Here is a 65,000-nt window from a genome sequence, read left to right as displayed (position 1 = left end):
CTTAGCTAGTCTCCTCTAGTCCCTGGAAGAGGGCCAATGTGCTAATGCACGCCCATCAGTGGAGCAGCAGCAGGGTGGAGCTCAGAGCTGGAGGAACTGGGCAAGGGCAACCCACAGCTCCAGCAGCATTCCCACAACATTCCCACAACATTCCCCCGGCCCTCCCGCCTCACGGCAGTGACCTGTGGTTTTAGGAACAAAACGCAGGAATGCAAGTTATGCAAGGACGGCAGTGAAACTGAGGCAGGGCTGGGATCACTGAGGAGTGAGTCTAGACACCTGTTGCTGCAGCAGAAGCACAGGCATAGACAGACACAGACACAGACACACACACAGACACAGACACAGACACAGACACAGACACAGACACAGACACAGACACAGACACAGACACAGACACAGAGACACAGACACACACACAGACACAGACACAGACACACATTATGACATTTACAAAAACAGCTGCTCACCAACCAAATATGATCATAGCTAATAGCTCCCTCCAGACAACCAACAAAAACCCAGGGCACACACACACACTTACACACACACACCAGTGTCTGCATGAGACAGCAGTCGTGTGGAGAATGCCTTTCCCCCTGAGGTTCTCTGGCTATTAATACACTCATGCTTGTAGAGCAAGAGCTCTGAGCCCTCAACCATTAATTGGGGTGGGGTGGGGTGGGGGGGGGGACTAAGAGACTGCACGTTTGTGCAGAGGGTGTGTTTACAACATTGCAACCAAGCCTTTCATCTTGTGTGTGTCTCTATGTGTTTGTGTGCATGTGTGTGTGTTTGCTTCTATGATGATGTCTACATTAACAATCTGTGTGTTCAAGAGGCAGTAATGCCTGGCATATGCAAGTGTGAGTGTGAGTGTGAGTGTGAGTGTGTGTGTGTGTGTGTGTGTGTGTGTGTGTGTGTGTGTGTGTGTGTGTGTGTGTGTGTGTGGGACGGGGGGCTGGACGAGGACCCTTTAAGCCTGCTTGACCCTTTGTTGAGGTTATAGCCATGTCACTTCTCTCATGAGCATTAATAGCCCCCCTCTAATCCCCTCTGGAATCTCTGGACACTAGGGGATTCCTCACGCACAGTGACATCAGAGACCCGCCAGGGAGACAGCTAGGATCGGAGGACAGGACAGACAGAGCGTCGAGAAGAAGAAGGTGGGGAAGAGTGAAGAAGAAAAGAGAAGAGGAGGAGGAGAGAGGAGCACGTCGTAGAGGGTGCAGTGTGAGAGTGCAGCAGAATAGCTAAGGATGTAGTGTCTGGTGTTCGCTCATAGTACTCTCCTTACTGACACTTAAAAAGGTCAAATCCAGATGATCCCACAAAGCACACAAAGCAGTGACAGCTAAGCGGTCTGCTGACACCTCGGGGATAGAGAGGGAGGGGAGGGGACTGGAAAGAAAGAGTCATGTAGTTAGAGGCCACACAGAAGCTAACCTTGCTGCTCCAGGCACTTCCTCGTGCACATAGTAACTAGGGCCTGCTACCTGCAACTTTAGTAGGGATAGGCGCGCTCTACTTCAAAAAATATATATAAATGCGTTTTCGGGTGCGAGTAAAAGAATGTTAACTATTAGTAGAATAAAAACCGCACTCTCAAGCTTTTCTCTTTAGAAATAAGACCAGTTTATTTTCGTACAGACGCGTTTCGGCCTTACGCCATCGTCAGTGTGTGACCTGCAACTTTACACACATTGAGCTCTGCTTTAGACTTGTAGAGGCTAGCTTAACCTGTAACTGTAGTAGGGGAGTACTTACCTGTGAACCCTATTTACCACTCTCTGCCATTCAGATGATCTAGCTAAAAGTTCCATCTGATTCCACATTGTGCTTTTTTTCACGTTGCGATCAAACACTGATAGGACCTCATCAGAGAGAGTGTTTGTTCGTTTGTTTGTTTGTTTTAAACCAACTATGTATTCTAGATCTGTCTTTGGCACTGTAATGGATATTGCCATCTGGGGATTATGGTGAAATTTGCCACCAACATGACCTATCCCCCTTCTAAAACACAGACAACCTGATGAGAGCAACATTAAACCCAGGCTTTCACTGCTTCACCAGTGTTTCTCCTTTGAGCTCCAGCTTTGAGGGTTTTGAAATTTCGACTCTGCTAACCCTGCCATTGGTCTATTCCAGACAAACTCACGCCATTGGTCTATTCCAGACAAACTCACGCCATTGGTCTATTCCAGACTAACTCATGTCATTGGTGTATTCCAGACAAACTCACGCCATTGGTCTATTCCAGACTAACCCTGCCATTGGTCTATTCCAGACAAACTCACGCCATTGGTCTATTCCAGACTAACCCTGCCATTGGTCTATTCCAGACTAACCCTGCCATTGGTCTATTCCAGACAAACTCACGCCATTGGTCTATTCCAGACAAACTCATGCCATTGGTCTATTCCAGACTAACTCATGCCATTAGTCCATTCCAGACTAACTCCTTAATTACTGTACTCTGATGGCTACTGTAAAATGTGCATAACATTATTTATCTGTCTATGAGTATCAATCCCATAATATGATTGACAGAGACGTCCCAGGCAGGAGGCTCCTGGGACATTGACCATTTAGGTATTCAGCAAATGAGGGTCTTAGAGGCAGGTTAACCTTCAGCTTACCACACCACTTAGTTCATCATGCTGTGACCCCAAAGGGTCAAGTTTGCTGTCTAACAAGAGGACTCCCATAAGGCAGGGATGTCCCACACGGGACAGGAGCATGCTGGGAGTCATCAGACGACAGAAACTTCCCTCCCTCCCTGCCAGCTCCCCTGTCTCTCAGGTCGAGGCCAAGGTTGCACTGTGCTGCTGGTTTAAATGTGCTCCATTATTGATTTTGTGTCCCCTGACGTTGCCCAGAATAGTGCCTCATGGTACCGTGCGTCTGCAACCTTTCCTCTTTTCATGTTTCTGCAGGTCTGTCTGTTGACTGAGGAGCTGCACACAACCTATAGGCTACCCTCTAGGCCTGCTAAATTTCATGAACCAAAATGTATATAAATGTTTCAGGCTTTTTCCAGTGCGTTTGTACATTAAAGTTGCTGTGTGTGTATGTATATATTCTTTTTTATTATGTATCGACTGTCGCTTGACTGTCAACTCATCTTGTTTATAAATAGCAAGTGAAGGTTTATGCAACCTAGCAGGAATGTTTGACTCATGGAATAGAGTGTGGCGTAAATTCATGCTAGGCAATATCCCAAGAGGATACATGTCCGTTTACTAAGCAACTTTGTGTGTTACCAAAGTCGCCACTAGCTACTGCTACTGGCGCTGCTGTTGGCTGAGGAATTATGTTGCCTGATTTGAGACATGGCGATGTCCGTGTCAAGCCCGGTGTAAACAATGTGGCGGAAGAAAGTATTGAGACAACGTAGCAACTCCTTCCAAGATAAAAACCGATCTACCAAAGGGTATCTACATTCTTTCGTATCATAATCTATGTTAAACAAAGGAGCATGCGAGTTATTATCACAAACAAAGCATCTTCCAGAAAGTGTGCATACGCAACGAGATCTCCCGAGTGATCTCACTCTGTAAGGACACAATACGATACACTATCTCAGCAACAACATAACCAAAACCCAACCATCTCCGTCCTTTGCGCGGGCTAAACTGTAGGCTACTACAGGCGAAAGAGAAGTTGTGTCAGCAGGTTGCAGGTTTACCACCGACCAACAGTTTACAAATATGAAAACGCAACAGAGACATGGCTCAGCCCACGAGTTCCTAAACAGTGTCTCCTGTACTTACGAGCACTGCTTGTTGTGGGATCCTCCTGTCACAGAGCTTCTTTCTTCACACTTCGCATGAAACTTTTACTGCGCCCACGACTCTGGCGTGAACAAACTCCACAACAAGTAAAAAAGAGTAGCCTAATGTTTCTCAAGTCGGTCGGGTTGTGAACTACCAGTTTGTTATTTATCCGTATCTTCGCGACGCGATTCTTACCAAGTGAGACGCCCAGTCCCGAATCCCGACGCCCGTTCAATGGAGCAGCGTTGCGGAAGCAATCCGCTCCTTGATTGGCCCGTCTCCCAGCAAAAGGGTGGTGCTCCTGCTGAATACTCAGACCTTAGTGGTAGTCCCAAATGATCAGTCATGTTCTTTCATAGCTCTCGATCAACATTTGAAGTGTTAGGCTACCTCTTGTCTTAAATAGAGTTTGGTATGATATTAGCAAGCTGGAATATAATGGCAAACATTCAACTTACTGAGCATATCCTCATTACAAATGCTATTTCCACTGGCTGACTGTTGTCCGCTTCCAGTTTTCAAACATTTCAGCTATGTTTAAACAGAAATGAAGTTGGTCTAACTGGTTATCCAGTTGGGTGGTCAAAATATTTGTTTAGTTTTTTATGTTTTCGTCCTCTGCGTCATGAAGTTTGGGTACTTTTAATTATGAGTGGCAAATCCACTTGCTCAGCCACGCACCAGGTGTTACGCAACACCCTGATCTGTCTTTGCATGCAGGGCCGTTCTGCAGTCCATGCGTGCCTGCCTGATGCCCCAAGGAACTGAACAGCTCGGGCCGGTCTACCGAGTAGGCTAGGCTTACAGGATCAACTTCGTGGAAATGCTGATCGTTTACTACTGCACCACGGAAATCGTTTTCGTTTGTTTTCTACATGTGGTAGTGGTCGGCCACTGACATATAGCTTCCAGGAGACAATTCTGACCTGAATAAATCTCTGGGAGAGCTGAAATAGCAGAGTTATTTTCAAAAATGAATTTCCCTTAAACCTGCAGTGGAAACTAGGCATATTCCCCTTGACACCTCAGGATTTTCTTAATCACAAACTGACATGCTCCTCTGTTTCAACCTAGAAATTTGACATGACCGTAATCCCGCAAAAATAGAAACGTATGTACACAGAGTTTAATTTGTCCTGACAACAACATCCACAGTTACCATAACAAGACGTTTTGAAAAATAACCCCAAAAGCAGGACCTTCACTCTCTAGAAGCTGATTGTACAGCAGATCCAACCAACCCACATCCCATCGTTCATCTCTGCCTGTGAGTAGTGTGTGTGAGCGAGAAAGAGAGAGTGTGTGTGTGTGTGTGAGTAATGAGTGAGTAATTATTATTATTATTTTTTTTTAAATTATTATTATTATTTATTGTATTGCAGGGTTATTTTATGTAAACATGCTTTGGCAACGGTGTATTGTATGCAGTCAATATAATAAAGCCTTTGAATTGAATTGAGAGAGGGAGAGAGACATAGTACAGTAAGAGAGAGGGGAAGATGAGCAGAAAGGTTGAGTGAAAAGTAACCCTTTCACAGTAACTTGAGCAATCGTTATGAGTTCACCTTACTCTTTAGTAAGCTGCAATAAGAGTGCTCTATCTCTGTCAGTTACTCAAAATACTTTCACTTAGTAGGAGGTAAAGCAAGACAAGTTTTCACATGTAGGATTGTGAGGCTGTGCTATTGGTTAAATAACACATTATGGGCGATTGGAAAGGGGGTGTATGTACCTTCTCCATCGATGACCAGCGCTCCCGTAGTGAATATGTATGGTTTCCTCAGAGGCGTCAGTTATATTGAATAATGTGAACAGCTTCAGTTTTTCATTGTACATTTAAAACCGCTAGACCGGTGGCACCCTCTTCTGGTAGTAATGAGTACGCCATGTTATCAGTTCAGTCTGTCTATGCATGTTTGGAATGCCTTTCCCGTTCCCTGCCTGACCTGATACACAAGTCATTGGTTTGTGGTCCTGTGACCGTTGAAAGGAACGGCATGCCAGGTCAAGGCAACACCAATGGAAATGCTATACATTCGTCATGACATTATGAAAAATATACAATGTCAGCCATCAACTTACATACAGGTAACAGTTTAAACAGAACTGATGGTCTTCCCAGCCAAACAGGTCATCCAACACAACATCAATATTAATATTGACTCCTTATCTCTTGTTCCATCCAAAACAGCAAGAAACCTCAGGGTCATTATTGATGACCAACTGACCTTCACAGCCCATCGCCTCTGTCTCCAGGTCGTGCCACTTTGCGCTATACAACATCCGCAAAATCAGGCCGTACCTAACCCAGTATGCCACCCAGCTGCTGGTGCAAACCTTGGTGAGTTCCCGCCTTGACTACTGCAACGCCCTCCTAACGGGCCTGCCGGCTTGCGTGGTGAAACCACTACAGATGATCCAGAACGCGGCGGCCCGTCTGGTGTTCAACCAACCGAGGAGGGCACATGTCACCCCGCTACTCATTAAGCTCCACTGGCTGCCTGTAGCTGCTCGCATTAAGTTCAAATCACTTATGCTTGCCTACAGAGAGCTTGCTGGTTCTGCGCCCACCTACCTAAATGCTCTTGTAAGGGCAAATGTTACAACCAGGACGCTGCGCTCATCTAGTGAGCGTCGTCTGGCACTGCTGCCTGTGCAAGCACAGCAATCCAGACTATTCTCATTTGTAGTTCCACGTTGGTGGAACGAACTGCCTAGCACTACCAGAGCAGGGGCGTCCCACTCTACCTTCAAGAAGCTCTTGAAGACCCAAATCTTCAGAGAGCACCTTCCTTCCTTACTGGCACCTTGGCTTAACTTGCACTTAAGCAGTGACAGTCCCGCACTTCTTTTTCTTTCTATGTCGTTTTCTATTTCTTCAAAAAAGTTGAATTTATTGTTACACCAGGTTACTAAATGACTAAATGTAGTTTTATTAGTAGTGAAGTAATCATAAGAATTTTGTTCATGAGAAATTGTCTTGGCAAAGAGCCACAGACTGAAGCACAAAGAGTCAGTCTATAAAGAAAGGTGCAACTTGTCTCTGGTGACAATATCTCTGGAACTTGAATGACCTATTAATTACCTGAGAAAATCTGCCCGGCCTTTCTATTTTATTGTATTCAACGTTGACTGGCAATTAACATCTGGCAATACCTTCATAACTGTTTTCCAAGGTAGTCAATTATTTTATTTGTATTAATTATTCCAGTTCCAACATGATAGAGTACTACCGGACAAGTGAGCCTAGTCTTCCCACACCTCAGCAGTGGTATAAAGAAGTCAACAATTGTTTAAGACTTATATTGTAGTCTAGACATATGTGACAACTTAACAAAATTACCACAACTCCTTTAAACATGAAGTCAGGATTCTTTAAGGAATAATCACAAGCTAACCAAAAGCTGTGCCCATCACGGTCAGATTTTATCACTAAATAATAATGACCATTCAATTATCTTGTTATATATCAATATACATTTATGTTTCAATATAGTCTCAAATTGCACTTTAAAGAGATCATTAGAATTCAAATATACATTTAGATCAAGGAAAACCTCTCCAGAAGACCAACAAAAGACTCATCTGTCAGTAACGTAGTGTCTACAACTACAGTGGTGACCTAGGCGTATTGATTTGTAGAGATATATCATCAGTCATGGCTCAACTGCTTAAACTAAACAAGCTTGGCATAGCAATTAGTTATCTGTGGTGTATTGTCTTCATACAGCAAAGGTCCTGGTGCAGAACAGTTCTGGAAAACTGGCCTACAAAAAGAGAACCCCCACGCCTGCCCTCTGAACCTCTTGCCACAATACACTCTGCTGACATGCCGCTTTCCCTTTGTAATTGGCTCCTGCCTCATCACAGCATACGGTTTAATGCAGTCTCTGTTTTAAGAGCTGTATAGCTCTTCTAGGAGCTTTGCAGCAGCAATTACTTCACTTCTCTACTACCTCTACTGGGCACACGTATTCAGGGAAGTTTTTATGTCTTAAGAGTGTGGATTTATAGGGTGTGTTGTTTTACATTCAGTCTGTCAAGGTTTCTAAATCAGTGGACTTTAGTCAGACCTTTACAATTTGGGACAGCTGCAAATCTAAAGGATACATTGGCCCTAATAAACACAGTGATGTAAGGAAGTTTTGCCAGGTTTATGTTGACATTACTTAACTGTAACTGAAATAAACTCTTCATCTACAAGAAATTCTATTAATCTCAAGAAACACTCTTTCTTACATGCTACTTTCATGACCTTTATAAATGTTTTCTCCTTGTTTGTAAAAAGGGTGTGTGCATGTGTGTGTGTGTGTGTGTGTGTGTGTGTGTGTGTGTGTGTGTGTGTGTGTGTGTGTGTGTGTGTGTCAGAGAGGGAGAAGGAGGAGGACAAGGTGGAAGGTGGTGTAGGGGTTTGGATACTCGTCTGCTCCCTCTATGGAACGGGTTTGTGGCTAGAGAAATCCACCCTTCCTCTCTTACGCTGCAGAAATCTGATATGGCTAGGCCTGCAGTGTGTGTGCGTTGGTAAAAGGACTCACAGGAAGACAGTTTGACATGGTTGAGTAGCCTAAATCTGTCTTGGCCTGCAGTCCAACGTGCCAAACGGTCTTTGCGTTGAAGGCCACAATGCACCACAATCACATAGGCTTTCATCATTTTTGTAAAGGTGTACAAATATATATATTTGTCGAATAATTGATTCACTAATTTCATCACAATCGAGCAAGAATACCTTTGAAGTCCACACTACCTCTTCTAACCACCAGATGTCCTTAGAGAACAACATTTCTCCCTTTCGCATCGTTTAGCTTGCTCGTAATAGAAAAATAAATGCGAATGTCTGATAATGGTAATTTGAAAGGGCTTGTCTAGGATTCCTGCAGTTGAATAAGAAATCGACTTTAAAACTTGTCAAATAGCAAAATATGCTATTATTAAATCTCTGACTTAATGTGTTGCACTTATTTTGCTTCTTGAAATAGGCAAGATTTTTCTAAATCAGTCATTCGAGAAAAGAATAGCCCAGCCTTTAAGGTTTGTTGGGATTGGTGATGCTCTTTCAGACACCGGCTGAATCCAGCCGAGTTTACCGACTTGAGAGGGCTAAAATGTCCCGGATGTCGTTGTGGGAGGGGGAGGCGGGGCGCCTGTCGAACTGAGCTTCTCCTCTCCGTAGATAGGGGCAGAGTCTGTTGTGTGCGAGTCAGAGATGGACCCAGGGCGCTCTTCCGATTAGCGAATGCTAAAAGAGACTCACTTAGCAAGAACTATTGATATAACATACTAGATTGGCTTTAACCTGAAAACAAAACAAATACGTTTATTATCTTTCACATCCGCTCCACACACACCAACACGGGATTGATGGTAATGTATGCAAGGAAACCAGCGAGACTCGGCGATGGGTAAAGAGCTCTACGTTTTCGCTAGCTATATTACGATTTTCCTCCTTCCCTTCTCCGCTTTGACAATCCGCCATTTTTATTGAAACCAAAATAAGTGGCCAGAAACTTAAGGAAGCAAATTCAGCTGTTGCAATTATTCACTGAATTGTAATATTGACCTATGGATTTGACCCAACTAACAAGTTTCTCTTTATTTTCCAGGTGCAACGACCGAAGGGACTCACAGCCCTATCAGGTAGCTATAAGCTAGCAAAGAAACAAATAAGATTAAAAAGGGGTACTCTAGCTCAGGCTTTTAGGGCAGTATAGGCCGCTGTGCGGAAAATATCCTGAAAAGTGTGTGGTTGCGGTTTATTTCGAACAAGAAACACAGTGACTTCCATATTAAAAGTTAAATTATGTTTCTGATACTGACTAGGCGATTTTGACCGTCGAATATAGCAACAATAATATGTTGCTAACGAGTTTTATGAGCTAGCTAGCTAGGGAACTTAGCTAGCCTTTTAGCATTTAGGCCTGGTTGACGGTCGCTGCTCCCATAATCGACTAGACAGCGCTTATATTTAATGTTAGTAACTGTATTTATGGTCCGTAGTTTGATCGATAGTCAATATAATCAATTCGTAAACTTAAAATAGATATGGCCAAAAACACAGTTTCCTTCTAAATATCACCATGGGTTGTTTTTCACCAACCAATCTTGTGCTAAACACCGTAATGAATGGTGTCAAAATTGTTGGGCGGACGTCAAAATACATGAAATCATAACAGCACTCAAAACCTCCGTCTACCAGAAGATAAACATTAGCTGTCTAATGTCATGTAAGGTTTAGCCATTCAGTGGGATGGTAGGCTTCCAACAACTATTAGATCGCTATGTTTAGCTTGTCAGTGACGTACTACGGCCATATCTTCACCTCGGTCCAAGTCACGACTATGTTATTTTTTTTATGCTTTAAACTAGCTAAAAAGGATAAACACACAATACTGACATTACCCCTTTCCTTGATTATTGTGCACGATGCATTCAATTTAGGGGAGCAGAGTTTAAAACCTGTTATTGACTTTGACATTACCTATTACCGTTTTAATTGATTTCGATATCCAGTACACGTTAGCTTTGAGTGTTCAATGTGTGTTTTCACAGACCCTTAAATACTCATCGAAGAGTCATCCCGGTAGCGACCACCGGCATGAGAAGATGCGAGACCCTGCTGATGCTACCCCACCGTGCAAAATCCTGCGGCGATCTGACAGCCCAGACAACAAACACACCGACAGTTCCAGTCATGGCCGGGCGAAAGCGATCCACGCACACCGAGGCAGAGAGAGGGATGGAGGTAAGAATGGTCAGACGCCTTCATGTTAATATTTTTGAATATTTGATCACCTATTCGAAATAGTCGATATTTATTTTTACTCGAAATAGAGGTGTTGTTCCATGATTATGTGTGATTGTTCTCAGAGCATACAGTGAATGCAGTGCATATAGAGATGTGATGGTACACTTCGCTGATCATATTGAAAAAATGAAATAAAGACATTATTGTTAAGTGTACAATGTAGTATTCATTAGGTAGTATGCATAGATATGCACTCATATTCCATACAGTGGTTTAGGCTCTGCTAACTTTGCTGTATGCTTTTTATAGTTAAGGCAAGGCAAGGCAAATTTATTTATAGAGCACATTTCGTACATTATGCAATTCAATGTGCTTTACATAAACAAACAGTAATAACATTTAAATTGAAACACAGTAAAAGAAACTTAAATAAAAATAAAAAATAAAATAAAAATAATTATGAAAATAAATAAATAAATAAAACATTAAAATCAATAAATTGCAGGTAAGAGACATTATGATTAGCAGCACTAAGAAGCAGCATACCATAATAAATAGAGAATTTCACATATAGGCTAAAGAGAATAGGTTTGTTTTTAGTCTTGTCTTGAAACTGTCTATGGTGGGGGCAGTTTTGATGTGGTCTGGTAGTAGATTCCAAAGTTTTACTGCATAATAACTGAAGGCTGCTTGACCTTGTTTAGTTTTAACAGTAGGGGCCACCAACAAGATTCTATCCTGGGATCGGAGGGGTCTGGGAGGTACATACGGCTGGAGCATGTCCTTAAAATATAAAGGTCCAAACCCATGCATGGACTTAAAAACAAGTAGCATCACTTTAAAATCAATTCTGTGGCTAACTGGAAGCCAGTGAAGAGATTTCAGTATTGGAGTTATATGTTCTGTTCTCCTGGTTAAGTAGCACAATTCCACATACTTAAACAATGCAAAAAGTAGTAATACAAATGACCCATATCTATTGAGATTAAAGTTATTTGGCATTGCATAGTTGGGTATGGCATCAGGATTTGGCCTTAGATGCGTGATTTGTAGTATTTTCACTGAATTTTTAAGCATAATGCACATAAATATTGTGACCACTGTATTATATGCATATACTCAAATAATAAGACTTAGAACTGCAATATGCAACTGAATTTCTTTACATAGTTGTAGTATGTAAGACCAAACAAGACTTGGTATTAGCCTCAGCTCTCCATTGTACCCTGTATCTTTCATTGTATTGCCATTCACGTCAAGTTTGTGGTATCATTGAATTGAGATATTTAGAGAAACTGAGAGGAACACATCAAAATCGTCAATTTGCAGAGATCGAGCAGCCCATACATTTACCAAAACCGATAGGAGTGGGTTTGTGCCAGTCTGACCGCATATAAGTCAGGCAAGCACTGAAGAAAGAATTTAACTAGATTTGACGCAACCTTCTCACATACATATTGGTAATCTCCTGTGGTCTCTAAAAATATGGTGCAGATCTTCCTTAGCATTATTTATTCTTTACCACTTTGAAAATTCGATCATTCATATTTCACAGATCACGTGTAACTTCTTTACACCTTTGACATGTCCACAGGGCTCTTAAGGGGCGGTTATGGAAGAGTAGTGTTGTGGTATTGCGCACAACCAAAATGACACATTCAACTTTCACATTCACATATTGTGTCAGTGAGGAGACTTTAAGGAGGAGGAAGAATGGTGTTAAGTTAAATTGTATAGTTATTCATTAAGCCTTAACACCTGAGTTCCCCATCCATTAAATGAATCTCCTCTTGTATGCCAAGAGCACATCTGTTGGTGTTGGTATTTTGATTCCAGTCACATCAGCATCTGTGCACCTGATGCTCAAATTTCCTGCTCATCATTTAGAAAACCTCGGTCTCAAACCATTACCAATAATGGCCTAGACAAGCACATGAGGGCTCTATCTTGTCAATGCAGAAGTGGAAATGAAACATCGTACCCACCCTAATCTAATAGGTTGCACCATAAGCACAGTGGCCTCGGTTATTTGGCATTGCATAGTTGGGTATGGCATCAGGATTTGGCCTTAGATGTGTGATTTGTAGTATTTTCACTGAATTTTTACACATAATGCACATAAATATTGTGACCTCTGTATTATATGCATATACTCAAATAATAAGACTTATAACTGCAGTATGCAACTTAATTTCTTTACATAGTAGTGTAGTATGTAAGACCAAGCAGGATGCAGAAGCAGTGCAGAAGTAGGAATGAAACCTAGTACCCACCTACATCTAAAAGGTTGCACCATAAGCACAGTGGCCTCGGACAAGCAGCCGGTCACTGTCATCCTCCTGTAGATGCCCCTTCCTTCATAGGTCGGTTAGCCATTGGCAGAAACTAGATCATAACTCTCTTTTGTCTCGCGTGCGTGTGTGCTTGATGACAGGTGCAGGCGAGAGAGCACTCAATTTGCGAACGATTTTTCATCTGCAGATAGTGTGATAAAAAGAAAGAAATGTCTCCAGTTATTTTATGAAGTGAAGACCTCTTGGTCATCTGTTAATGATCGCTAACAAAGCCATGTCTTGCTATATGTCCCGACTAAACCCAAACCTTCATGTTTGACAGCTTGAAATTAGTATAGCCAATATAGTTGATGGCAATTTAATACAAACCAGCGGACTGATCAGAAGGAAACAATCGCATTGAGGCAACTTATGTGTTCATGTAACCTGCTGTGATCTGTAGCAGAAAGCTCTGCGTTACCTTTTTCTCACCAGTTCGTAAAAAGCTGCTTTATTTGCTAGATGCAAGAGACTTAGTGGCTCAAGACCCGAGTGTACATTATATTTGAGCATCACGTGCGCAAACACTTACTCGCATGCACAAAAAGTGTGTCGCTTGATCCCTCATCAATACTATCATCTGTCCTCTTGATCCCTTATCAATACTGTCATCTGTCCTCTGAGTGCCCCCCCTCTGCCTCTGCCTCTCTTCTCCTGAGGTTGATTGGTCAGTAAGTCTTTGGCAACGTCAGTCAAGCACACCTTACCCAGTGCACTCAAGCAGATCTAGATCACCACATCAGCTCATTATTTATTCATGCCCTTGCCTATATATCCTCTTCACCTTATCAATTTTCTCTCCGAACATCTGGGACATGTGTGCATTAGCGTGACGGAGAGTGGCTAGAATGGACCAGTTACTCTGATAAAGATAGGGGCGGAGGGAAGGGGAAGGAGGCTCTCTTTCTCCCCTCTAACTCTCTTTTGGAAAAAAGAACGTTAAGTGCCAATCATGACAGTGTAATTATGCATGATTAAATACATGGATGTGCTTAAACCTGTGCTATATTTAATCCAGATAAAACCTCCCCGTCTTGCTCTCCTGTCTTCCATCATCTGTCTCCGCCCTCAGTTTGCTCAGGCTTTTGTTTTCTTGTGTGATCTTTCTTTCTTTCTTTCTTTCTCTCTCCCTCTGTGTGGTTTGATGTGAAACAGAGGCTGCATCGTGTGTAGTATGTGGTGCTTTGTCCTCTACATGACTAGGTTTTCTTTAGGCCTAGTTTCAGTCGGCTCCATCTAACAAACCGTTGGCTCCTTATTTTCAGTAGTAACTTTACAATCTCTGTACTGAGAGCATAAATCCCATTGGCATAACATGAACGGTAGAAGTTACTATGCAGGTGGTAGTATAGATGACCACTGTCAAGGTGTGACCTTAAACATTGCCTTACGAGGTGAGGCATCTGAGAATGCTCTTCAGAGATGTTTATATAAAGTGTTTTCCCGTTTCCCTTCCAACTACAAGGCCATTGTCTGGCTTGCACTCATGGTTTGTGATGTTTATGTGCTGTCAGGTTTTGAGCCCATATACATGGTCATGGCTTTTCTCCTCTTATGACTACCTGTCATTTTTAAGTGGATTTTGAGTCGAAAGACGACTTGTACTTGCTACAGAGAGACCTGCCTGAATTATCTGTTGTGATGCCACCATCCAATAACATGTGATTCAGCAGATAGGATTTAGTTGGAATAACTGGTGTTTATTTGAAGAAAAATGTAAAGGTCTAGAAATATAGGGTCTGCTAGGGAGTCGCTAATGGCAACAGGGAACAGGTCCTCTGCTCACATCCCATCGGCACAGAAACCCAGGCCCAGCCCCGGAGATGAGTGCAGCAGCAGATGAGGTCTGCGTGAAGGCTAAAGGCCTGTGCTCTGATTGTGCTTCTGGAAGGCCATGACTCAGATGGAGTGGAGTCCTCTCTCCCTCCAATGGAAGCATGGCCAAGGCCCATCGTCAGGCATTATCCACTGCAGGAGCGAGCATGAGCAGTAACGTCAGATGTGGTAAAAGGGAGATGTTTTTGTTCGTGATTCATAGCCAGGCACCTAGGCAGGAACGTCTCATTTTCTCTCTCTCCCTCCGTCTCTCTCTCTCTCCCTCTCCCTGTCTGTCTGTGTCCTTCCCTGCTTGTTATCCAGGCTGTCACGTCAGGATCTCACAGTTCAGGGCGCCTTTAACAAGAATTAAAATGCATCCTCACTTCAGCGAATGACTCAAAATTGGCATTTGCTCCTTCACCAAAGGAGCTAAACATTAGATTCAACTTCCGTGGTGCGTTTAATGCTCGTGGCTCTGTTTGACAGTCCTCTTCTTCCTCATTCAGGCAGTATTGGAACTTATGAGTTTAGTCCTTGAGTGTAAAACCTGTAAACACCGTCAGATCAGCATAACCACTATAGTCTTTGCCGTGCCTTTACACGATATCCTAAACTATGCCAAGTCTTCTTTCCATGATGTCAGGCCAGTTTCCACCATTGGCCTGAACGCTTTGACTTGGCTTAACCGTTCTAATGATGTGTCCACATAAGCAGGGAATCCGACCCAAACCCAACACCAGCATTTTTCTGCTGTTCTGCCCAGCAAAACCATCCAAGGCTGTGCCTAATGATCTCTTTGCGTCATCTGGAGTCTGGATACTTTTCCAGCATATTTTATTTTCAGGTTATCTGTTCATGTGGAGATGGTGATGCACAGAAGAACTAGTCCTACTGTCGTGGACTTGTCCTAATGCCTAAAAGCTCCAGATATCAGCCAGGAAAGTTGGGATGCCAATGTTGGATGTGTGACAATATTTAGAAAACACAAAACAAATCCGTACTCATGGATGCACCCCAGCACAAAGAGAGAGATATACGGTTATGGTAACCATTTGGCCTGTTAGTGCAAATATGGTCAATGTCAACTTTGTCATTGATGCAAAGTCTTTCACTATTACGACCTACTCCTCTAGGGCCCTCTTGTTGAAATGCAGCTTGTGGGATCACCATTCTGTTAATGATCGCTAACAAAGCCATGTCTTGCTATACGTCCCGACTAAACCCAAACCTTCAACTTATGGGTTCATGTAACCTGCTGTGATCTGTAGCAGAAAGCTCTGCGTTACCTTTTTCTCACCAGTTTGTAAAAAGCTTCTTTATTTGCTAGATGCAAGAGACTTTGTGGCTCAAGATCCAAGTGTACAAATGCAGCTTGTGGGATCACCATTTTGGTGCAGGCAGAAGGAATGCTAAATGGACATGCTACTTTGAAAGGCAAGAGATGGAGAGAGTGTATCTCCAATGTCAAAAGAGCAGCAGCAGCAGCTCAGTAGAAATCAATAGGAGATGTCTGCCGTGGTAAGCGGACTGATGCAGGTATGAATGCAGATCGGGGGGGAGTCTGTGTTGATTTAGAGGTTGAGTAGATGCACACATCTCTGGCATCTTAACTTTATATTGTTGGTGTTTGAAATCGACTCTAAAGCCACCTCGTCTTTCTACCGTTTTGTGCTCAGTTCAATAGCGACTTAATAAGCGGGACCAATTAATCTACCACCCTGGTATAGGGAGTTTTAAAAGTTGGCATAATATTGCTGTGACGACTCAAATCCCTAATAAAAACTCACCTTTGCTGCCCTCGAGTCTGTAAATGCACATCTTTAAAATAGTCTTTACCTGCCTTTGATATTTCCCACCTACATTCATTTAATTTCATTCCCTTTAAGTTGGCTTTTGGCTGATGGTCTGCTGAAGAGTGAAGTGTTAAGAGCGTCTTTGTATATGTTCACAAAAGCTACTGAAGAGAATCCATACCTGAAAATTCGATACAGGATTTGCAGACACTTTGGCTGTTGCTAGCCTTGTATCTTTCTCTCTGCCTTCTGTTTTTTATGTCTGGCTCCCCCCATCCTATTTCCTCTCTGCTCTGTGTGACAACGGCTGATGACACCCACACATGTGCGTACACACACACACACACACACACACACACACACACACAGCTGCCAGTGTCCTAGGGGTCCTCATTGCACTCGTGGTTGCCATAGTAATGGTTCTCTGGTGTCTGTGTGTGGTTTTGGGGTGGGTAATCCCTGCTATGTGCAGGTGCAGGGCTTCTTGGTGGCCCCTTCTGTCTCTGGCGCACTCAGCACCCCCCCCTCCCCCCCTTCGTACTCGTACTCAAAGGGACACAAGGACTACATGCTGCTTTCCTCTCTGTCTCAAACTAGTTATTGTATACTTACTTGTCATGTGTGTGTCTTTCCCACACACACTACATGCACTCAGCTGTCATTACTCTCTCTTCCCCCATACACACACACACACACCTCTTCCATCTCCCTCGTGCCTAGCCCTGCTTAGTCTCTTACCCCCCCCCCCCCCCCCCTGTGTCATCCTTCATGCGCACTTGCACACCTGTGGCTGCTACGTCTGCCTCTCATCCCACATTGTCATCATAAACAGCTTTCTAAACTGAACATGTCTCCTTCAGGCTGTTTCAAGATGAAACCTTTTCATTAAGATGATACAGAAATGTGCAGTTCACTAGCTTAATACATGTTAAATTCTGAAAGGTCCATGGCAAGCTAATACTGTACAGTGTTAAATAGTAGTTAATAAGAGATCTGATCAAGAGGCCTGTTTGAAAGCGCTAATGATAATTTACTAATTGGCATTACTTTTTCTTGACACCTCAATTTTTACCATGTGTGTCATCCCGTTAACACCATATCACTGACTGGTGTTTCTGCACAACAGCCTCTTCCAAAAATAATTACTCATTATGCAGTAAGCAGATTTTCATTGAAGATTTCTAATTTCACATTCAAATTGTTTCTTTGGACGCATGAAACATATCAGGAAGTATTAAATTGGCTACCTTACTAGGAAAACCGACTGCCTACCCAGATAACTTGCTGCTTGGACATTCTCTTTGGCTTGTTCTTCTCTAATAAAACAAACAAATCAGTGCCTTAAGTAGCTAAGCTCTGACCCAACAGATTTGTATGTAGCACAAATTGTCGCACTGTTGGTTCAGTTGCTGGAGTGAACATTGAGTGACAGACCTGGTCTTTTAATAATTTAAATTTCATTCAGTGCTCATGGTGTCTAGACCTGCAATGCTACATTTTCCCTCAACTTGCGACCTCATATGAGAAATGTTTATTGAACACACCAAATGCTAGGTTAGGTTTTTTTTTTGTCTTGTGTGGTTTTTTTTTTAAATTGCATTCACATACATATTATTCCAACAGTCAACCTGAGTACGTTTGCCAGGCTTCTTCCTGAGTAACAGGGAGATTTTTCCCTTGTTTTTTTTTTCCTTGCCCCTGTCGCCATTGAGCTTGCTCTAGACTAGAGCAGTGGTTCCCAAACGTTTTACAGTCCCGTACTCCTTCAATCATTTAATCTCCATCTACAGCCTATAACGCTTGAAACTGAAATTGACAGGCCCTGGGCTCTGTATTGCGCCTTGAGACAATGTTATATATAAATAGAATTGAATTGCTTACCCTCATTCTGATGCTACAAAAATGTCTTTATTGTTGGTGAACTGTGAAAACCAAAATGAGCACCTGGTGTGTCTTCAGTATTTATTCTGTGAGACTGCACTGTCTCCTTCAGGTTGCTTTCCAGATGTGTTTCTCCTTGATCAGCTGGTTTGATGGTCTACTGCAGGAGTAGTTTGAGGGTTACAAGATAAAGCCCTTTGCTAGTTGTGGTGCTAAGTCTCTGATGGTCTTTGTAAGACAGATCTCTAACTGTTACCTGCTGAAATGCTATGGACTGAAACTAAAGTGACAAAGTGGGTAACAGTTGGTTTGAGCCTAAATGTTCACATGAAAGGGAGAGCCTGCGATACAAACCCATATCAACTTTTTGTCAAATTCAGTGACTTGCTCCTCACAGCTCTCAAGCTATCCGTTCAATGTGTGCGCTCCAAAAAAACAACAGTTTTTATATAGACCTGGTTCTGTAAATAGGGAAACAGTAGCACGGCCCAAGCCATAAACAATTCCAGCTAATCAACACTTGGCCTTCATTAGGCCTACAGAAAGCTAGTTAAATGTTCCAGACCGGTATTGGCATTCACAGAAACACTTGATGCTGTGGTGCACCCATCCTCTGTTGTCACGACTACTCTGGTTAGGGCCTTGGCGCAGAGTAGCATAAGTGCATGGGTTTGCAAATCATTTTCATTGAGAACTCCTTTCTAGTAGGACTGAATTGAAGGTCCATTAAAACATATTTATAAATAGACTCAAAGTGAAGCCCTCTGTGCAGAACTGACTATTGCCCATTTTCATGGTCTGCACATCCTGTGCTTCTGTGAAAGGAGAGCTTTCTGATTTCAGATCAGATCTGTGAGAACTGGACAAAAATGTTAATCCCAGTGTTTGTGATTCCTCAGTTGTCTCTATAGAAGTGGAGGTTAGGAGTAGAAAGACAGGGAGAGAATCAAAACAATCAATACTTTCTCAGATCTAGGCTAAATGCAACCAGAGTTCCTGAGTTTTGAGGTTATGGTTGTCTAATATTGTTTGATTTTTTTTGTATGCTTCTGTGTGTGTTTGGTTATGTTGTGACTCACAACTTGTGAGTTGTATTTTCTCGTCTATTAACACTGTCTGTGTGTTGTGGGTTTTTGTGTTTCTGCAGGGACCAGTTATTCCCCTCAGGAGAACTCCCACAACCACAGTGCTCTGCACAGCGCCAACTCCCATTCCAACCCCAACAGGACGGCTGACACAGTGAGTACCTTTTTACTCAGTTAGCTGCCAGGATGCATGCTAATGCAAGCTATGTTTTAATGCTCTCTCTTTCCTAGCGAGCTAGCCATCAGCACACAGGAACGCTAGGTGTGTGCTAATGCAAGCTATGTTTTAATGCTCTCTCTTTCCTAGCGAGCTAGCCATCAGCACACAGGAACGCTAGTTGTGTGCTAATGCAAGCTATGTTTTAATGCTCTCTCTCTCCTAGCGAGCTAGCCATCAGCACACAGGAACGCTAGGTGTGTGCTAATGCAAGCTATGTTTTAATGCTCTCTCTTTCCTAGCGAGCTAGCCATCAGCACACAGGAACGCTAGTTGTGTGCTAATGCAAGCTAGGTTTTAATGATCACTCTTTCCTAGCGAGCTAGCCATCAGCACACAGGAACGCTAGTTGTGTGCTAATGCAAGCTAGGTTTTAATGATCACTCTTTCCTAGCGAGCTAGCCATCAGCACACAGGAACGCTAGTTGTGTGCTAATGCAAGCTAGGTTTTAATGCTCTCTCTCTCCTAGCGAGCTAGCCATCAGCACACAGGAACGCTAGGTGTGTGCTAATGCAAGCTATATTTTAATGCTCTCTCTTTCCTAGTGAGCTAGCCATCAGCACACAGGAACGCTAGGTGTGTGCTAATGCTGTTCCCCCTCCCATTGAGCTAATCTCTGGCACACATGCTAATGAATAATTTGTTTTTAGTGCTCTGGTCCCTAACAAGATAGCTGCCAGCTCACACTTTCTGGTTTTGTGCTTGCCTTAGCCTGCTGCTAAGGGACTCAGACATGTAAACAGTGCTGTGATGCCTTCTGGTCTGCGTTTAATGAACAATTTTAGGTCAGCTTTTCTGAATTGAGTAACTGTTTTTAGTTTGCCCACTGGGAAAGTGAAAGCTCCATTTTACTTGCCCAGACCTGAGATGTGGTAGCCCAGTCTCAGTATCAGGTATAAACATAGATAATCAATTGTCTAAATAATGTCATAACTAATGTGTATTACTTACTGTACACCTACTTCCCATATTTTAGGTATCAGATTAATTAAATAAGTGTATTTAAAAAAACATTCACTTCACGCACTCCTCTGTAGCTCAGTGAAATAGCATGCATGTACATGAATCAGATGAGTTCAAGCCGTTTGCACTCATAATTTGGTTGTGGTCTTTATCCAGAATCGGGAGCAGGCATTTGATGGTCTGAGATTGAAATTCCAATTGTTTAAATTTACAAAATTGTCAACTTGTCCCCCAGACAGTTAGGAATATGAAATAACTAACCCAGACTTGGAATCTGCTTGTCCACCCCATATCTACATGACAGTAATTGTTAAATGTTACAAGCGCATTATAGAACTAGACCTGTGAAGTGTGTGTCTGTGTGTGTGTGTGTGTGTGTGTGTGTGTGTGTGTGTGTGTGTGTGTGTGTGTGTGTGTGTGTGTGCATGCATGTGCGCACATGGAGGTTATGATATGACTCATGGGAGGAGACAAGACAGGATTTGTGTACGTCAGGGTGTTCAACACATTATTGCTTTGGTAATTAGTCCCTCCAGGATCTTGTGAGGATTTATTGTAGATGTTTGTGGACCGAAGTAATGAATTTGCTGCAGGAATACTCCAAAATCGTGGTTAAAATTGCAGTGATCTTTTTACGGAAATATTGTGGGAAAAAGAGAAAATTGCAACCCGCAATTGCAAGAATTCCATGAATTTCTCAAGCAATATTTGAGCCTACAGTTAGTTAGCAAACCAGTGAGTCATTGATCCTATGTTGGCACTGAGATTGTAGCTCATATTCCGCACTGCATCTGATCATTAGTCCTATCACACATCTATTGAAGGGGGTGGTTTTAATACTCATTTAGTGTCCATGCTTCATCTATATCAACAATAGAGTTTTGTAATTTAATGAGGTTTCAGGGTTGTTATGCACTTTGTAAGTTGTGTTCTTGAAATGGCTGCATCTTCCAAATATGTTGGTGGCCTATATGCACCTCATAGATGTGTTGATAGATATGTGTGTTTGTGTAGAACAGCAGGCATTAATAATGCGAGTTCACAAACTGCATGGTAGGCTCACCACTCAGTGCTGGTACTACAGAGGTTTTGATTTGTTGTGGGGTCAACGAGAGGCATGTGTCGGTCACATACTTTTCTCAGGTTGCCATCCAAAACCTTTTTAGCGAGTGTGAATCGGCTGCTACATGTGGAGTATGAATCGGCTTTTGAATGTGGAGTATGATAGACACTTATATGAGACTGACATTTTTTTGTTGTCTAAACCCGGCTGAAATCTAATGAACACCAACTGGGTATTGACTGAAACCTGCCACCTCGTATCGTAGCCTGGCAACCAACTTCATCAGAAGCAGCCCTTATAACTCGGTATCATCTGAAATCATTCCAGTCAAATCGATCAGTTGCTTCTTTTTAACATCCAAGAATACACAGGGTTACTAATGAGATGGCCGATGTCCTTGATGTTTGGGTGGGACATTTTTTTTTAAAAGCTTGGTCGATACATTTGGGCAAATTCTAAAGGTCATGAGCAGATTTACGTAGAGTACATTACTGCAGTGGTTCCCGAATTGGCTGGTCCCCTCTTGGACAAAGAAAAAGAAAATGCACTAAACTGCGTCAAAATATCGCAGCATGACTTTCCAAAATCATTTCAATGAGTGGAGAAGACGAGGCAAATGAAAATGAGAATCTGGGAATGGCGGCCTGTCGGCTGCAATTAATAGCATTAGTAATCAGAAACACCGAAATGAAGACGGGAGTCCGCTTTTGAATAGTTGTGGCAAACACATTCAGATGTGCTTAATATAAGAGCCTACAAATGAAAAGCCAATATGATTTATCGGACTTAAACATACAATGAAAAAAATCTAAGCTCTTCGAAATGCTACGGAATAGATGTTGATGAGATCGAACCGACTTGGCTGTTCCAGTTTTTACTGCAGTGCATCACCAGCACTGAAACTGCAGATATCCTCCGCTACTGTCTCTCTGACCCTCATCAGAAGGCATCACACACACTTTGAAAGCCTCCAGAGCCAGAAGTGTGTTCCCAGCAGTGAACTGGCCCAGAGCTGTAGCCGGCTGGAGCACTGAGAGGGCCGGCCATGGAAGAATGGTGCTTATTTATCAGCTCGGGAATTCAATTACAGAAACTCAGTCGCACAAAATGATCATATTATCCTCAGGCTCCATCTAGGCCCTGTGAATGACTAGGTTATCGTCTGAGTTATATGCACTGTGTGTGTGTGTGTGTGTGTGTGTGTGTGTGTGTGTGTGTGTGTGTGTGTGTGGTATTGTGTGTGTGTGTGTGTGTGGTATTGTATGTGTGTGTGTGTGTGTGTGTGTGTGTGTGTGTGTGTGTGTGTGTGTGTGTGTGTGGTATTGTGTGTGTGTGTGTGTGTGTGTGTGTGTGTGTGTGTCTGTGGTATTGTGTCACACACATTGTGTGTGTGAGAGCTGGTGTTTGATGCTGCCTGATTAAAGAGGCCCTTTAGAGAGCAGCACGGTTCCTGCCTCTCCCACATTACCAGCTCTTGCATCACTCCTCACCTCTTCGCCCCAATGTTCTCCCCCCCCCTCCCTGTTTCTCTCTGTTGCCCCCCTTCTTGTCTGTCTCACTGCCTCGGCCTCACTGCCTTAACCGCTTTCTTCTGTGCGTTACACCCCACCTCCCCCTCTCACGGCTCATGTCTTTTTGTCCCTCACTGTGCGCGTGTTGTACATCCTGTAATGATGCTTGTGTTCTCCCCTCAGCCTTATGAGCCTGCAGATGACTGGTCAGAGCACATTAGCTCCTCTGGGAAGAAGTACTACTACAACTGCAGGACGGAGGTGTCGCAGTGGGAGAAGCCTAAGGAGTGGCTCGAAAGGTAACATCTCACACACACACACTTTCCTTAGAAGGTAGAAGTCGACTCCTGGTGTTCTGAAAGCCTTGTTGTTGTTTAATTTTTTTATATAGTGAAATTGTTGATGAAGAACATCTTTAGTGAAACATGTGATCTGTGGCTCCATTCCTGTTTTAAAGGTCATAGTTCAGCAGGTGTCTGGATTTGGGAGTCACAATTCTCATCATTTAGACGGAAACATGCCAAAATATGATTTCATTTCTGAAAATTTTGAATACAGTGGCTAATTTCCACAACTCCAGTGCAGGGCAGTATTACAATTGCTTTAACTAGCTGTTTCTTTGTTTTGATAACGTCCTGGTGAGATTATCTTTAGTTAGTATGATTTATTTTTAAAAAAAGGCCCAGTTTTCTTAAATACTAGGCCGATTACCTGTTTTTGTAAGCAGGTTTGTAAGCATTAGCTAGCAATATGTATTCATACAGAACAAGTATTTATTTTTGTGTAATATTGCTGTATTTTGATTGTTCGTTGACTTTTACTGCAGCCATTCTAAATCACTGCTGGCATAAAATGTTAGCATGGCATTAAAAGCAGCAGATTGTCCACATTTAGCATATTACTTGGTAGGTGGAAATCTAGGATTTGTTCACTAGGGACAGACGATAGCTTTTCTGCAGGTTGTGTACACTTACACTATGGTCAGCCATGTTGCTAAGCTTGTCATTGGCAGAAAATAATTACCCAACCTGCTGTTTGCGAGGCCACTTTGGTGAGGTCTTAGCCTATGACGTTACACTTTGATAGCAGTGTGTAATGTACAGAGGTGAATTTGTTACTCCAAATATTCTGTTTGTTAATGAACACCATTGTAGACACTTGTGCTGACTTTGCTTGTTCCGATTCAGAATGGCAGACATCGTTGCTATGCCAGATGTACATAATGAATATTTAATAATCCTGGAACTCTTATCGTAGACGGTGCAGAACTTGTAGGCCTTGTGGTTATGCATGTGTTCTTTGTTTTGAGTCAAATAATGCTGTAGTCTGTCCCTCTGTCAGATTAGCAGTGTTTCAAAGATGTCTTTCATTTTAATGAATTCATTCTTTCTGATGTTTGAAACAGAGAGCAGAGGCAGAAGGAGGCTGCCAAGACAACGGTAGTCAACAGCTTCCCCAAAGACCGAGACTACAGACGGGAGGCTATGCAGGCCACGGTTGCCTCCAGCTTCCCTACCAGTGAGTATTATGCATTCTTGTAGTCTCTTAAGTGGCCCTCTACTTTAGGAGGAGACCTTTAGTTAGAAACTAGCTAGACTACTGTTGCTATGGCTGATGTCAGGTCTCATGCACGAGCTGGCTTTCAATGACTCTGTGATTGGCTGATGAGATACAGGTCTGTGCTAGTGAGTAGGCATGAGTCACAGCCTACCACACAGAACGATACATGGGTAAATAAAGGTGACCTAAGCGATCGATAATAACAGCACCTTCAGCACAGCCATAGAGCCAGTCAAGGCACTGCTGACAGTGGTCAGACATGCTGGAGCTATTGCCTATAGAGCTACAGTGGGTTCTCTGTGCTCAAAGCTGCTAAAAGTATTGTGTATTTGAGCTGTGGCGTTGACATGGAGCATGTGTTTGAGTTTAAAGGCACCCAGTGCAACTTTATGTAAACATTCAATGAAAAATAAACATTCAATTTCTAGTCTTTTTTACACGTAGTAAGTTTCAATAACTCCATACCATTACATATCGACATTCGAGGAGCAAAGATGAGACGTCGTTGTGTGGTGAGAACTGATAGAAAATCTTAAACAACAACAATCGCTGGTGGGTAGAAGCCATTTTTCCATTGACTGGAAGCCTGCTTTATTTATTGCAGGTAAAAAAAAATAAAGAAAATGGCGGCGATTGTTGTTGTTGTTATCGATTTTCTATCAGTTCTCACCACACAACGACGTCTCATCTTTGCTGCTTGAATGTCGGTATGTAATGGTATGGAGTTATTGAAACTTACTACGTGTAAAAAAGACTAGAAATTGAATGTTTATTTTTAAGCCTCGAAAGTTGCACTGGGTGCCTTTAAAATGTATGCAGGGTGAATGAAAGCGATGGCCCTGTTGATGCCTGTCTGATCCTAATGAAGGATTTAACTGATGTCATCCAGCTGATCCAAAAATTGAATTAAAAAGTCTAGTCATTCGCACTGCTTATTTGTTTATACATTGCCGTTAGTGTTTGCAATTGGGTGTTGACGTCAGTAAAGGCTGTATTTCAGTCTAGAATTGAATGACTCATGTCACCAAATATTTGAGCAATGAAACATTGAAACTTATATTGCGAGTAGCTACATTTTGTTTGTGAACATGTTATCTCCGGTGAAAGCGTCATCCTACCACACTAAAGAGTCAGAAAATCTGCTAGTGAATAAACTTTGTGCGTGGCGTCTGCGAACCGAAAAGCATACTCTGATGAAACACTTCAAGCTTATTTGACGGGTTGCTTTTAGGAAAGTCAGTGAGCTTTGGGTTAACTTTAACTTTTAACTTGGGTTTTGGGCCAGTGTTGCTGTGGATGTAGGAACCATGAAGTTTGTCACTTTTGGACAGAGTATGAGTATTTTTTGGACAGAGCAGCTTTATAATAAACAGTAATTATAGGAGTTGTGTCTTCAGCCTCCTTCCACCCACACCACTGAACAGTGTCTGCTACAGTATGTTGTTGAAGGACAGGTCTCCACTGCTGTTGTTTCCAAATTGTAGAGATTTGGGGGTGGGTGCCATTTTGGAATTATAGTTGTCTACTGTTTTACGTCATGCCACCAGAATTTCAGCTGTCAGAGAATTCCACATCAGTTATTGGTAGTCTGCCTGAATCTTTTACCTACAATTAGCAAATGAGGTAGCTAGGTAAACTGTGAAATGTTTTAATAACCTGAAGAACAATGTCCAGCTTTTGAAATGAAACGGATGTAATACATTTTTGGCCATTGATGGAAATTCTGGCAGTGTTCCGAGTTTGTCATTGTAAACAATGGAGAGCTCAACAAGATGCCTTGCAAACTACGATAGGGGACGCACATCTGCACAGTAGCCCAACTATGTCTTGTAATTCAGTTGGTAAATCAGTACATTTTCCAGTAGTAAATGTAATGACCTACACCAGGTCAAGCCAGAAAATGTCAATAGGCTGGTGTTTCTAGCAACTTGGAGCGCTAATGGCAGTTTTTTGGTCATTTTAGTTTCCTGTTAATTGTTATTTCAGGCATACTGAGTAAATTGTGCTAAGAGGGGCTTAATCGTGATTGTTGTTTTATTGTAACCATGAATTTAGACAAACTTTTCAATCCACTTTAAATTTGTATAATGTTAATCTTTTGGAAAGATAATTAATAATATAGCTGCAAGCAGCGATGGAGGGTTCATGCAGCGAATCGGCCAACTTCGACTACATTTCACTAGCTATGCTGTATCCAAAGTGTCATTAATAAAGTACAAATGTTTTTTTGCCTTAGCTTTCTTTAGTCAACAAAGACCTTGATTACTCCATGAGTTTTAAATGAATGAACTTGCCATGGCAACTTAATGCTGTTACATTTTACATGGTTGTAAGTAGTGACAACAAATGTTGTCAAGCGACAAAATATATATAAAATATATGTTCATAGGGTTGAACAACGGATTAAACAACATTAGTGACAAGAGTTTGTGTTTGAGAAAATCCAAAATTGTAACCTGATTAAATAGTTTGACATGAATGTTTGGAATGTGTAACCAATAGCATTCCCATAATCTTTAAAGACATGATAATTAAGTTGCGAATACAAAGACTTAGAAGTTTAGGCCAACATTTATTTGTAAACATTGTAGCGCCTTTTTGCTGTCAAGGGCAGGTTTGTGCACAATTCAGAATTTTAGAATTGGTCTCAGTTCAATCCACAATTGAATTGGGTTTACCGCACAGGATGGCTGATTGTAATTGGGATGACAGCAAGTGTAATTACATTAATTACAATCCAAACAGATAGTTCAGTCAGACATTAGATACGTATTAAACGGAACCAGAGTTGGCTACCAAAATACATGACTTGTAAAAGTAGTTCCTAGTACTATTTTTATGTATAGAATATTTGATGTGCAAACAATATCTAAATATGTGGTTCTTCTCTTTGAAATGCAAAATAAATGTGCATATTTGCAAAAATGTGGAAATTACAAGTGCAAGCATGAAACATTTTATGAAACAAGATCAGGTGAAAAATAAGTTTCTTTGTTCATCAACAGTTAGCATGTAGGGGGCTATCCCTGAATTTTAACTTGCATCTTGGCGCCACCTGCTGGTAAGAAACACAAATGCATATTTACGAGTAGGTTAAAATGAGTTGGCATGATATCATGGAATTTTGTCTGCTGTCTTGGTTAACAAGAACTTCCTTTATATTGTACCTTTTACTCCATTAGATTGACTGATTGTATGTTTGAATTATTAAGACTGGTGTGTTAAATTTGTAGCGTTATTTGTCCTTCACTTTTTTGTGTTAGAAAAACTATATTCAGTTGTTCAGTTGATGCGAATGTTTTAAGTTGTGAAGGCTAAATATGTCTTAAATTGAAATTTTATTTATGTATGTATTTATTTATTTCATTTGAATGGGTTTTGCAATTCAGGATTCCAGTGATACCGGATTTTTGGAAATCGAATCAACTGGTCAAAAGTTACTTAAGTGAATGCACATCCAACTTTGACCTGTTGGTGACGCTAGAGCGTGTGAGGTGCCAATATCAAACTTGGTGACAAGAATCATGGGACTATCCCCAATCAGTGTGTTAAATTTCACAACTTTTTACCAGACAGTTCTATGGGCTGCCATAGACTTTCATGGAGGAATAATACACATCATCAGCTACAGGTCAAAATGCAGTTTAATTAATTGCAACACCCGCAGGAGGTCAATTTCTTCAGCGTCCTCACAATGTGGTCAACAGTCCATGTACCAAGTTTGGTTTTGATATTAAAGACCAGTGGAAACTTTTTAGTGTTTTGGATTAAATTAAGGTCAAAGGTCACCAAATGTATTGATTGTCCCCCAGATGGGGTCAGCAGTCCATGTACCAAGTTTGGTTTTGATACATTACAGGGTTGCCGAGATATGAGCTCACTTCCTGTTTGGCGGCTTCGCCGCCTAATTCGATTGGCTGCTACTGGCGAACGGTTTCATCAATTGTTCCACAAACTAATGCAGTTATAAAGCATGGTCTATTGATGGTCTGCGCCAATTTTGGTGAAGATCAGAGCAAATTTGTGACCTGTGCTTGCTTTTTAGTGTTTTTGACTAAATTCAATATGGCGCCCTGATCAATTATGATAATGTCACATATTTGCATGTGTCAACCTGAAGACCTCCAAGAGCATGAGTAGATCCCACTAGTAAGTGGAAATTCCAAACACGTCAACAGCTACAGGGCAAAATGAATTTTGTGTAATTACAGCGCCACCTAGAGGTCAAAGGTCACCAAATTTCTTAAGCGTCTTCCTGATGGGGTAAGCGGTCTATGTAGTAAGTTTGGTCTTGATAAATCAAATCTTTGCTGAGATATGAGCCCACGTCCTGTCTGGCGACTTCGTCGCAAACTTTGATTGGCTGTAACGGGCGAACAGTTTTAGTTGCGAAGATGTAATCCAATAACTTTTGTGAGGCTTGGTCTGAAGATGATGTGTGTCAAGTTTGGTGTTGATCGGACAAACATTGTGACCCGTGAACTTTTTTGAAGGTTTTTGATAAAATCCAAAATGGCGGAAAACCCATCATGGCGCAAAATGACGTCATAGGGTGCGTTGAACTCGTGCTGGTCCAAGGATTCCAAGGATGCCTCATTTTTGAAAATCGGGCCAACGGGTCAAAAGTTACGTGTGTGAACGTACGTCCAACTTTGACCTGTTGGTGGCGCTAGAGCGCTACATCTGCCTACATGAAACTTGGTGAAATTAATCATGGGACTGTCCCCAATCAGTGTGCCAAATTTCACAACTTTTTACCAGACGGTTCTATGGGCTGCCATAGGATCCCAGCACAGAATAATAATAATAATAAGAAAAAAGAGAAACACAATAGGTTTCTGCAGCTTCGCTGCATGAACCCTAAATATAAGGCGTATGAACTTCAGATGATGAATACTGTCAGATGATATTGCCTACACCTACACTAGCCTTATTACCTATATCTATTGAGTCAGATACAGGTTCACCTTGAGGGATCATTTACAATAAACAGCTGTTAAAAATGCTTAAGTAGGTTTCTTATCTTCTTGACACTATAGCTCCCAAATTCGCCAGCCTAAAAAAAGAAAAGAAAAGAAAAAAGGTAAAACTGCCATAACTGGTTCAGTATTTTATCCCACAGTCATTTTCATTCCCCTGGCACTGGCACTGGCACTGTCTGTCCTTAGGCCTTAAGGCCTACAGGTTATTTGCCAAACACAAGTCATTCCGCATGTGAAGAGGCCCATGCAGATCTCTTTATTCGCTGTAGTCCCAGCGGAGGAAAGGGCACTTTCAGATCGCACTGAGGATTCATGGATGGAAAGATATGTCTTTGCCACCTGGGTCTTCTGTCTTGTGTTTTTAAAGTGTAAGTGTGTGTGTGTGTGTGTGTGTGTGTGTGTGTGTGTGTGTGTGTGTGTGTGTGTGTATATATATTAGGGCTGGGCGATTTTTCGATTTCGATTTTAATCGCGATGTAATTTTTTTCTACGGTTTTAAATGAGACGTTCGATTAGACGGCGCCTATAAAAAAAAAAAAAAATCAATGTTTTCACAGACCCGCGAATACAGCGCCGCACGTAGCCCATGGGCGTCGCGACAATGTAATTGGGGGGGGACAAGACCCCCTCACTTTTCAAAACAAGTCGTTTCGACCCCCCCACTTTTGCAGTCAAAATAGTGCGTGCGTGACTGCTGGTCTACTAGTCCATTATTCTTTCCATTGCTTCACAATTAAATCCGTTCAACTTTATCAGTGGGGAATACCCACAGGAATATAAATCCACTCCGCGTTTTCCTGGTGTACTACGCAGCCTCATCACGCACGCAGATTCAACTGTCATTAATGTTCATTCATTCTCTGATTTGATCGGAGCGTCGCGCTAGAAGCAGACCACAGAAATGGACATACGGATTTTTTTTTCCGAAGAAGAGGAAAGTAAGTCAGAGTTGCCCAAGTTTTACCTGTAGTGGACAATTAAGGACCACCCAATGGACATTATCTGGCTATAATCGTATTGTTATTGCCATAACAACCGTGAGCTAATCTGGCGTTAACGTTAGCTAGCTAATGGCAGTTTTTCTAACGACAGCAGCGACTAAACACACACTCACCAAAGAAGATTTTTTTTTTTAATGTGTCACTCACTTGTATACCTCTCTTTGACTCACACACGAAAGATGATGTCAATGCCACAAATAAAATGAACATTTGTGTGCTGGGCATGCTCAAGCTTTGCCATGTATGCAAACTATTTCCCCTACGTGAACCGTTTACTTCTGGCAGCTTCCATCCTTAAAGACTTTGGGTTTCAATACACATTTGGCCATTTCTGACCTGAACACGAACAGTCATACTTTAATGAGGTGGTCAGTTTGAATGTAGCCAACATAATTATCAGGCCACCAAACCTATATCAATTGTGAATTTGATATGATGATAACATGATTTACATCTCAGAGAAAAACATGGTAAAATGCACCAGAATGCGGGTATTTGCATGTACGTTTTTCAAAAAAATTTGGGGTGATTTTGTTCATATCGTGATATAAAATCGAAATCGAAAATTTTTGGGGGAAAAAATCGAAATATAACTTTTTCCCATATCGCCCAGCCCTAATATATATATGGTCAATCTATATTTGTATTCTACTCTATTCTATTCGCATGAGAGGATTTTGTTGAGCAGGGATTGGAGACTCATGCTCATATATCGACATCTCTTTTTGAAATGGCAGAGTGTTCTTCTGGTCTGGCCTGTCCGCGCAATATGTGTCTCCGAGGATGTCTCACAAAGCTGCTAGAGTGGTTTTCCCAGCAGTTTGCTGTACACAAGGTTGTCTGGCACTGAGTAGGCACAAGCAATGAGACCGAGCCCGTACACCTGTTTCAGCTCTCCCAGTATAGCCATCTGTTCATCCCCTTTTAAATGAGAGGCGCGGGAGTATGTATCCAGGTAACTAGCTTTGTGCAACAGCAGAAATATGCCCCTTCCCTCACTATGCCACTTCTCCATATCGCCATATCACCACCTATTTTTAAAGCGTTATCCTGGATCTTTAATAAGCGCCCATAGACAAAGCATTTTATACACTGCTTACCTTTTCCATGAGGGACCATGTGCTTGTGGGCAGCTCCATTCTAGACAGTTGACCACAGACACAACTGCATTCTGCTCCGAAGCCCAGCAGAATATGTTGTATTTACTGTTCCATTGCGTCTAACAGTGGTTAATCATCTTATCTGTTTTCAAACCTAAAAAGTTGTTGATTCTCCTGGGTGTAGAAGTAGCTGTTCGTGGTAGATTTGTTAATCAGCAGAGTGAAATTGGACGCCACCACTTTTCGGTGGCTCTGACCCCGAGCCCCTTACGCACAGCCAAGGTATACCACACATGGTATAGCCGAGGTAAAAGGTAGCATTGTCTGTTCTTAGGGCAGTCACAGATTTCCATTTTTATGCCAGTGACGTCCAAGATGTCTTTTGTTTTGGGTACATAGTCGTGCATTTCTCAATCCTGTAGAATCCAGTGGGCCCTTACTGGGGAGGTCCACCCATCCCTGGAAAGAGCCACATCTTTGAGGAATTCCTTTATTTTTGTCAGAGGTGCTGTTGTAGAATTCTGTGATTCTATTGGTGATTGTTCCACGGCTAGAGATATGGTACCTTGGTACTCGCTGAAGTCTGCTCCATTAACTGTACTGGATGGCCTGCTGGCCTTGTATATGAATATTGTATTGTGCAAGCCTCTAGTCGTGCTGCGGATAGCAAGCTTGTGGCGGGTGGTGTATAACGAGTCGAGACGTGGCTGTCTGGGTGGAGTTCCGACAACATCAGTCCATGCTCATTTGTGTGCATGTTCTTGAGATGTGCCCTCAGGTTGCTAGTGCTGGAATGGTAGGCTAACTGTAGCTTGTATACAACTTTAATCTCGAGGTTTCCCCAATTTTGCCGTCTACTGTATCTGAAGTATTTCCTAAGGGGACTGCTGAGCTCATAATGGTTTCCTACTTCCTACCAGTATAAGGCCTTCTAACTCGTTCTTTGACATTTCTCTATCTAGAATCTATGCATTTTGATAAAAACTCTAAACTGGGAGTCTGTTGTGGAGGATTCATCAATATCATTTTGGGTCCAGATGTCTATGTTTAGTATGTACTTGGCAGCAGGTGAAATGTATGAATGTCTGCATGACTGACTGACCTCTATCCCTTCCTTGTCCCCCCCCCCACAGAGTTGGCATCAGACAAGCCTTCCTCCCTCTCCTGCACGTCTCAGTCCTCCTCTTCCTCTGCGTCTGGCGCCAGTGCTGCCGGCCAGCCCGGCTCAGCCTCCGTCTCCACGGTCCCCGTCTCCCCGGTGATGCAGTCTCCAGTCGCGTCCACGCTGCTCCAGGACCCCTCCCTCCTGAGACAGCTCCTCCCCGCGCTGCAGACCGCCCTGCAGCTCAACAACGCCAGCGTGGACATGGCCAAGATCAATGAGGGTGAGTGTGTGTGTGTGTGTGTGTGTGTGTGTGTGTGTGTGTGTCAGCCTTATTTATTCCCAGCAGTTTGTGTGTCAGTGTGTGTGTGTACTGAGTATGCAGCAGGACTGACTCGGTAGGTTTACACAGCCGACTGTTTTATCAGGCCGGTACCCGTGTGTGTGTGTGTGTGTGTGTCAGCCTTATTTATTCCCAGCAAAGGTCCTCAGTGCCTGTGCGGGCATGGCCTGCTGTATTGAGGTGCGGAGGCAGGGGGATGGGGAAAACCTTAGGATGTTTTTATCTGTTTCTATAACTTCAAAATGTGTCTGAGATTTTAAACAAATGTTTGATAACTGGACACAGGAACAAGATGCTTTGTAAGCATGTGAATATTGAGAAATTATATTTTATTATATTTAGCAGAATTAAATTAACAGTGTATTATTATTTACACATGTATATTTGTAAGGGGGGGGGGATCTACATTTTGCAATCAGCACATTTTGTTTTAAGAGGGGAGTTCTCCAGAATATTTATGACTTATTTAATTTTCTGTGTGATGGCTTGTACGTAGTTGGATAATTGTTAATGACACCAGTTCAGTCCGCCTAAGTAAGCGCTTCAAAGGGACTGTTGGCCTTGATTTGATGTGGCGTGTGTTACTTGACAACTTTGTTCTTATTGGTGACTGCTGGATGAAAGGGCTTAATGTTTAATATTGTGAGGTTTGAGCCAATAGAGTAAACCTGGGCAGCTTCTGCTTTTAGTGGTGTGATATGGCATGGTGGTTCTTCAACAACCGCTGTTTAATGTTCACCACAGTAGTTAAACCCAGATCTGTCAGTGATGAGACTCTCTACTGTTTCTCTCTCTGTTTTTTTCTCTCTCTCTCTCTCTCTCACTCACACACACACACACACACACACTTCATGACTATATCAGCCCTTCAGCTGATCGTTATTCATATCTTTCATAAGTTTGGTGCAAGGCCACATGGTACCGTGGTATCCATGATTTAGACTCTGAAGCTGCCTAACGTCACCCAGTCTTTATGAGCATCAAGGTTGCACACCTTCAGCTCTGTCTCTCAGCTCGAGTTGTAGCAGTAGCTGCTATGAAGCTCTTTTTATTTCTTTTCTAGCATGTGGTTCTGAGTGAGCATGCATAAGAATTGTTGGCCGGCACTGGTAAACACACACGACCACTCTTGGGGGAAAGGTAGAGCGAGAAAGGCCGAGAAGGAATGTCTGCTGCTGTTGACTTTTCCACTTCGAAACGCATTTGATGTCGGAATTTTCCTGCAAGACCCCAGGAAGCTCCTCAAGCGCCTTGAGTTTTATTTGAAGGCTCTTTGGTAGTATATGTTAACATTGAGGTTTTTGATTGAAGTGCTATAAACTTCTCCCCTTGCTCTCTTCCTCCCCTTTGTTTTTCTCCTTCGGAGTCTACCTCTTTTTATTTAGTGGTTTCGCTAACTTGATGTGACACACTAGACTGGGAACCGTGGCTGGAAACTCTGGCGTTGAGTTTTACAGGGCAGGTCAGACCGACCCGGGGCTTGCTGAGGTCGCTGAGCCCAGGCCAGGGTGGCACAGATGAGCTGCAGGCCAGCACTCCACACTATGATTAAGAGCAAGGCAGACTTTTAATGCTCACGGGAGAGTTTAACCTCTTTAGCCTCAGATGTTTATGAAATATGGAGTTTAAGTGACCCTTTTTTGTTTCTGCAAATGCTCATTAACTGACACCGTCTTGCATGACTCTGACACTGTTCCATAAGAGCTGGTCATGAGTTGATTTTAGCAACACTTTTATTCTTTTCCTTTTCTCCCAGTTCTCTCAGCTGCCGATTGTTCCTTAATCCTCAGCCATTTGATCCTCAACAGACTATCATTGCTGAAAATACTCCATACACAGGGAAAGACTTCAGACGGGATACATTCAGGCTTTTTAAGGGGGTGAAATATCATTTTGGGGGTGACTTGAGATTGAAAGATATCATTTAGGGGTCTAGTGATGTGTTTAAATCCTGAGCATAGGTCGTAAATCCTGGTGCAACTTGTTTCAGGCCTGAAAGCGACTGATGGCAGTTCAAAGTTTATCTGTGGTGGGTGCTGAATTAGCAGAATAAAATTTGCTAATATGACTTTTTTTTGTCATGAGGATGCTGAGTTCTATTAACGGTTGCTTTTGACATAAATCGCAATGCCTCAGAACACAGTTTTATATTAAATATCGTTTTAACCAGTTGTAGTTTTAATTTGTCTTCCATCGGTCAAGTGTACAATCCGAGTCCTAGCACATTTCTACCAGTTTTGATTTGTTGTTATGCATAGGAATATTAGTTCAGTTTTACTTTATTACTTTGTCTGAAGCCTCAGAAGTTTTGGAGAAGACATCAAATGTGTTAAAGTTTTGAATGTCTATTTTTAAAGGTACAGTGTGTAGTTTTTAGTGGCGTCTAGTGGTGAGGTTGCTGAATTGAATTCCCTTCCCTTTACAAGCGTGTGCGAGAACATACGCTGTCTGCGAAATGACATAAAAATCTCAAAACCATTGTTTTGGTTTGTCCGTTCTGGGCCACTGTAGAAACATGGCAGACTTAATTGAAGGAGATCCTATGTAGATACGAAGGGCTCATTCATAGCTAACATAAACACAATAAATGAACATAATTATGAATACTATATTCCATTTCTACTAAAAGATGCGACCAAACAAACGACACACTCTACCTTTCAGCAGCAGGTCTTCGAAAAGCTAGCTTTATTTTTGTTTCCTTTTTGAGATATTTTAACAGCCAGTTATAAAACAGAGTACTATAGAATATGGGGGATTTGGTGGTTGAAAAGAGACAGACCTTTCTGATGGGACCTCAAATTGTGTGCCTGTTGGATAATTGTAGTAGTGCTAGTTCATGTGGTCTGTACTACTTTTAGTTTTGTACGTCTCCCATTACTGTGTTTTAAAATTAATGTCCACATTGTGCTGATAAAAAACATGACTCATCCTTTGACATTTAAAGAGTGTTTGTGTGGTGTGTCTGTGTGTGTATTTGCATACACATCTAGAGAGGACTTTTAGCTCCTGTTTGGAGTGTGTCGTTTCTGCTGTCAATGAAAGGTTCTAGGGATGTTTGATCTTAGAGGGCCTCCAGTAGTTCTCAAGGTTCTTCTGCAAGGTTCTAGCTGTGCGATCTCTCCTTCTTTTATCGTGTGGCACCGGCTGATGTTTAGTTCCAATCTGCTACACAAATGAAGATTCTGTGATGTGAGAGTCCAGTTAATGATTGCAATCCTTTTGCGTCTTTTCCCTCCCTCCCTCCCTCTCTCTCTCTCTCTCTCTGTTCTTCACACTCTTGTAGTTCTGACAGCAGCTGTGACTCAGGCGTCCCTGCAGTCTATGCTCCATAAGATCCTCACGGCCGGCCCGTCTGCCTTCAACATCACCTCCCTGCTCTCCCAGGCTGCCCAGCTGTCCAACCAAGGTACACAACTCGCACGCACGCACGCACGCAAACACCTCCACACACAACCTACTTCCTGCCTTCTCAGGCTGCCTAGTTGTCTACTCAGACTGCTCACACACTCACACACTCACACACAATGGACACACTCTCTCACTCTCACAATTACAATCACGGTACTGCTCTTCCTGCTACCCAGCTGCCTACCAAGGGCACATGGATAAATACCCTCCTTAGGATGCTTAGGATGCATCCTTTAAAGGGCACATGGATAAATACCCTTCTACGGATGCATTCCTTTAAAGGACACTAGGGTAACACATGTACCCATGCCAATGAAAAAACACTGTGGACCTTCCAGAACACCACAGTTACATGTCTCTGTACACTATGCAGATAAGATGGCAGAGCAGTTGTCTTGCGTAGACTCATCTGGTGTGTGTTTCTCTCTCTTGTCCTTCCTCGGAGCAGCCCAGCCGTCCAGCCAGTCGCCCATGTCTCTGACTTCAGACGCCTCATCGCCCCGCTCCTACGTGTCCCCGCGCATCAGCACCCCCCAGACCAACACCGCATCCCACAAGCCACTGCTCAGCACGCCACCCGTCGCCTCCCAGACCAAGGTACCAAGATCTGTCTTCGTGTGTGAGCGCACGCGTCATTTAAGTGCAGTGGTTTTTGCTTAAACACTTTCAGCAAATATTGTCATGGACTGCCTTGGAAGTGGCTTATACCTTGAGTAGACAAACTACTGAGTAGATTTAAATAGGCCTGGTTGATATAGTGTCTACCTTTCTGACACTCTCCTCTTGGCTGTTGTCTACTTACTCTCTCTCTCTCTCTCTCTCTCTCTCTGTCACACTCTCTCTGTCTCTCTCTCTGTCACACTCTCTCTGTCTCTCTCTCACACCTGTCTGTCTCTCTTTCTCTCTCTCTCCATCTGTCTCTCTCTCCCTCTCTCTGTCTGTCTCCGTCTATCTGTCTATCTCTGTCTCTCTCCCCTGTCTCTGTGTCTCTCTCTCTCTCTCTCTCTCTCTCTCTCTCTCTCTCTCTCTCTCTCTCTCTCAGGTGAGCACACCTGTTGTGAAGGCAGGCTCCCACCCTCAGCCTTCCCCCCAGCAGCCCCAGCCCTCGGACAAGCACCACCACCACCACCACGACACGTCCAGCTCCCCCCGTAACCTGCAGAGACAGAGGTGAGGGCATACTTGTCTTTCTGTGACTGTGTAGGTGCTTAATGTAGCTGGCTGCAGTTGTGTATGTGTACAAAAGTGTGTGACTGCGTTTCCAAATGTTAAGTGGGAGCTGACGTGTGTGTGTGTGTGTGTGTGTGTTTTCTTGACTTATTACTGATAACCCTCAGTCTCTGTAAACAGTGCTGTATGAATGAGCTCACACTATTTGCTGTGTCAGTGTACATATGCTGGTTCTTGCTGAGCTGACATGTGGCCCATATTTGTGTGTGTGTGTGTGTGTGTCCCTCCGCAGAGACGAGTGCGCATGTTTCAGACCATGAATATTGTGTGTGTGTGTGTGTGTGTGTGTGTGTGTGTGTGTGTGTGTGTGTGTAGGGAATTCAGTTTATTTTCTATCGCTAGAAAGACTTGGTGCTAGAGCCAGTGAGGAAGCTTGAGCAGCAGGCCCAGTGCTTGTATGTGCACATGCGTGTCGGAATGTGGGTCGTGTGTGTGAGTGGGTAAAATGTGCCCCACTTCCTGGTGCCCCTCCCTCACTGCTGTGGGATCAGGCGCTGCAGTCTGTCTGCCATAGTCCATAGGGTGAGGTGCAGATGGCCGTCTGCTCTGGAGTCAGGAGCTCAGTGCCGTATGTTGTGAATGGGCTGTTTAAATGGGGGTTGACGGGAGACTCTGGAGAATCTCTGGCCTCTGCCTCATTATGGCTGTACTCAAAAAAGAGGCACAGGCTGCCATCTAGTGGTGAATCCTAGAATTCAAGTCAAGTCTTTTATTGTCAGATACACAGAACAACAGAGTTGTACTGGGCACTGAAATGCTTAGGACAGGACACCATCACACCACCACACTACCATAACCTAACAAGACATAGCATAACATATAAACATAAAAACATATAAGTGCTCCAACATGATATAACCTAACTTAACAATAAGTACTGAACATAAGACAAACATATGAAGAGACGGGGTAGTAGACCTACTAGATAAACAATAAATATGCAATAAAGATACTAAACATAAATACACATACTAAACAGATACTAAACAGATAAACATACCTACATGAGCTAAACTGAACATGAGCTGAACTGAAAATGTAGTGCAAACAGCAATAAAAATGAGCCTGTGTAGAGTAAGTGGTGAGTGTAAAGTGAGGAGTGCATTATTGTTCATTTAGGAGTCTGATGGCCTTAGGGTAGAAACTGTTCTCCAGTCTGCGGGGTCGAGACCGGGTACATCCGGACCGCCTACCAGAAGGCAGCAGGGTGAACAGTCTGAAGGATGGGTGATGACAGTCTTTTAGGATCCTGCCAGCTCTTTGGAGGCATCTTGTGAGGTAGATGTCCTGAAGGGATGAGAGTTTCCTGCCGATGATGAACTCACCCTGTTATGCACAGAATATGAGCGTCTTCAAAAAGGTTGATACCTATTTTCTTAGATATGCGCATTCTTAAATGACGTGTGTGGAGGTCCAAAATATGCTTTTTGATCTACCTCCTATTTCAGAGTAAAATGGATGAATATCCTCCTCAGATATAATTTTGTTATTCACCAGTCATAAAATAGTTATCAGTGTGTCCCCTAGGTTCACCACTTTGGGGGGGGTGATGGTTCCTGATTTCGCGGGAGCTTCCCACTTTTGGGGGGGATTTTTTTTGAAAATAACCTTTTAAATAGTGTCCTCTAGTGGGTTTTAGGAAGAGAAATTAACACATTTAGATTTAAAATATGGCACAAATAAAAACGTATTGAAGACATCTGCTGAGATTTTGTTTGGGATGTGTGTGAAGCAAGAGCACCCTGACCTGGGAGAGAAAGCTAAGGAGCAGCTACTACCCTTTGCCTCCACATATTTATGTGAGGCCTCCTTCTCTGCAATGACTCTGGTCAAAACAAAGCAGAGAAACGGACTGTGCCTTGAGAAGAACCACAGCAGTTGCCTCCCTATTTTTTAAATAACCTTTTAAATAGTGTCCTCTAGTGGGTTTTAGGAAGAGAAATTAACAAATGTAGATTTAAAATATGGCACAAAAATAAACATATTGAAGACATCTGCTGAGATAGGTGCTCATTATAGTTAATGTCAGATATCCTCTGTTCAATTTTAAAACGCTCCCTCACTATATTACTTTTATGATCGAGCAATATTCCGTGACACCTGATACGATGCCAACGTGTCCGTTTCAGAGTACTTCGTAATTTCCGTACAAGCCGAGTCTGTTTCTCTGACTGACGTATCAAAGCATGTACCTTGTGCTTGCCCAGCTCTGTGCCTTTAGGAACTCCTGGCAATGTTAGCATTGTGTGTGGAGAGACTGCGCTCCAAGTTCAAGGCTTTAAAATGCGACAGTGACGTCTGCATATTAAGCAGAGGGGTTTTCCATTTCGCTCCGCAAATAATTCCTCCCATTCAGGCAAGAACGTCTGATGTTCATCTTCATATTTTCGTTTAGCTTTACGCTTTGCTGGATCCATGGCATTCTTTCAGTAGCTAGGCTAGGAACTCTCTGAGACTGGGTGCACACATAAGAATGTTTCATGTTTGGAACATTAACTTTACTTGAAGACATCTCTCAATATCGAGTGATGACAAAAAATACATGAATAAATACCCCATTCAAATCGGACAGCATTTCCAAATATATTGCGTGCAAAATATGCATTTTAGATGTTTATTTTACAATATGAAAATTCTGTACAACAAGAGAAAAGTGAGCACTCGAGCTATCTTCAAACAGAAAGTAACGTGTTCGCATCGGGGCAGAACTCCGCCTTGCGTGTGACAGAGAGCAGAGGACAATTGTAAACACGCGATCATCTAATGACAAAAATGACATGCCGTCGTGCAAATAAGATAAATAACACAAGGCTATTTATTGTGTTTAATAAAAGCATACTATAGACCTGTTCTATAGGAAAGGTATCCTTAAATGACTTCCGTTGTGATCTGGCGCTTTATAGAAAATAAAATTGAGCAAAGTTAACTTGACCTTCCAGGGGGGGCGGGGGGTGCCGTTGGGGGGCGGGGCGCCCCCCTTACACAATGGTAGGGGAAACACTGTAATTATGAATGGAGTCCATTTAAACTTCTGATCTTAGTCAGTTAAATAATCTATTTTTTATGAAGTACCAGGGGCTAGATGCCAGTTCAAATGGCCCTTTTCTAATTTTATCGAGAGGGTTGCCTGCCTTGCAAGAGACTTCGATCATGAGGCCATCTGTAACACCGGAAACTAAGGCCATAACTCCATACCTGAGTCTTGAGTGCAGTAAGGCTTAAAGTAGCCGCCCGCGTTTGTTGATATTTGAGCTCAAACGCTGAACGGACAGCAAGAGGACCTTGGGGAGACATTTGCTAAATAAGATGATGTATGGGACAAGAACTGCAGACTGTGCCTTTTTAAAGAGACTTAATATGATTTTGATGCTGGCGAATAATGCCGGGTTCATCCATTCAAATCTTCTGGCAGCAGTCAACTTTTACCCACATTTCATCCCGCCGTTAACTTTGGAGTTGTGTACGTCTATTTGGTGCTGTAGTGTTTTTTATTAAAATGTTTTATTAAGTCTTTTTTTCATCTTCTCTTACAGCAGTCAAAGAAGTCCCTCCCCTGGCCCCAATCATGTCGCCTCAAGCAACAGCAGCACCAATAACAGCAGCAGCAGTAGAGTGGGTGGGGCCGCGGGCTCAAGTGGGGGGGCCCAGGCGGATCCCACAGGACGGTCTGCGTGCTTCACCCCCTCCCTGGCGGCACACTTTGACGAGAGCCTCATCAAGCACGTACAGGGCTGGCCAGCAGAGCACGTGGAGAAACAGGTACTTTAATCTACTGTGCCTCACTATACCAGTCACCCTACTACCTTACCTAGCCCCAAAGAGCGTGCTCACTGATAATCCTTTAAGGTTGTAGGGTTGACCCAGGAAAGCTCGGAATGACCCATTTATAAACCCGCCTGATTCACGTTTTGTCACCTGTTTTGATGGCCCTCTTTGGATAGGGTCTGCAGTGTCGGCACGAACGGGCCGACCTCACTGAATTGGAGTGAATAGATAGATAGATAGATAGATAGATAGATAGATAGATAGATAGATAGATAGATAGATGGATACTTTATTAATCTCAAGAGAAATTTAGGAAATCAAAATCATGTTGGGTTTTTCCTGTTATAGAGAAAACAACACAAAGCATATTCTGTCAGTAGTCCAAATGGAGACAAATGTATACGTAGAGTTATCCCCTTACTTTTCTGTGTGTGTGTGTGTGTGTGTGTGTGTGTGTGTGTGTGTGTGTGTGTGTGTGTGTGTGTGTGTGGTTTGTGTTGGCCGTCTGCATTCTCATGCTAATGACACACAGTGGGCTGCTGACTGCCTACAAAAGCTCAATTTGTTTACAAGCGACTTCAAACTGCTCCCTTTTTCAATTGCAAGTCAGGGTTTAACTGGAGCCAAACCTCTCTCTCTCTCTCTATCTCTCTCGCGCTCTCGCTCTCTCTGTAGGCGGCTCGGTTACGCGAGGAGGCTCACACCATGGGCAGCATCTACATGTCGGAGAACTGCACCGAGCTGAAGAACCTGCGCTCTCTCGTCCGAGTGTGTGAGATCCAGGCCACGCTGCGTGAGCAGAGGTGAGCAACATAACATGCGTCCCTTTATGTTTGCACTTCCATGCATTTGTTCTCTTACATTATTGACATGGGGACTGAATTATTTAGTGATTGATTGATTTTCAAGAGCCTACTGACAAGCATTCTGTTACCCTTATAAAGTATTGAGAAATAAAAGTGTGTTGCATCAAAGTGATTTTGGTTGACAGTTGTTGTTCCTTTTTAACAGTGTTTTTGTTTTCTTTTCTAGGATACTGTTTTTGAGACAGCAAATCAAGGAACTTGAAAAGCTGAAGAATCAGAATTCCTTCATGGTGTGAACTTGAGTACACCGGAGTGTTGGGGATCTGGAAAAGAGTGGGGCTGAGGAGAGAGGGGCTGAAGAGTGTTTGTTTGTGTGTGTGTGTGTGTGTGTGTGTGTGTGGTGTGCGCGTGTGTGTGTGTGTGTGGTTGTGAGGTGCAACAACCTGTTGCACACATTCAGAACCCTGGAGAACCATGGTTGTGCTCTTAAGGCCCAGCTGGGCCCGTAAACAGAACTACATCCACTTCTGGACCAAGAGGGAGAATGTGTGTGTGTCTGTGTGTGTGTGTGTGTGTGTGTGTGTGTGTGTGTGTGTGTGTGGTGGGGCTTGGGTGTTGAAACTGAACCACCCCTCACCTCTCCTCTCTGCCCTGGGCGTGTAGATTTCCAGTAGATGTTATTTCCATGTTTGTAAATAGGTTTTGTAGAAGCCATGGAAAGCCATGCCTATCAGAGAAACAGAAGAAGAAGGTTTAAAAAAAAAAAAAAAAAAAAAGCTTTCCACATCCAAACGATGGAGCAGACATCAACTGGATCCCTGTTGGCCTTTGGAACTTTCTCTTAGCTCTGGGGGAGGTGCCAGCAGGCGTTTTCTTGCGGTAGACTGAGACCGGTGACCCATTTGCCCTGAGCACGCACCACGGACCTGCATGGATACGATGGACGATCTGAATGGGACGGTCACCAGACATGTAACTCCCTTACCCCCTTGTCCTCCACACTTACAAACACACACAAACACATAGGACTCCCGTCAGTCGCTCAAACACTCATCCTCTCCACTTGGACACCCCCCCCCCCCCCCTCCCTCCTCCCCTCAATCTCACTCTCACCATGACGCACGGAGACTCATGCATACACTCTACAATCTCTACAGTTTTCTCTCTCTTATTCACAACCACATACTCGCATACACACACACACACTCAGTTTAATGACGGATTTTTCTCAATGTGTGGACTGTAACAATGAAGCGTAACTGGTTAGCAGCGTAGTCTCCTGTATCCTCTGTTTGTTCTCTGACGGCCTGGCTCAAGAGGGGGCCTCCTGTCTGCCTGCAGTGCCTCCTGTGGCCTGCTCACACTGCCCCCCAGTGACTGACTCCAGTACTGCAATCACCAGTGCCTGCCAGTATGACGGAGATGCGAAAAAGGCGGGGGATTGAGGGCTAGTGACAGCGCTCAGTTTGGGTTAAATGAGAGTAAGGACCATTGCCACCGCAGCTTAACGTACCCACGTGGGCCCCACCCAGCACGCCACCATGAACCAATCAGGCTTTGTTCTCGCAACGTGGAGGTGGAGTCTAGTTGCTGAAACTCCCCACCCCTCCCCACTCCTTTTTTTCTTTCCTTTTTTTTTTTTTTTTTTTGTTTGTTTTCAGGGGAGTTTTTAAACTTTTCATCCAGTCTCTCTCTCTCTCTCTCTCTCTCTCTCGTGTACTTCTGTTGCCCGTCTGTCTGTTTTTAAAAAGCTGTACTTTAAAAGAGTGCGAGACGTTCCTTAAAGAACGTGACGTGCTCTCACATAAAGCAAATATCATTCCTTTGTACAGTCGTCAAAGTAGTAATGGAATTTAAAAAGAGAAAGCCGCTTTATTCAAAAGTTGCAGTGATTATTAGTATATCAGATTTGTTGTATCCATAAATTATTGCTGCACATTTTTCATTTGCACCCTGTACGTTCGGACGGAGTGGAGGGTGGGGGGGTGGGGGTTGTGCTGCTGGGGGTGTCGGAAGGGGGATGTCACACAGGCAAGGACTGGACATTTGTGACCTCCCCAAACCCCACCCCTCATCATCGTCATGGTCGGGGCAGAGGCACACAGGGGTCACAAGGTCAAATGTGAATTGTATGTATTGTAATAAACATTCTAACTAAAGCGAGCACTGGTTCTGTTTATTATTATTTTTTTATTTTTTTTTCGTTTTAGTTTGTTTTCGTTTTGTTTTCTTGGTCTGGTATTTCTAGTGCCTTGTTGAAAAGTCTGATGACCTCATCACCGCCCGAGCACGGGCTGCACCTTCTCCTCCGGGCCCCTCTTTACTGTCACATGACTTCAACAAGGGTTCATCAGACGCTCTTATCTGCTGCCCTGCCCACAGCACTGACAATATTCAGAAAGCGCCAGTCTGTAACTCCTCTCACGCCCTCAATCAGGACAACCAGCTCATTGTTCTGTAATGTTTTCCTGACATAATATGGAAAAAAAAAGTACATAATGATAAATAAAAAAAATCTTCATTTAAGGGTCTGATGCATGATTTCATTACTGTTAAGTCTCCTTTAACTTGTTCATGGTGCTGGTGACGAACAAATTCCCATCATAGGACAACAGAAATGTCACGTTGGTCAACTTCTGATGAGCTAGAATGTATCTGGACTAATTTAATAATACAAGTAATTTGAAGCCGAACACAACATTTTGAGTGGGCGTAATATAGTAACCTAACTACTGAAGAGGCATGCAAAATCCATACAAACACCAACAATCACTTAAGACTGATAACATTCTTGCATTCATGTAGCCTACTGTGATTGATTTTTTTTTTTAGCAGGGTGGTTTGACGCGGAACACACAACTGCATAGTGCACAGCCAAGGTAACTAGTTTCAAAAACAGGTGTGTTTATCGGTCCTTCTCATGACCATATACCATGACACAAATGAATTTGATGACTACATTAGCACTAGCTGCCTACAAAAAAAGACACGTCAAAAAGTGGCAAATTCTTTCATGACAATGACATGCTCAACTATCTTTTGCCATGGAGTAGGCCTAGTGATTTTCAAATTAAATATATATTTTTCAGTACTATGACTACACATCAAAAAAGAGAAACATGGGAAATTGAAATGATGACCCAATATTGGGTTGATCTACAGCTTTGTAAAACAGCCTATAGAAGCACCCATCTTTACTAGCTTTGAGTCTAAATCTGCATAGTAGGCTACTCACTCATTCTTGTATCCAGATAAAAATTATAATTAGCATACAAACCCATGTGAAACCCTGGCAGTGTTCCTATTGTTCTAAAGTGTCGTTTACATGGAGCCTAGTTTGTCAAACTGATACGGATAGCTAATACAGATAGCCCTATCATCCATACGAACACTCTCTATCCGCACCTCGTTTCTGCAACGATCGCAGTCCGGGGTAGAAAGTGAGTAGATTTGAATCGGTACGGGGGCTGGTGTTCGTCTGCACGGTTTCACGCAACCTGATGACGTCACTGCCCCACGTGATCTTTTCCGCCATCTCCAATCAGTATATAAATAACTTGTTTTCCCTCAAAATCTCACTCATGGTGGGCCTCGAATTCACTAACATTAACCCAGTCTTCTGATTTTTGATTAGCCCCCTATCTTGATCTAATTCTTCTTATTCAGACGTAACATAACTTTCATGACCACAAATATAAATTGGCCAGCGATTTAATTTACTTTTTTATTCATAAATGTATGTAAAATGCTCGGAGCAATGCATCATGGGAGATGGGATGACAGACATGTCATGTTACTGTTCCAAACTCTTTATTATCAATAGAAAAAAGAATTCATTTTCGCATATCCTTTAGTCTGACCACTGATTTTATTAACCATCATAATGTAATGTTGTTAATTGGAGCTTGAATGTCTTGTGTAATTTGTTTATCCGTTTGCTGCTTCCTTTACCTTGTGCTTTTGAGTCTCTTCTTCTAGGTTTTTCACGTTTTTTCAGTTGTGTAAATAAAGCGCTAAAGCGCCACCCACAGGCGTGAGGTATGTACTACAGTCGGTTCACCGCAATCTGCTGCCTCCGTGTTTACGCAAATCTCTCGTTGCCAGCCTCCGTATGTACGAAATTAAAAGATTCGATTGGTGTGAAAAGTAAATCCGATTCGGAGGCCCTAGACTTCGTGTGCATTGCACCTAAGGTTCCATCTACTTTATGGTTCTGAGTTGGCTCCATCTACAACATTCACTCAGACACTGCAGACATCATCAGAGTTGGATCAAAGGATAACGAGAGGTGTGGACTTCTGTGTCTCTAGCCAGTAGGCTCCAATCAAGGTGTGTGTGGTGTGGGGTTAAGGTGCAATGCACACGAAGTCTAGGGCCTCCGAATCGGATTTACTTTTCACACCAATCGAATCTTTTAATTTCGTACATACGGAGGCTGGCAACGAGAGATTTGCGTAAACACGGAGGCAGCAGATTGCGGTGAACCGACTGTAGTACATACCTCACGCCTGTGGGTGGCGCTTTAGCGCTTTATTTACACAACTGAAAAAAACGTGAAAAACCTAGAAGAAGAGACTCAAAAGCACAAGGTAAAGGAAGCAGCAAACGGATAAACAAATTACACAAGACATTCAAGCTCCAATTAACAACATTACATTATGATGGTTAATAAAATCAGTGGTCAGACTAAAGGATATGCGAAAATGAATTCTTTTTTCTATTGATAATGAAGAGTTTGGAACAGTAACATGACATGTCTGTCATCCCATTTCCCACGATGCATTGCTCCGAGCATTTTACATACATTTATGAATAAAAAAGCAAATTAAATCGCTGGCCAATTTATATTTGTGGTCATGAAAGTTATGTTACGTCTGAATAAGAAGAATTAGATCAAGATAGGGGGCTAATCAAAAATCAGAAGACTGGGTTAATGTTAGTGAATTCGAGGCCCACCATGAGTGAGATTTTGAGGGAGAACAAGTTATTTATATCCTGGTTGGAGATGGCGGAAAAGATCACGTGGGGCAGTGACGTCATCAGGTTGCGTGAAACCGTGCAGACGAACACCAGCCCCCGTACCGATTCAAATCTACTCACTTTCTACCCCGGACTGCGATCGTTGCAGAAACAAGGTGCGGATAGAGAGTGTTCGTATGTATGATAGGGCTATCTGTATTAGCTATCCGTATCAGATTGACAAACTAGGCTCCATGTAAACGACACTTATGTGTAGCGAGTCCACGGCACATCTCTGAAACTTCAAAGGGGCTCTCTTGCGTAGGCTACCTTATTGAAAGTAATTCAGAACCTCTCAGTTATTTATAGGTGCAAATATATAGTGTACATTTAGTCATTTTTGAAAAGTGAGTGACTGAAGTAATGTTGCTAAAAGGTCGTTTGTATAGGAACAAATATTATATGTCTGTGACCATCTTGACCATCTACTCAAACCGTTCTGTGTGTGACATATTTGCACATTGTTGTATTGCAAAATGGCAAAATGTATATGACATAGGCTACCCCTTGCACGTGTGCACTTTATATTGATATTAAAAATAGCTCCAGTAAAGCCACAGTAGTGATCCTGAGTCATATCTACGTTGCAGTCATCTAGGAGCTAAAGCCGGCCTTCGTTTCTATCAGACCAGCCAAAACCAAGTCTGTTCCGCTCCCGGCCCATCCCAATCAAACGTGTGAACGGCCAACAATATCAGTGTGAAAGGAGACACTCCCTACAAGACTATCAGAAAGCTCTTTTAACTGCCCTCAGCCCAGACATGAAAAGGCTCTGACTATGAGTGTCTGTCCCTATGCAAATGCTCTCTGCATGACAACATACACTCCTTTGCTCTTCTCCGTCTATTAGCACTCTGAACCACGGATTACTATTGAGAAGGAAATTAAGTTACTATACAGACCCAGATGAGACCTTTACACCCCGACACATTAAGCCAAGATACTATCCCGGTCCTGTTCAGTAAATACTCATGTGCACACACACACACTTTACAGTTTCCCACCCAACACAGAAGACAAAAATGTAATATTGTTGGCCATGTACAGTTTATGACCGCAAGGTGGCAGTGGTGACTGACAAAATGATGGCTCAATACACAGCCGTATACAAATCCTGTAACACAGATATTATAAATGTCCCATTCGATATACCATGGAAGTCTTGAATATGCGTATAATGTATATGGTAGCCTAGACATTTATTATCTGAACCAAAAAATGAGTTATGATACTGTCCTGTACAGTCTGCATATGTCAGAATGATCAGTTGAACCCCATGTCAAAGCACAGAGGCAGGCCAGTAGCCTACAGCCCAGAGGTTAAATACGGTGCTCGCTTTTAAATGTGCAGACAGGGCAGTTTGAGTGAGGAGGGGAATCTCCACAGCGGTCTGTAAGCAGGGGGAAAGACTGGGAAGACTATCCCAATGATCCAGAGCAGGTCCCGAGCTGGCGCCTCGGCGGAATTAACCACAATTACGATGATTGCCGTCTATCCACTTCTCCCAATGTGCGCGTGTCCCCCCGAGCGGACTCATGTGAGTCTTTAGCCTTTAACAATCATGCCTGCCTGTCTGTAGGCAACGGGCAATTAGGCCTGCGCGTCTCCCTGTCTCTCCCTTCCCCTCCCTTTCTCATCTTCACACCTGGTCATCAAAGACTGGCTTCTTGCGCGCCTTAGGCCATCGGTTAGGCTGTGGGAAAAGTATGCTGAATGACAAAATATGTCCAATTCAGTTCTCATTTAGTAGCCTTATGACCGAGACTATATGTTTTGACAGCGTTATGGATAATTAGATCGTGTTTTGAAATCTATGTCAGCTTATTTTGGCTATGGGCGATCGGACCTATCAACAAAACATCTACTTACTGCGTAGGCTATAGGTTATTTAGCCTAAAAGGCGGATAAAAGTCTTCGTTCTCAGAACCTGTTATCAGAATGTGGGAGAAGGTTTCTGTGTTGAAGAACAGAAGCAGAATAACCCCTACCCGGTCTAAAATGTGTAGTTTTAGTTGTGTATGTTTACCTAGGCCTACTATAATGATGAAGTGTGAAGCAACAATTCAAATTTATTGTTACACAACATTAATGTGCATAAATGTGTCACGAGTCTTTGTTTTTGAGTGTTTTATGAAATAGTGAATTCACAATAATATGGGGAGATATTGGTGTCACATGGGCATTGTCAACAAGACAAGCTAAAAGAACGTTGCCAAAAATGTATTAGGGCTTCAATGTCGACCTAATTATGTAATTAAACTGCAGGCCTACTTTCCATGCGTGACAACGTTCAGTTTTCAAGGGTTTTGTTTCAGTTTCAGTCGATATTGTCCTTACATTTGTTTACATGTCCTGGCTCTGTATGGCGTAGGCTAAACAAACATCTGAAAAAGAGACAAGACTATGGCTTGCTGCTTATTCTGACCAAAATGTAATTATTACAACAAAAAAGTGTATTATTCGTTTAGCCTACTGCATCTTTAATTAATGTTCTTTAAACAACCGTAGAAACCTGTCCATCCAATATTAATTTTCACATTTAACAGGTTGAGATTAAACTGGCCACCACAAGTATGAATTTGGTTGCATGGCTTCAGGGAAGTCTACTCATCTTATTTTAAGTTCATCTAAAACCTTTTTTTCCCCTCGCAGTGAATTTGTTAACCTCTTCGATGAGTGTTTTACTCAGATCACCTTCAAACGGTGCTCAAACTGAGTGGTCAGCTCAGGCAGATTCGGGCTGGTCTGAGATATCGATCGGAGGGAGAGCGTGTGTATTTTGCATGGAATTGTTTAGGGGTAATTGAGTGTCGCTGTCTGTCTCGGGCGGCTCACTGGCGCCATGCGCCCTTTTGGATTGCTAATTTCTCTAACCGCCTGACCGCCCCGCCCACGACATCCATCCAGACTCGACAGACACTCTCGACCTCTCCCATCAAGAGCAGCCAGAGGAAGAATTCACGTTATATTACAACTGACTTAATTCCTCTTGATTGGCAGCAAGGCTGTACAGTCTATTCTCAAGCAACATTTTCCTATTAGAAAACCTTTTGGATTCTCCTGACCTAGCAAATGAGCTCTGTCCTAGAGTTGACATATTCTGTTAAAATTGTCCTATTTGACATATAGACAAACATACACATGCAATGTAACCGTTCTGTCACACTGAGTGGCGTTGAGGATTCCACGGAAACGTTTGACAGTAATATGACATTATTATTTTACCTGGCACACAGGAAGCGTAAAGCTTAAACTAGTTCTGTCTCCCTCAATAGGACGCCTGATGAATTGTGTGACCGCCGGGTGAACCAATGCCAAGGAAAATCACCCCCTATTATGTAAATGAGCCTAGTTCCAGTCCAATGAATGCGCATTAGAGGCGGGGATTGGCCATGCTATGAAGCGGAGCCCTGATATTTCTTAGTCCAGCGTAGAGGTTGTTGTTTCGGTCACTGTAGCAAACGGGATGCAACGACGTGCAGTAGTTGTTGGAGTACAATTTTCCACAGTGAAAGAAACTCGAGGCGTTGGAATTGAGGGTCACCATCCAGTGTATTAAGTTTTTACTCGCAAGGGATATAACCGCAACTATTTCTGTTAGTGTCAAGGCTTGTTTCCAACTTGGCTACCATTTCAATGTCTTCAAAGAAACACGGCTTCATTTGTCACCGGTGCCTTTTCAAAGTAGCCTACTTCGGGGGATTTTTCCGTGCTTAGTCCAAGAATGCAGCATCATCATTAGGACACATGTTACTGAGCGTCCAGTCTCAGCACTGTATGGACTGACTACTGGATTAAACGGAATTTGACTCGACAGAAACAAGGCGTAAATGGATCGTCATTCCAGTTACATTTCGATCTGGTTTCAATTGGAACTATGTGCTATGGCTGTTCTCCTCACTAAAGGTAAACGTTTGCTCTTGGTCGATAAGCTACCTCCGAGCGTCGCATATTTAGGCTATAAAAAACAAAGGAAGTCTGTGGTGGAAGGTTTGTTCTCTAACTGAGAGACTGTCAGATTGAAATGTTTCTAAAAATCAGGTCATAAACGTGGGTGCTGTTACTTAAGCAACTGCATAAGCGGCGTGTTGCACGCAAAAGCGAATAACAGACACATTAGCCTAGGCCTATGAAGTTAGATGTTTTCTAGAAAACATCAAGCGAAAAAGTACTTTTGATAAAGTCCTATGGTTTAGGAGTAGAAACGTGTAGACTACCAGGTTAGACGCCTCGGGTCCTAGGCCTATCCCTAGATATGAGGTCTCGACACCCCTTTTGGTTAAACAGTGATTTGGTCGTGCAAAACAAACAAGACTAAAAAGTTGCTATATTTGGTATCGCCCGACATCTACCCCGTTTTATGACCATGGCTTGGCATTTCCTTGATTTTGTAGAATGGCATTCTTGACCATCTTCTTAAGCTACCGCACAGGCTACCTTTTACATAATGTTAATAAGAAAACAAAATAGCACTTACTCCAAAACAAGTCCGGCTTGAACAGTGTAGGCTACATTGGAGATGGCCAACAAACGTGCATTCTGTTTAACACGCTAGAAATTTAGTCTATATCCATGTAGTCTAATGTAGCCTATATCGTTATGTGAACAATTTATATATTGGTTTGATATTTATGCAGGGTCCATGGTTAATTATTGGAACAGTAGATGTCCACTTGCCCACAGCTTCGGTTATTTATCCATTAGTAAACCAGCTGCGGATGTGAACGCGTGTCTCGCGCCTTGGTGTTTTCTTGTCAAAGGATTTCACTAATGAGATGACCTGTAACTCGAGCAGCGCAAAGTGTTCGTAAGCAGCGTAAAACAGCACTCCAAGGCCCGTGTTTGTTTTTGTTTGTGTATGCTTGTTTTGGTGTAGGCTTTCCCGACGACACTCAATTAGTGTCATTACAAGTTATAAATCTTTGTATGACTATGTCAGTCGATAGAACATGGTACGCGAAGGGCTCGTGTATAAGTAATGGATGCAGGAAAGGTTACCTAAGAACGTACGAAGACGTACGAAACTCAATATTTCAGTGTTGACTGCATCGGAAGTAGACTATTCACCAGTCATGGCTAAAACATGCCAAAAGCATCTTCATTTATAGCGGGTATTTCTATTTGGCTGTCCAAGATGAAAACTTTCATCTTTTTTTGAGTGGCCGATTTGACCACAAGTGAGATGGCGTGCTAGCTGGGAAAGGAGAGTCCCGGGTCGCTCTCTTGCCCGTTCACGAGTTTCCATTGAGTTTAATCGAAATTGACTCTGGCAAACAACCCAGCAGTTATAAGCCACACTGTTCCTAATGTATGAAAATGAACCCAAAGTGGTCTTACACTTAATATTAATTAAATCAATGACAGAAATGGCATCTTATTGTACGTAGGTTATAGCTGTTTTACGCTACGTAGGCTTGTAGCGCTCAATATGTCAGTCTTTGACAAACTTGGCACTAGATTCGTCGCGGTGCCAAAGCACTCACAGATGTTAAGCTTAACATGTTTTCCTTTTTTAAAACCACAAACTGGGTCGAATAAACTTTGCCTGTGCCTTTGTATTGGCTTCAGGACCCATTGCTTTTGCATAGAGTAGCATGACTTCTTAAAAACGAAGGCTCCCATAGTGTCTGTAATCATCTCCAAATGATAACAGGAAACGAGTAGCTATGTAACTGATGTCTCTCTTTGATGAAGGGGCTTTTTACATTGAGGTAACGTGCATGATGTCACACCAGTTTTGTTGTAACACTTAATAACACATAATCTGTCTGTCTTTCTGCAGGAGAGATCAGGTGCTACTGCGATGCCCCACACTGTGTTGCCACGGGTTACATGTGCAAGTCAGAGCTCGGCGCATGTTTCACGCGGGTCCTGGATCCGCTGAGCGCGAACTCTCCCCTCACGCATGGTTGCGTGGACTCACTCGCGAACCCTGTGGACGTCTGCCTCGCGAAAAGCTCGGGTGTATTGCCCGGAGGCGCCCCCATGCTCGAGTGCTGTCATGAGGACATGTGCAATTACAGAGGACTGCACGATCTGGGACATCCCCGCGGTGATCCATCAGGTAAGCTTTGAGCCCACATGTAACCGGGTTCTTGGCTTGTGGGACATTTCAATGTGCATGTTCAGTTGGTGTCCAATCTGCCATTAAACGTTTCAGTCATAGCAAGGGGAATGGTTTCTGTTTAAATGTGAAGGAACTTTGCATGATGAACCTCACTTCTGACCCAAAAACAGCCACATGTCTGCCTCTGTCATTACATCTCTTATATCATTTCTCTCTAGCACAGTTTTCATAGTTTGCTGTGAGCTAGAGTAAGCTCTTTACTTAGGCTCTTATGTATTTCAATGATGTGGAGGCCACCTACTTAAGTGTAACCTGAAGATCACATGCCTTCCTTACTATTGCATGAGCACCCTGTAATCTTTTTTCCAGCTGTGCTAGAATGTCCCTTTTAGTGTTTCCACTGACAGCAGAAAGGCTCTCCCCACCCCTCACACACACACACACACACACACACACACACACACACACAAACACAGGTTAAAAAAGGCAGCCATAACGTATAATACACCTTGGCCCACTCTGTCCCCTTTTGTTTATAAGCCAGCTCTTATGAGAGGGCTTTTATCTGCATGTCGGTTTGAGAATCAAGGTGATTCCTGGCTCCTTGTTTCCTGTGTCCTCATTATAGATTATATTTACATTCTCGTGTGTACATCAAGCAAACACTTAACCAAAGAGGGCGTACACATGAAGCTATGTTCCTCACACATGGGTACTTGTGTAACATCCTCTTTAGTATTTATGTTTGGCACACTATCTTACATGCTGTGTTTTTTGAGGGATGTTTGAGGCAGCTCTACCTGCATCAACTGGCAGTCCTAGGCTAGGCTATTTTACACCTAGTAGTGTTAGTAAAGGAGCTTTCTCAATCCCCATTTTATCTTGGATCAGACGTGTTATTAAAGACTTCCACATTTGTTTGCGTCAGGCATGTCCCGGTGCTTCCTCGGATTGTTTTTCTTGAAACCTCATCTCTGGCTTTGGCGCTCCTTCCATGCCGTGTCTCTCTTTTTCCTCCTCTCTCTCTCTCTCTCTCAATTGGCAACCGCAGCTTGCTAAGAACAACCAACTTGTGCTTAGATTAGATCCCAAGCTTGTTTTGTCTCTGGTTTCTCTTCCTCAATCTTCTTACTTTCTTTCTGCAAACAGCATATTTTTGCAGTTGTAGATTGTGTATTAAAGGTTACTTATTAACTTAATAATAATGCTTTTTCCCCCCCCACCTCTCTCTCAGATCATGGACGATCACCGGCAGACAACGGGCCCAACAGGCACTTGGTGACACGAGTGACAGAGCTGTCGTCCGGCAAAGAAGTGTGGTTCCGGGCGGCTGTGATTGCCGTGCCCATCGCCGGCGGCCTGATCCTGGTGCTGCTCATCATGTTGGCACTGCGGATGCTGCGGAGCGAGAACCGCCGGCTGCAGGCCCAGCGGCAGCAGATGCTCTCCCGCCTGCACTACAGCTTCCACGGACACCAGGCCAAGAAGGGCCCCGCCGCCGCCCTGGCCAAGCTGGACCTGGAGTGTATGGTACCGCTGGGCGCCGGCGCCGAGAGCTGCTGCCTGGCCTGCGACAAGCTCCGTCAGGCAGAGCTAGCCGGCGTCACTGCCGGCGGCGGAGGAGGGGGAGGCGGAGGGGTCGGAGGAGAGCGCATCCTGTCGCTGGTGCACTGGGGCGTCTACAGCGGCCACGGGAAGCTGGAGTTTGTATGACCGGGCTGACGTGGACGACTCTCGCGCTTCCGATGTGTGTCAGAGAAAGGTTAAAAACATTTTTATAAAAAAAAGAGAACATTTCCTCCCCTTTCTCTGTGAGTTCTTACCGGCAAGCGTAGGACTGAAGGACTGCACCAGAGACGTGCTGACACAGGATTTAGCTGTTTCAGAAAAATGTTATTTTTGAAACTCTTTCTCTCCTTCTATTGTCCATTGACTTTGTTTTCCTCCCCTCAAAATGGAGACAGACAAAAAAGGAGGGAGAGGGAACGAGAGAAAAAAAAATCAGTAACATGGACTCATGCCTTGTGGTTTTATCTAAGGAGCACTTTACTTGAATCTGAGTGGATTGTGACTGAGGGGCCTTGTGTGTGTGTGTGTGTGTGTGTGTGTGTTTGCGTGTGTGTGTGCACAGGCTCGTGTGTCGTGCATGAGCACACGTATGTGTGGATGGTGCTTGGCCCCTCTGTGCAGCCACTCTACCTTGTGGATCTAGGAGGACTGCAGATCCATCTTATTTTGCACATTTGTATAAGAGAGTGATACCTGAATGAATGAAAGAAAGAATGAATGGATGAGTGAACGAATGAAAGACAAATAGGGTGTTTTGCTTTAAAAGAAGCCAATTAGAAGAATTTCACACTGACACCAGGGTACAGACGTTTGTTTGTTGATTCTTTGTTTTTCAAGGAGTCAAAATATTCTATAAAATAAAGAATCCAGTGTTGTACACGTAAATCCCTTTGTGTGTACCTTTCATTATTACCAATTGAGGCAGTTGTATATGCGGTAAATGGTATGCATTGATATGTGGAATATGGTATACATTGTGGATGTGAGTCAGAGTGTGCTTGTGGTCTAGCCGCCACCACCTTGTAGAATTACTTATGTAAGATTTCCGGGCTCTGTAATTTGGGAGATTCATGTAATCAAATCTTGCATTCTGGGAGAGAAGGTAAATATAGGTATAGTGGCTGAAATACGGTATAGCTTAGAAGCGGAGGGAATACAGCCTTCAGAGAAAAAGAATGCTGGAAAGGATCTCTATTAGTTCTTAAGTTTCATTCCAAAGGAGACTTCTTGAATGTTCCACTGAGCTTTCCTTAAGGACATATCATTGAGCCCTTTCTTTAACCTTTCAGTTAGTTTTATATGTAGTTACTTAAAGCATTGACCATGTCAAGGATGAGGCTTTTTGGGAGTCAATTATCTAAAGATATTCTTTTAAGAGTAGACTTCATCATAGGCGGCCATTTCACTTCATTGTCTAATGCAGATCCACTGTAAAGGTCTGTTGTTTTGTAATACCTGAGTGCTTTTGTGTGTGTCGTGTTAAGCACACCAGGCTATCCCATGTGTGTTTAAGGGCCAGCATACACATAGGAAGTCCTAATCTGGGGCGTTGTTCAACAGTCAGGACTTAGCCCCCTCCTCTCTGCCATTTTCCCTGCAGTTTCTCTGACATTCTTGAATTACTTCCAAAGGTCAGATATTAGGCTTCACAAAGAAGCAGTCAGTCTTTCTCTCTTTCACTCACTCCCCATCTTTCTGCTCTCTCTCCCTCTCGCTCTCTCTCTCTTTTTTAATAATGTAGAATTATAGATCCCTTTTATCATTGGAAGTAGGGGACATTCTTACCATCTCTCTTCTTTCTGTCTCTCTCTCCCTGTCTCTGTCTCTCTCTTTCTTTCTCTCTCTCTCTCTGACTCTCTGTCTCTCTCCTTTTCACCCTCCGCCAGTACAGGAGGGTGATCGAGGGCTTAAATCTGGAAGTGGTGGTGGTATTTATATTGTAATGGGGCTAATGCCAGTAATCTCTTCCTCTCTGTTGGCCATTGGCAGGCTGGCAAGAAGCCTGCTTATGTTCTGTAGGCATTCCAACCAGCAATAGGGGCATCATGCCACTCTACCCTTTGCAATGCCAACCAGTTCTGAGGTTTCTGCCCAAGCACTAGCTACATACAGAAACTCCAGGATGATTTTTCTTGTTTAGGGGCAGCAAAGTTTGTCCATCAAAATGTGTGTGTGGGGAGGGGGGTCCTATGGAGCATGGCATGTCTTAAAGAGTTTGGAGGGATGAGAGATTTAATGGTCACTGCTAATGTTGTGAGAGAATGAACCCCTAGTAATTCCCATAGGAATGGGGGGGGGGGGGGGGGGCTCTTACTGCCCGATTCTCACTGTAAGAGACTTAAAGCAAACGCTCCGTTCAGTCTGCAGCTGTGTTGTTTTGCCTTGAGTCACCTCCCCTCCACCCCATGTCTGCTGGGTCATCAGGAAGACGCCATTAGCTGCCTTTGCACTTAGCAGCGGCGGCGGTGGCATTAGTGCAGGCCTCCTCCCTCAGGACTATTAGCGCCACGCTAACAACAACAACAGGCTGAGCGGCGGCTCCTCCCGGGCGACAGCTGGGCCCGGTCCCATCACCTGCTGATGCGTGGCTAGACGAGCGGTGACTGAGTCGGGTCGCGGGTGGCGTCTCCGTTCCCCCCCCCCCGCAACGGCTGTAGGGCTGAGCATGTGTCAATTTTTTTGGTGCTTTCACTGTCTGTCTATGTGCGTCTGTTTCTCTCTGTCCCCTGTCCCCACTGCCCATCAACTCCCACCCCTCTGTTCTATATGTGGCTCCATCTCTCTCTCTCTCTCCCTCCCTCCCTCCCTCATTCTTCTTCTCTTTATCTCTTTCTACCCCCGTCTCTCCTCCTCCATGTTGGCCGTGCGGGTGTGTGTGGCCGTCTGCATTCTCATGCTAATGTCACACAGTGGGCTGCTGACTGCCTACAAAAGCTCAATTTGTTTACAAGCGACTTCAAACTGCTCCCTTTTTCAATCGCAAGAGTCAGGGAGCAAGCGCCGTCTTTCTCTCCCTCCCTCTCTACACTCTCTCTCTCGATCTCGGTTTGCTCTCGCGACTTTCATATAAATAATTTTAATCTGTAAATGACGGATCCAAACCATGTTGGCAGGTGGTTAACAGAGGTGATTTAAAGCAGGAGAAGCTAATGGTGTTTCTCCCTTGGGATGTACAGTGTTTAAACTCACGTTGACTGATGTGTTAAACGTGTGTTAAACAATGCATAAAGCGTGTGCGCACATACACCCCCCACCCCCTCCACCCCAAAACACACACACTAACACACACACACTAACACACACACACACACACTTGTGCACGCACACATGGGAGTGTTTAACACCTGCACTGTATAATTCATATACACCTCTCCTGGTCTCGCACCTGCACCCCGTCCCCCTCCCCGTGCCCTAACACATTCTTCTCGTAACCACATGCATTTTTTTCTTTTTAGAACACTTCTCCCTGTATCCCTTTTTTCCCTTGCACTATCTGTCAGTGGCTAGCATAAAACTGCCTAACTGCTCTCTGGACGCTTCGCTCAAGGAAATAGCTTCTCTGAACTATCAATATGACCAAAAATATGTGTCAAACAAACACACACACACACACACACACACAAACACACACACTACCTTTGCAGTATTCATCACCTTAACAGCTTTTTAATGAGGCTCGGCTGAGGCCACTGGCAAGCTATAGTTCACAGTGGCTTACGGTGACACACAACAGGGGTGCATTCTTCTGAATCAGTCCTCCAGTGAGACACAAGCTCTCTCACTGGACCCTCATTGGCGGAGCGTGGTCTGATTTACCCTCTCAGCTATCGGCTGCCTGTTTACCCAGCCAACGTCAGGAGGGGAAACAAAACACAGAAACATGGACTCAGGCCCTACCCTGTGATGTGTGTCCAACATCCTAACAAATCCAGAGTTGAGTCCCTGAGGGAATTATTTACTCTATTTACCAACAAAACAAACAGAGCCCAGCCTGCCCTGTTTAGCAGACGCACAGACACACACAACCACACACACACACACACACACACACACACACACACACACACACAGACGCAATTAAAAAGGCAGATATTTACAAACTCGGGAAAGGAGGACGACGTCTTGACTGCACTGTCGCCATGGGTACACAAGGGTCGCTCTCTTGGCGAACATCGGTTTCAATTGAAGCAGGGGTAAATATTTGGGCGTGAGGGAAAGAGGTCAGCGACACACTCCCCCCCCGGCCCCACCACCCACCCCCCCATAGCAAGCTAACTGAGACGATGGCCCTGTTCCCCTCTCCCCACATGTAAACATTTATGCCGCCGGCGCGATAACATTTAGATATAATTCTGCCCGATCAGAGTCCAAATAACATAAGGAATGTTTAGCCGGAAAGATTGAGGGAGATGTCCCTGTTGGTAAATAAACAAGCCATGTGCTTTTCTTAAGGAGAGAGTCCTCTCAATTAGATGCTGAGGGAATTAAGCTTAGTGGCGCTCCAGTGCTGGACTACAGACTTCAAAACATTCTCAGGGTTTTTATCGCATGGGTGAGAGAGAGCGGAAGACCGGGGAGACAGAATGAGAGAGTCGATATGTGTGTAGAGGTGTCAAGGTGTCTATCTGTGTCCGTGAGTGCACTTCTAAACGTTCTAGTGTGTGTGTGTGTGTGTGTGTGTGTGTGTGTGTGTGCGTGCGTGCGTGTGTGCGTGCGTGCGTGCGTGCGTGCGTGTGTGGGTGCGTGCTTGTGTGTGTGTGTGTGTGTGCGTGCGTGTGTGCGTGTGTGCGTGCGTGCGTGCGTGTGTGGGTGCGTGTGTGTGTGTGAGAGAGGGGGGGGGGGGGGCATATTTGGGTTTTTGTGTGTTAGAGAGAGAGGGGAAGAGAGCTGGTTGAGATTATCTTACACAGAAGCCTCAGTAGGACACACCCAGTAGCCTTTGAGCAATTCTGTCTCCATCACCTCAGTGTGTGTGTGTGTGTGTGTGTGTGTGTGTGTGTGTGTGTGTGTGTGTGTGTGTGTGTGTGTGTGTGTATGTGTGTGTGTGTGTGTGTGTGTGTGTGCGTGTGTGCGTGGGTGTGTGTGTGTGTGTGTGCGTGCGTATGTTTGTGTTAATTGTGTGTGTGTGTGTGTGTGTGTGTGTGTGTGTGTGTGTGTGTATGAGACCTATTTCATGCCCAGCCACTCCACTTAGCTCTCTAAAATAGCACCTCTCCCTCTCTGTGTAGTTGAAGAGCACTTGAGAGGGTCCTCCGTATCCGAGTGACAACCTGGACGCAGCCAGGAGAAGAAGATGAGTTTGAGGGAGGTTGAGGTTGACTCATAAGGCCTTAAGCGACCTCCGTCTGAGCTTGTGGGGACGGCCATACAAGGACAGTTCTCTATGCAGATATTTCAGCGAATAAATCAGTTTTGAGATCTGCAGAAAACGGCCTGGATCCTGTCTGAGTCAGATCCCAGCAATTGAACAGAGGCCCTATCTACTATCTAAGGCTTGCTGCCTACTGTGTCCTCATGTGCACAGAAGTACCACAGGGATCATTCAGAGTGATCACAGCAGTTGCAGCCAAGTAGATTTGAATCATTTAATGTCCATTTTTCCATGGTGAACAGAATTCAGCAACCGTTGGACTTTTGGACTGATTAGAAACAGGGGGTGGGGGCGTGGACTTTTATAGAGATAAGTGACCTGTGGCCTGTCTGTATATTAGGAAAAGCAGGGTACGATGTAAGTGTTGCAATATCATATGAATTGTGATCTTCTACCTGTGAGATCATGATGAATGAGTGGATCGTCTGCCCCTAAGGGGTGACCCTGATGAACTGTAAAAAGTAATTTCTCAGCCCAAGGCTGAAACTCACAGAGAGCTGATGAATGGTACTCTCCAACCCTCACTTCTTTCACCCCCTCAGGACTCATATAAAACCAGGTCTGAACACACACACACACACACACACACACACTCACACACACACACACACACACACACACACACACACACACACACACACACACACACACACACACACACACACACACACACACACACACAATCACACACACACACACACACACACACACACACACACACACACACAATCGCTCTCCCTCTATTTCTTACTCGCTCTCCTCTCTCTGTATCTTCTCCTGAACTCCTGACCTAACCACCTAATGCCATATAAATGGGAAGTCCATCTTCATTGTTAACCACAGGCTATTGGCAGGGGCAAGTGGGCTTTGGCAAAGAGTGTTCAGCACTTAACGGTGAGGTAGGCCTGTTCAGCCCACAGCTTGGCAGCTTGGGTGTGTGCCGTAGTTGTTATTTAAAAATAACTTTATTTACCTTTCCTGAAATGGTTTTCAGAACACATGGAACTTTGGAACATCTGTTTTCTAACTGCCAATGCCCCCACCTCGGTATATTCAGGGACACTGTAATGAAACAGGAGAATGATGAAGGGATGAAAGGAGATCAATAAATAAAAGACTTGATCAGGGCGGTGCTGAAGAACAAAACCAGACCGAGGCACACTAATCACAGCTCTCTTACAGCGGCGTTAAGTTCCTTCCATTTAATCCTTTTTGTTTTTCCTCCTAAAGCACACACACACACGTGCCTCGCCCTGGCACACACCTTACCACTGTTATAGCCTGAAGGCTTCCACAGAGGCTTCAGTGTGTGTGCGTGTGTGTGTGTGTGTGTGTGTGTGTGTGTGTGTGTGTGTGTGTGTGTGCTTAGAGCAACTGGATTAAGATGTCAAAGCATGAGATGGCTGTGGAACTTTGAGTGAGTATTTGAAGTATTTCACACAAAAAAAAGAATTGCCCCTACTCCCATGGAAACTCATTTGTGGTTAGAAAACCTTACTATACTCGATCATAGAAGATATGTAAAATCAAGATAGTGCACTTAAACTCCACAAGGTTAAAGGGAAGAAAAGTATAACTACTCTGGATGGTATGATCCTTCCACACACAATAACTTCACTCCATTGTATTGTTACTTTTAAAGGCACCCAGTGCAACTTTATGTAAACATTCAATGAAAAATAAACATTCAATTTCTAGTCTTTTTTACACGTAGTAAGTTTCAATAACTCCATACCATTACATATCGACATTCAAGGAGCAAAGATGAGACGTCGTTGTGTGGTGAGAACTGATAGAAAATCGTAAACAACAACAATCGCCGGTGGGGAGAGGCCATTTTTCCATTGACTGGAATCCTGCTTTATTTATTGTAGGTAACAAAAAATAAAGAAAATGGCGGCGATTGTTGCTGTTATCGATTTTCTATCAGTTCTCACCACACAACGAGATCTTATCTTTGCTCCTTGAATGTCGATATGTAATCGTATGGAGTTATTGAAACTGACTACGTGTAAAAAAGACTAGAAATTGAATGTTTATTTTTAAGCCTCGAAAGTTGCACTGGGTGCCTTTAAGATCATAGTCAAGTGTTTTCAACCATGGCACTTCAAATGCCATAGTTCATTTATATGCTGTTCTTCCACCTTGACTATTTTGATTTCTGTCCAGTTTAAGGTGCTTGACTGAGAAGAGTCAACCATCTGCTGGGCTTTATGAATGTAAATGGGCTTTATGAAATGGGCTTTATGAATGTAAGCTTGTTATTGTTACTGCTGACTGAATGGAGGAAATTCCCTTCAGAACACAGAGGTCCCTTCCTGACTACTTGGCACGGCATTTTGGTTTATGCAGCAGGGATCAGCCGAAGCATAACTCGCTCTAATAAATTAAACAAGCAATTAAACGCTTTACCCCACCGTAAGAAACCCATATATCATTTGTATCTCCGAGTCTCCGTCAGGAACCACTGGCGTCTTAGGGGATTGCGTCTGCAATTGCATTTTCCAATAGTCGTGGCTGTACCAGGGAGTGAAGGTAATAAGCATGCCTCAGTGTAAAGGAGACATGCGCCACGAAGTGAAGTGTTGTCATAAAAGCGTCCACCATGTGAATTTATATCTGTTCGACGGTTTACGTTGGAGAGCGGCGTGGCTCCATCTCATGTTGGAACGGGAACTGCGGCGCATGCCGTGGATGACAGAAGCGCCTCCGAGCTTCGGCAGCCATAGAAAACCAGCCGGTGCCTCTCTGGCTTCTGTCAGATGGAGAGATTGTTTGGGAGGGGGTGTCAGCTTGAAGAGCCATTGAGCACAGCGAACGTTAAAGAAAACACGTTCAGAAACTGACACGGCAACATCGCAGTGCAGGGAGATAGAATAGCTTTTTATGCTAGTCTATTTTTGTGCTATTGGGTATGATGAAAAAGAGAGAAAATGAGGAAGAGTGATTACTGGCTCTAGGTGGAAGTTCCTCCTCTGACATGAGGGCTCTGGCAGTGCCTCTCAATACCTTACCCTCTGCAAACACTCTAAAGCCAGCGTAACTCTACTCCTTATCCTTCATCAGGCTCTCTCTCTCCCTCTCTCCGTCTCTCTCTCTCTCAACCACCCCAACCCCTCCCTCTCTGTCCCTCTCTCTTTCTCTCCCCGTCTCTCTCTCTCTCTCTCTCTCTCTCTCTCTCAACCACCCCTCCCTCTCTGTTCCTCTCTCTCCCTCTCTCTGTCTCTGTCTCTCTCTCTCTCTCTCTCTCTCTCAACCACCCCTCCCTCTCTGTTCCTCTCTCTTTCTCTCTCTGTCTCTCTCTCTCCCTCTCTCCGTCTCTCTCTCTCTCTCTCAACCACCCCTCCCTCTCTCTCCCTCTCTCCGTCTCTCTCTCTCTCTCTCAACCACCCCTCCCTTTCTGTTCCTCTCTCTTTCTCTCTCTGTCTCTCTCTCTCCCTCTCTCTGTCTCTCTCTCTCTCTCTCAACCACCCCTCCCTCTCTGTTCCTCTCTCTTTCTCTCGCTCTCTCTCTCTCTCTCTCTCTCTGTCTCTCTCTCTCAACCACCCCAACCCCTCCCTCTCTGTTCCTCCCTCTCCCTCTCTCTCTCTCTCTCTCTGTGGGAGAGGACAGAGGGTAGGCCCCTCATCTGTGCAGCATTAAGGGTGAAAAGCACATTAAGGCTGTCTCCTCAACACTGGCCAGACTACTGCGTGCATGTGTGTGTGTGTGTTTATGTGCTCACATCGACGTTTGTGTGTGTGTGTGTGTGTGTGTTTACATAGGCATGTCTGCTGTTGTGGGGGAGTGGATACTGGAGACCCCCGTAGCTGGGGAGGGAGAGGAGTCTCTAACAGGAAGTGATGGGCCTCTTTGAAGTGCATTTGTGGTTGCCCTCTTGTTTCAGTTGATAATCTCATTCTGAAGCGGCACAACTAGAAAGAATAAAAATGACCTCAACCGCTTAGATTAGGGCCGAATTACACAGGCAGTGTGTTTATAGCGTCTGTCTGACCTGCTGGCTGTGAGGTGGGTATAGTGTTCTTTCACTTAAAGCGGAGAATGTGGGGCCTGGCAGGGGGTGGGAGGTTAATATTTGGTGATTGACAGGAGGGGGACTGAGGGGGCTGAAAAGCCCTCCGCACTCCACAGGGCGAACCTGGCCTCGTGTTGAGCACGGTTTTAGCTAAATGCCTTGAGAAACGATTCACACACACACACACACACACACACACACACACACACACACACACACACACACACACACACACACACACACACACACACACACACACACACACACAGACACACACACACACACACACACACACACACACACACACACACACACACACACACACACAACACACACACACACACACACACACACACACACACACACACACACACACACACACACACACACACACACAGTCCCTCTCCCCTTCCCTCAAATGAACACCGTCTCAGTTTCCATTCTCTGGCAGAAATCAAACACAGGTCACC

The 65,000-nt window shown here is 43.7% G+C and overlaps 3 protein-coding genes across 3 annotated transcripts in view; 2 read left to right on the top strand and 1 right to left on the bottom strand.

Moving 5' to 3' along the window:
* The window catches only part of mpp7a (MAGUK p55 scaffold protein 7a), a 135,732-nt gene extending 131,732 nt beyond the window's left edge, over positions 1 to 4,000 (bottom strand). The window contains exon 1 of the mRNA XM_080855124.1: positions 3,774 to 4,000. The gene's annotated coding sequence lies outside the window, so the exon portion shown is untranslated. The remainder of the gene's footprint in view (positions 1 to 3,773) is intronic.
* Positions 4,001 to 8,986: 4,986 nt separating this feature from the next.
* On the top strand, positions 8,987 to 44,963 carry waca (WW domain containing adaptor with coiled-coil a). Its single transcript, XM_080855175.1, has 13 exons — positions 8,987 to 9,181; positions 9,383 to 9,416; positions 10,329 to 10,521; positions 19,497 to 19,588; positions 23,373 to 23,488; positions 24,595 to 24,707; positions 32,966 to 33,217; positions 36,564 to 36,686; positions 37,137 to 37,285; positions 37,731 to 37,858; positions 41,452 to 41,677; positions 42,359 to 42,486; positions 42,716 to 44,963. Exons 1-13 carry the CDS (start codon positions 9,141 to 9,143, stop codon positions 42,783 to 42,785), a joined length of 1,665 nt encoding a protein of 554 aa, XP_080711301.1. The 5' UTR covers positions 8,987 to 9,140; the 3' UTR covers positions 42,786 to 44,963.
* Positions 44,964 to 51,072: 6,109 nt separating this feature from the next.
* bambia (BMP and activin membrane-bound inhibitor homolog a) lies at positions 51,073 to 55,778 on the top strand. Its single transcript, XM_080854904.1, has 3 exons — positions 51,073 to 51,414; positions 53,291 to 53,572; positions 54,810 to 55,778. Exons 1-3 carry the CDS (start codon positions 51,339 to 51,341, stop codon positions 55,286 to 55,288), a joined length of 837 nt encoding a protein of 278 aa, XP_080711030.1. The 5' UTR covers positions 51,073 to 51,338; the 3' UTR covers positions 55,289 to 55,778.
* Positions 55,779 to 65,000: the final 9,222 nt, after the last annotated feature.

This window comes from Sprattus sprattus (assembly GCF_963457725.1).
Source record: "Sprattus sprattus genome assembly, chromosome: 17".
Taxonomy (NCBI): Eukaryota; Metazoa; Chordata; class Actinopteri; order Clupeiformes; family Clupeidae; genus Sprattus; species Sprattus sprattus.
This window is presented reverse-complemented; position numbering and strand designations above follow the sequence as displayed.

Excerpts from the sequence above, each read along its gene's own strand:
- bambia (XM_080854904.1), top strand. The coding sequence starts at position 51,339 with ATGGATCGTCATTCCAGTTACATTTCGATCTGGTTTCAATTGGAACTA. Across the intron at positions 51,415-53,290 it reads GGCTGTTCTCCTCACTAAAG|GAGAGATCAGGTGCTACTGC; the intron begins GTAAACGTTTGC and ends GTCTTTCTGCAG. Across the intron at positions 53,573-54,809 it reads TCCCCGCGGTGATCCATCAG|ATCATGGACGATCACCGGCA; the intron begins GTAAGCTTTGAG and ends CCTCTCTCTCAG.
- waca (XM_080855175.1), top strand. The coding sequence starts at position 9,141 with ATGGTAATGTATGCAAGGAAACCAGCGAGACTCGGCGATGG. Across the intron at positions 23,489-24,594 it reads CCTAAGGAGTGGCTCGAAAG|AGAGCAGAGGCAGAAGGAGG; the intron begins GTAACATCTCAC and ends TGTTTGAAACAG. Across the intron at positions 24,708-32,965 it reads TGCCTCCAGCTTCCCTACCA|AGTTGGCATCAGACAAGCCT; the intron begins GTGAGTATTATG and ends CCCCCCCCACAG.